General features: G+C 42.4%; 3 protein-coding genes across 3 annotated transcripts; 1 reads left to right on the top strand and 2 right to left on the bottom strand.

The window, feature by feature from the left end:
• Window positions 1-5,654: 5,654 nt before the first annotated feature.
• hapln4 (hyaluronan and proteoglycan link protein 4) lies at window positions 5,655-9,035 on the bottom strand. Its single transcript, XM_068743502.1, has 6 exons — window positions 8,948-9,035; window positions 8,190-8,379; window positions 7,934-8,106; window positions 7,706-7,821; window positions 7,317-7,503; window positions 5,655-6,046 (listed from the first exon to the last, which is right to left on the bottom strand). The coding sequence occupies exons 1-6, from the start codon at window positions 9,033-9,035 to the stop codon at window positions 5,655-5,657; spliced, it is 1,146 nt and encodes a 381-aa protein (XP_068599603.1).
• A 3,249-nt stretch (window positions 9,036-12,284) lies between these two features.
• tm6sf2b (transmembrane 6 superfamily member 2b) lies at window positions 12,285-21,142 on the bottom strand. Its single transcript, XM_068743214.1, has 10 exons — window positions 21,063-21,142; window positions 19,216-19,319; window positions 17,557-17,654; window positions 17,286-17,389; window positions 16,554-16,636; window positions 16,200-16,324; window positions 15,446-15,547; window positions 14,754-14,846; window positions 13,030-13,149; window positions 12,285-12,521 (listed from the first exon to the last, which is right to left on the bottom strand). The coding sequence occupies exons 1-10, from the start codon at window positions 21,140-21,142 to the stop codon at window positions 12,285-12,287; spliced, it is 1,146 nt and encodes a 381-aa protein (XP_068599315.1).
• Window positions 21,143-33,630: 12,488 nt separating this feature from the next.
• Window positions 33,631-61,429, top strand: sbno2b (strawberry notch homolog 2b). The gene is made up of 31 exons (XM_068743193.1): window positions 33,631-33,738; window positions 33,975-34,063; window positions 35,160-35,283; window positions 47,418-47,594; window positions 49,276-49,362; window positions 50,332-50,446; window positions 50,576-50,736; window positions 50,849-50,982; window positions 51,171-51,261; window positions 51,437-51,580; window positions 51,680-51,797; window positions 51,907-52,012; window positions 52,229-52,382; window positions 52,501-52,677; window positions 52,941-53,038; window positions 53,643-53,725; window positions 53,992-54,174; window positions 54,537-54,658; window positions 54,768-54,899; window positions 55,028-55,163; window positions 55,647-55,759; window positions 56,815-56,886; window positions 56,978-57,086; window positions 57,183-57,254; window positions 57,344-57,487; window positions 57,617-57,711; window positions 58,309-58,401; window positions 58,890-59,021; window positions 59,598-59,674; window positions 59,826-60,016; window positions 60,210-61,429. Exons 1-31 carry the CDS (start codon window positions 33,631-33,633, stop codon window positions 61,427-61,429), a joined length of 4,857 nt encoding a protein of 1,618 aa, XP_068599294.1.
• The last annotated feature ends 2,529 nt before the right edge of the window (window positions 61,430-63,958 follow it).

The following is a 63,958-nucleotide window of genomic DNA, read 5'->3' as shown; positions in this document are numbered from 1 at the left end:
ATATCCCGTTTGATCGGCACTATTTCAGTGTTTTCAGCAGCTTCTTAAGGCAGGATCTGATTATTTAAAGTTGCACGCAGTGAGAAAGTCCATCCTGTGCACATTAATTCACTGCCTTTGTTTGTCTCCTCTCACCTTGGCAATGGCAACGCGAGGCAAACGGCGAATCTACACGGCTTTATCAGTTTAATTAATCTTCTGAATGCCTAATTTGCAGGTTGCATTATCTGCAGACCACGTACTGGATAGCTTTGACGACAAGGGAAGGGTTAGGTTGACGGACAGCCGAGGGAAGGTTTTGGGTGATGGACGGGAGGCCTAGAGAACTGTCACAGCCATCAAACCCTCGTCCTTCCTTAGATGTCAGGCTACAATGGGCTTCTTCTTTTCCGTCTGTCCATGAAAATAGACCACGCACCAGCCGATGAATGAAATGGCAGACAGGAGCCACTCTCGCAGTAAATGAAATCGGAGTTCGTGCCTGCAGAAACAATCATTACATTTGTCTAAGATGTGACTGAACCAAAAAGGAACGCCCAACTGTTCCTTTTGATTTCATTAAAAGCTAATCCAAATTTCATTTATTAACCTAGTACAACAGTTAGAATAGAATAGAATAGAATAGAATAGCACTTTATTGTGTTACACACGGTGATGCAATGAAATTAGCTAATGATGTTAAAGGAAATTAAGAAATCGTGGCTCCAAACCGGTGGTTCAGGGATTCAGTGGTAGTAGTAATAGATTCAGTAGTTTTCTGAGTCAATAAAGGTGATGCAAAAAGGTGTGAGGGGGAGGGGGGGTACTGTCTGCATCTAGAGCTTCAATGCGATCCGTCTCGTATCTTGTGCATAATCGATAGAATAGTTCTAGCTTTCGACCAAGTTTCATCCAGACCTGTCTGCTAGATTGAGATGATGCAAAAAAAAAAGCTCTTTCACTGAAGGTTAAGAGCATGGCTAGACAGGTGGAGAGAATTGTTATTAAAACGACTAGTCAGTGTTTGTAGAGGTTATAATAAATCATCTCTGTTGAAATAATGCTTAAATTATTGTTTATTTTCCATCATTATTATCAGCCAACCGTAAAAATACAGATTCATGATCATTTCCATCCAAATTGAGCTGGAATGAATGGATAATGATATTCTGCGTGTGTACGTGCGCGCGTGTGTGCATTCCATGTTTTTTCTGTAATCAATTTTTTGCTTTAATCAGTTTTGGTTTTTGCTCATACCAGATAGGGTTATCTTTTTTGCTCATACTCCTCATTTCACGTGAGCTGCATCCGGTTCCGACGTTAATCTCAGGCACGCTTGCACAATTCACGCGCGACTAACAGCAAAACAGTCATATTTTTGAGACTGTTCATTTTATTCAAGCTGAAATGGATGCGCTAGTACTAGTAAATGAACGAATGACATTGTGCTCTGAAGGACTTCACACAGCAGATGGTGGAACGCATGATGATTTTTCTGGGGACAAAAAGTTTGTTGACGACCTTCTTATGTCTAAAGTTTGATTTCAGGGGCCTGCCAGCACTCGGTGTGAGTGAAAAGTGAATATCTTTGTTGTCTACTTCCTGCAACATTGTCCGTAAGATCAAAGCATTTTAAGCACAGCACTCACGAGCAACGGCAAGGTGATTAGAGCGGTCAAGGCTTGTCGTCCTCAGTCGCTCTCAGACAGACTATTGATTTCATGATTAGGCTGTCTGTCTTGGGTGCCTAATAAGTCTGTCGATTACATTGACGGCACAACAGTGTCGACTGAATGCTGGATGTTTTGTGACAATGGCATTGTTAAGGCATTGCTCACTTGCAAGCTTTGATCTCTTTTATGTAAAATACTATACTCAAATCATACAAAATGGAATAATTTGCATCGTTTTTCTCCGTCTCATCAGATTGTTAAGCCTTGAAGTATTTTCTTTCTGTGGAAAGTTGCATCACTTTGTCTCCCGGTCCGATTTAATAAACAGGTGCAGCCTCGTGGCATCTGTTTGGTTATTGCGTCCACATCTGATATTAAGCTCAGCGTGTTTATCATTGTCACAAAAAAAAAGAAAGAAAAGATTGCTGCATTCTGTCGGGATGGAAGAGCACATGTTCCAGTGAGAAAATCACGAATGGAACAGATCAGAACAAACGACAACGCTCTGCTGTGATGTAAATATACGGTGATGTTTTTTCTTTTTCCTTTTTTATCCATTTTAAATTGTGGGTGTGTTTGTTTACTTAGCCTCGCTGGACCACGTTCATACAGCCTCAGTGGATCCGAAATCCATTTACCCTCTTTCAGTTCCTCACTTCTACTCTCACACACGTTGCTTGATTACGAGTGCATTAGGAAAACAGAGCTCTGGTCAACACACGCTCTACAAGAGAGCCAGAAGTGAGTCATTATCGTACAAACAAAACACATCACACATTAGTGAGCAGGGCTGCAGCTGTGTGAATCTGGTCCACGGCTATTTATCCACGTTTATAGTGCTGCGTTCCTATTAATTCAAGTCCCTGTCATTGTATTATATTCTTTTCAAAATAAATGATCATTAAAGGAAACCTTGTTTTGATCCAAACTCTGGCCTTGTTGGCGTGTTTTTCTGTTGCCTGGTTTAGTTCACAATGTCTCCGACTTCTCACTAGTCCTCACTTCCACATATCTATTTGTGCAGACTGGTTGTTTCAACCTGCAGTCAAGATTTCTTACTGTGTCCATATTATTCAAAGTGAATGCTAAAACCTTTTTTCCCTCTATTTGAATGTGTCCTTTCCTCCTATCATCATGATCCTCTGTTTCTTAGAGATACAGTTTTGCTCTAAGCTGCTGATTCTTTTGTTGCATCTCTGACCTTGCAGAGGAAATACATTTTCAAGTCTCTTTGGATTAAGTAAAAAAAAGAAAAAGTTTCTACTGCCAGGATTTCAACCAAAAAGAACTCGATGTTGATGTATTTATTTTTTTCTTTTTAAATATATTCCAGCGTTTGCATATAGTTTAAGCAACTGAGCAGGTCGACAAGGGCAAAGCCCTCAGCAGTACAGTATTTTGGCAGCAAACAGTTTGTGAATATTCTTACTGCTGTATTGTCTCAACTCAGAGACCTTAAATTCACCTGAACTTCTCATGAGGTGAATATGAGAGTCCTCTCTTATCAGTAAGCTTCATTGCCATACAGCATCAGAAAACACAGCCCTCTCTCTCTCTCTCTCTCTCTCCCTCCCCATACACACATATCCTTTGATATGTGACTCATTTCATTCCTATTCCAAAAACACTGGAACAAGCCACACTGTCGGATTCTGTGTTCCAACGACAATCAGCCACACTGAATATAGCATCTCTTTTGCATCCTCTTCCTGCTCCTGGCTGGCTGAGCAATGTCTTTGCTCATCTCGGTGAGTTCCAAGGACACTGCTCATTAAAGCTTCTAAACGGGTTTCTCTTCAATTCACAGACAAAAAATGACTTTCGGCTCTCCTCTGTTGCCAAGCAGTGGCGAAAGATTTGTAGCCACTATACTTGAATTGCTTTGTCCCCAAGGACTGGCATGCGCTTGTCCATGAAGGTTTCATAAGCATATTCAAACATCTCTCTTTCAAAACTAATGACTAGTAAGAAAAAGGCTTAAAACCATGCATTTTGTGGTGTCCTCGCATTTGTCCTGATTCCTGCGATATAACTCGGTTTTTAGACAACCAGATAAATGAAGAAGACTGCTCATCATAGTCACGTTCTTGGGTCGATACCAGGCTTGTCTGGCAGGCACGGCGAATTGATGGGGATCTCTGGTATTATCCTGCATTATCTCCTAATGACACTGGCAAAGTTCAAGAAGATTATGAAAAACAACAAGGGGTTTCACGTCATCTTCAGGCTGACAGCCTCCTCCTCAACATCGCGCTGCTCTGGATTCTTTCCTCACACATTCACAGGCTGGAGGCAACAGTTTTGTGTGCATTTGTGAAGACAGAAAAACCACCATTTCACCATTTCATTTCTGCTGCCTCCACAAATGCACACAAAACTGCTAGTCCTGAACAAAACAAAAATATTAATATATAAGTATTAACCCAGTTATCGTCAATGTAGCAATGAATCTGTATTTAATGGTGGATCGAGATGCCTTACCTCACTATTAGCTTCTTTTACAGTAGTGTGTTGTTAGAGAACACCTGATAATCTGGATATCTGGCTCTGTTAAGATGCTTTTAAGTCATCCCTCAACATCCCACTTGTCAAGTGCCTTAAGTTCTTAAATGTAACATGTGGTGGAGCAAGTGTTCTGCTTATATGCAAAAGTGGCAATGCACATATTTTGAGCTCTTTATGATTTTGCATTTCTTGAAATGTAAAATAAAAAAATACGAAATAATCCTGTTCCGACAATAAGTATTATTATTTGAAATGTAACCTCATATTCCATTGTAGCATTCATAATTTTCAGATTTAAATTAAATCAAAATTTCACTGAGAATAGTTGGAATAGTGAGAAGGCGCTGAAAATTTCTGCAAACCAAAAAGGATTTCTATGATGAAAACTGAAATATTAATATCCTGTGAATCACAGGTCTTGTTTTGCTGCTGTGATTTGGTTGGTCAACTTTAAACTAAACATAACTATGATAGTAAGGTAAGTTACCAGGCTTGACCACTGGTATTAGTGTGTGAAGGTGTGACAGGCACCCTGGATAAAAATATTAAATAGATCCTGCTCATGACCGTTCTGTCAAACTGTATGAAAACAAATCGGTCTACATTTGTTACATTTCTCCACTCAGTTTATTGCTTTTATTTTCTTAAACCTTTGCATACATCACATATCTGAGGAAAAGCATCACCCAAACACATGCTCAAATCAATACCTTCAAGACTTTAGTTTCAGTAGTCTATTCTGTAGTGGCAATCATACTCTAAGAAAGGCCACTGAATATCATGTGTGGCTCTTTGAAGGCCCAAGGGGCTTAGAAGTGCAGTATGTGAGACCAATGGGTATTTCTGGTGTTTTGTGTTCCCAGTAGTATTTCCAAGCCAGCCTTTGCAACTACTCCCAGCCAGGCAATGCATGCACCCTTATATCTAAGCTAGAATGTTGGCATAACAAATGTCTGAGTATTTAAGGTGCAAATGTTTGAGAGCTGGTGTAATATTGATTGACTATTTGGCCTGTTCAACTCAGATGATGACATTTCCAGGTCTGGATTAATGAGAAAAATGTTGCTGCCCGAGGGTTGCTAACCAAATATGACACTTGCAAACATGCAATTACACGTGGTACAATCAAGACTTGCAGGACATCTTGGATGTTGTCCATAGTAGCAAATGTGTTCAAAGCGGCACTGGGATTCTGGCTCAAGCTGGAGCTCAGGAGCCACAGCAGGGGAGAAAACATGATGAAATGCATACAAAATTTAATATGATGCACACAAGGAAAATAATATCTGAGCTCTCTTTTACGATGATCTTGATACACAGATGTGCAAACATGTGAACAAAATGACAAATCACAATCAGCCGTGTCTCTCTGGCAAATCTGCAACTGAGTGCGTACTTATTGTGTGAGAGCATTTTACTTCAAATGGGATGAATGGAGGCTGATTGGTTGGTGACGGCTGATTGGTCAACTTTAAAACTCCTCTCAGTCGTTCCATGTTAGATCACCCTTGTGGCATTTACGGGGATGTTGTTGCTGTTCTTACTCCTTGTCAAAATATCTGTGGCACCTCTCATGGGTTCAGTGCCCTCTGCTGTTTCATCATTGTCCTTACGGAAACAGTAGACCCCGTAGAGGCGGAATTTTTTATCGGGGAATCCCAGGTGTCTAACCCCTGGCTGGGGTCCGCCACAGCGAGTGCGGGGGTTGACTATGGGGTAACGGATGCTGCCATCCTCCAGCCAGCCGGCTTCACAGCGGTCCAGAAGCTGGAATTTCCACGCAGCGTAGAGCTGACCCACTTTGGCTATCGCCGAGTCACCCCGAACGCAAGCCTTCATTGCCTCGGCATAGTTCACCTTCTTAAAGCGTTTCAGGAAGTAGACTTTACCTGGGGAAGGGGAGAGGAGAGGAGAGGAGAGGAGAGGAGAGACATTTGAAAAAGTGAAGCATTTTCATTGTTCAAGAGGGCAAAAGGAAAGAAGCCACTTGAATAAGAACGTTAAGCCCCAGAGACAGCCCCAGAGACAGGCCGAGTCCTGCGGGTGCGTATTCCCAGTTTTCCTTGTATCTCAGCCTGACTGTGTCCAGAATATCGAATCATTCCAGCAACCGTCTGTACAGCCGTTCAAAATCAAAAGGCAAAATTCTGTTAGCACATTAACTCAAACATACCCTTAAAACACTTCCATTTTTGCTTTCATCTCACCTCTAGGGAGACTCCTCACCGAGCAGCATTCAAAAGAATCGGAATCCTGATTGGCTGAATTGTTCGGGCTGAACTGAATTATAAAGTAGTTTCTCCTCATAAATGTAAAAATATAAGAACTCCCCTGACCAAGAATAAAGACGTTGTCGATTTCACCAACGAGCAACGACCTGCATGAAAATCATGTCTGCAATCTCAGCATTGCTCTTGGCCCAACTATTGACTTTATCCTTGTTTATGTGTGACTGTTGGCTATTGGGGAGGCAGGAAATTATCCCATATTTCCCAAGGGGGCCCTCAGTAAATACCTCCCAGCTGGACCGTGCAACACTCGGTCACAACCACCACTGAAACCTCCTGCCCGCAGCAGACTGTCCACAATAATTAGCACACAGGGGAAAGCCATCAGGAGTCGTTTAACTTTCCTATCTTCATTTCAATTAAAACTAGCACCAAAGTATTTCTGATTCAAATGAGGTGCCCTTTATTTAGATTGCTTTTTTTTTTTTTACGTTTTAGATTGAATGCAAAGTGCTAAGAAGACAGATATTGTTATTTTTCTCACACATTCATTTGGTTTGTGTGACGGACACACAAGCAGACTCTCTGTGGGAATGTGATGTAAATCATAAAGCTGGGCGATGAAAGGAGGTGCTTGGCACCCAGAGGATACTGTGGCTCTAGTGAGGCAGAATCAACACAGCCTTGGCCTCAGGCCGCCGAGATCACAGGCACAGATCAGAGACTTGCACCTACAGTCTCCAGGGTACAACACTCATGATATATCCTCTTTCAGTGCTATCCGACAACAATACAGCTCATCCAGTGCCTCGTTTTATTCCAGTCCTGAGCCAAAGACGCTGATAACTCAGTTGAATATTTGTATAATCTTTTCAATGAGACGTGTGTGTGTGCCCACCCACCTACATTAGCTTTTTTTTTTTCTTCTCACCATTGAGCTTGGAAGTGAAGCAGAAGCTGTCATAGCGTTCGTCTTCTTTCTGCCTGTATCCATAGTTACAAATGCCAGCAGGGGTGTCCTTGTGACCACACTGGTCTCTGGGATGAGAGATGGGGTACTGGACCGATCCATCCTCTAGCCAGCCAGCATTACACCAGTCTAGCCCTTCCAGCCAGGCCTGTGGAATGGGACAATATATACTAAGTTACAGAGAAGCATTAAATGTAATCATGGAGGTAAAATGTTTTGGTTATGTATCATAACTCCTTTTCCCTATATATATATATATATATATCCAGAAAGGTCCTTGGACTTTTAATGGACCTCTACTACTCCTGAATGTCACAGACATTTGAGCAACAAGACAATCTTATGCCAACCTTGTGTAGCTGAGAATAGGAGGCCAGAATGGCATCCTGCTCTTTGCAGGCATCCTCTGCCTGGTGGTAGCTGAGTTTGTAGCGGCCTGCATGTGGGTAGTAGGGAAACACCACTCCTACAGTGCAGAAATAAGCATATTGCATTTTTGCCTAGAGATTTATTGTGCGACAAACAGATATTGTTAGATATTTAAGAAAATAAACTCTTCTGGATCTTTCACTACTGACCTTCTAGGTCAAGGTTGACAAATCCTGTATCGTCTTCCACGTCATTAGTGACTTCACACTCGTAGCGTCCGTAGTCCTCCAATGTGACATTGTGGATGATCACAGAGGCGTCACCTGGTCCCGCCTGCTCCAGAAAAACACGGCCTCTGTACGGTCCAAATACTCGTTGCAGTCTGAAAACACACAGAAGACGGGGGGATGCCCAACTAATGTGGCCTTGCTCCAAAACCTACAGTATCAGTATCAATAGTTTCACCTTCCAAGTGCCACAAAAATGTCCTCAAACTGCAGCTTATCAGTGACTTTGGTCCATTTGATCCTGATCCGTGCAGGATCGGTTTTCTCCGGCTCATGGTGGAATCTGCAGGGCAGAGTGATGGAGCCGCCACGATGTGTCACCACTTTACCGGGCGCTGTCTGCACTATCACTGCTCCAGTGTCATCCTCTGTGGGAGCGGAGAGGAAAAGGGAAGGCCCGTATTGATTTTATGAAAAAATAATAAATAAAGAAAAAAAAAAATCAACAAAATTCGACAAGGCTAATGACAACCAGAGGCCTCCTCTTCAAAATGGGTAACACATTTAAAGAGTGGCTGCAAGAGGTTTTCTGTTGTGCTGTGACCAGATAAAGGTGGCTGCAATTATCTATGACAGCTGGCAATTAGCCCTGTGACTGCGTACTGCGCTCTGTAAAGTTGTCAGCAGCAGCCATGAAAGCATCAAGTGCTGCTCTATCAAAACTTTAAACGCATGATTTTCTCACACTGACAGCAGTGCTGGAAAACAGTTTTAAGGCTTAGCTTCTTTCTTTTTTTTCCCTTTAGATATTTAAGCCCTGTCTATGCCTTATTGCTAGCATTTTCCCGAGACTCAAATGCATCGCTTAACATTAAATAAAATCGTACATGAATTACATTAAAGACAATGTGTGTCTGTGATGCTTTCTGCTGCAGAATGGAGCGTTCCTCCTTGGTGTGAGCTGTCTGAGACAGAAAAGACAGAAACTATCCTCACCGAGCACGTGCACCACCTTTCGCCTTCCCTTGCCGGCATCGGCAGGTGGGGACATCACAGAGAGGCCAGACGTCAGAGCCAAACCCATCAAAGCCAGAGGCCACGGCTGCTGGGAACGGCAGGAAAGGATGCAACAGAGAGAACTGTGTTTATCATAGATGTGCCAAGAAAAGAAGGGAACAGTTAAGACCTAAACCTTAGCCAAGGTGCAATGGCAACAGTGACATCATTTCTATAAATAATGATGAATGAACATTTATAGGCCGCAAACTTACGCCAAACAATATCATGTTGCATTGTCACATTGCAGTCAGACTGAAATTCCACCACAGAACTCATGCTGCATTTGTATGTTGGGGGGGGGGTAAGCTGCTCAGCGAGTGGGACCAAAATGAACGTATTGGTTAATTGATTACTTCCAAAGAAAATGAGGTTTGGCGACGTAGTCTGTGCTTGAGTCGAGTGTCACACTGTCAAGCAGCAGCCTGCTACACACGTCGGATTTATGCAGCTGTGCAGCTCACAGTCACATAATGAGAGGGAATAGTCCTCACACGATACTCAAAACTTAAAGCTTGTTTAGCACTTGGGTTTTTTTTTTTTTTTCTTCACCACCAGCTGCCAGTTGAAGAGAGAGGCAGTATTTTTAAAGTTGTGAGTGAAGCATGCTCGGTTCACCGGGGGGGGCTGCAGTAAACAAAGAAGTGTATGCAGACAAAATCGTCCTGGTTGCTGACGAAAACTGCTGCTCGTGTGTTTGCTGAAAATATTAGACAAAACCAAAGAAGAAGAGCGAAGATGAGACATTTTGTGAATAATCTCTATGGTGACTGAAAAACGATCACCTTCCTGGAGAACAGTGTTCCTCCTTGAAGTTAATGCTGCGTATTCTGGTACAGTGCCTTTATCTTTACAAGCGCTCTTCAGATTATGAATGCAGTTGCTATGGTTGCCAATTTATGTGTATTCTGTCCACAATTGATTGCAAAGGAGAAACCGTGCGATACAATCTTTTATCGCAACCTCAGTTACATAAACTGATGTTGGTGCTTTAATTCTTTTTGGATTCATTGATATCAGAACAACAGCATACAGGGTGCTACGTCTGCTACACCGCTAGAGGTCTGCATTGTCCGGTCACCTGCAAATGAGCATGTCCTTCCCTGCACTGCAGCAGTACATCTAAACAGGCCCCAGTGAAGCACAAAGTAAGTAAGCAGCTTCACCAGCCACTTTTCATGCACACTATAAACAGCCCTGGGCCAGTCCAGTGAACATCCTCACAGCCCTCGTGCAGCACGGAGAACTGCAGGGCAGAGCCTTACTAACGGAGCACAGAATTGAACTTACCATGGCTGTCACAGCAGGATTAATGTCTGGATGAAGATGATGGGCTGCTGTGCACCCTTTAAGTCCTCAGCCCAGGTTGAATGCTGTTTTGCAGTAGCACTCGCCTCTCTCCCTCCCTCCCTCCCTCCCTTTCTCCCTCTCTCTGTGCTTCCAGTCCCATCGCTGATCTGACTGCAGGGAAACTAGCTCCGTTTTTGGGTCCGGCAAACTTCCGATGACACAGCATATTGGATTATGCAAACTTGGTACCAAAGTAGTCTATCGCAGCAATGATTTCACAGCAATGTGATCTAAAGCACAAATACTAAATTGTCCGTATAGCTGTGAGCGTGTGCGTGAATGATTGTCTGTCTTTGTGTGGCCCTGCAATGAACTGGCGCCTTGTCCAGGGTGTACCCCATAGCCCTAGTTTTGGTTCCCTTTAATTCAATCGAGCCTTCATACTCATAGTCTGATGATTCATGCACTTATAGATATATGGTTTACACTTTTATTTCATTTATTGATCTATTCTTTTATTTGCTTTGCCATACGCCTGCTGACAAACCAAGAAATGTGTGAAATTCAGGAATAATGTGGAATAAACCAGGCTGTTGTTTATTCTGGGTGTAATACTGTCAAAATCAGTTGCAGACACTTTTAGAGCCCTCCGTTAGAATGACAATAAAATTAACGAGAGGGCTTGGTTCAAGTCATCTTTAATAATGAATTGTTTACTCAGACATGAGCAAAAAATAGCTTCTGCCCTGCATCCACAGGATTTAGCCAAGGCCTTTGTAGAATACTTGCTCCAGTTTACGGACCCGAAAGCAGAGAAAGATGATCCTCCTACATACTTATTACAAGAGGAGAAATGCATTACACTCTGGGTAACTCTATTCCAATATTGTTGTGGCACTGAATCTTTTCTTAGATAACATGTTATCTGGGAGGGAGGTCGTTTTCTCAAATAGGAGGTATAAAAATGAGCCATGGGTTCGAGATCTCGATCTGCAGTAATTTAGTAGGTGGAATTTTGAAGATTTAAAAGGCCATGTTTGAAAAAAGTGTGGAGAGAGAAGTGCTCAAAGGGAAAGATTGGCTATTTCGTTTTTGAATTAAAGAAGTCTCTGCCATAGGACACGGAAAGAAGAGTTTCAATTTGAGAAGCGTGTTTGCTGTATTCAAATGAGTTTTGTACATGGCAACCCTGTAATATAGATATACAAGGGAAGTGTCCAATCATTTATAGTCGGTATAATTATGGTGAGAAAATGTTGACGCGGAATATTTCACTGGCATCCTTTATCATTTGTTTTACAGAAGATTTATTTAAAATATTTCCCTAGCCTTGACCAATTATTTTGAATCCCAGAAAAAAATAATTATGCATTAAATTGTTTTATCAATATTTCCCGATTTGAATTGTTTATTTGATTTTTTATGAACAGTTGTTATATTTCTTGCATCCAGTCTTAAAATTAGTCAATTCCATGGAACCGCAGAGGCAGAAATGATTAAAAATCATTCTTATCAGAATAATTCTAGTGCTCCTCATGTTTTGAGAATGCCTCTAACTAACTGATTAATGCATTAGGGCATTACATGACTGTATGGTTGAAACATTTAGTTTCCTTTTGGAAATGGCGGGTCTGGACCTGCAGCTTCTACAGCTGTGGAGCTTTTAAGCAGCAACACCAGACGCCAAGTAATTAGGATGTTCCTAACAGGCACATTTTAAAATAAGTGCTTCATTAGTACACTGAAAATACAGGGCGCAAAGTTAAATCATAAAGTGAGACCTTCCTTGGTTGATCTTGTACTTGTTGTTTGTGCAATGTTGGCAGTAAATTAAAACAAACATTTAAACAATAATTAAATCCAGATACAGGGAGCGAAACAATCTTTTATTATGGCACTTTGACGAAACATGCAATAAAACAGCTCTTCATGAATCCTCAGAGAAGCAATTAACTTCAAATGTCAGACCAAATGAAGAATTTCCAGACTACTTGTCTTTATACTTGGTATCTTTCTCTTCACTGTTTGGTAAACCTGTCTGCCCAGGAAAGGGAGTGATCTTCAGGAAGAAATAGGGGCTATTTTGAACACGCAAGGCCAACAGCAGGGGAGTAGCTGCATAAAGCATGTTTGCTGCCAGCACAGACCAGAACACATCATTTGGGATCTGAAACTGAGATGCAGTGCGAGAGTGGAGGGAGCCTCCGATGTGGGCCCACTGACACTGTGAGGAGACACGGAAAACAAGGCAAGATGTTAGATTCTGTTGTTGTGATGCAGATTGTCCAACACAGTTATTGCCAGATTTATTTATTTTTTTCTCCCATTCTGATAGCAGGTTATTTGAAACCTTGAAAGTTGAGGAACTTCAAGGAGGGAGGAAATTATCCTCAGTCTTTCTTCTCCACTCATTAGTGTATACTGTTAAAATAAACAGAGAATGATGCTAATAGGAAAACCGTTGCAAGGTAGACGCATAAATGTGATTTGCTGGCTGTTGGAGGGAATGTGCCGTCTCTTATGCATGATAAAAGAAACCGTTAATCGGGTGTTTCCTCCTGGTTGCAATCTTTCTTTCAGGTTATTATGAGAGAAATACAGAAGAAGGCCAGCAGCAGGCTAACTACACATGGCTCAGGTAATTATGAACAGGTTGATGACTCGCTACAGTTGGAATACAAGAGCATGTGTCAGAGATATTCCGTTTCTCTTGTTTGTCTATGTGGCGTTACCTGAATCATGGCCCCGGAAAAGAACAGAGTCCAGTCTGACATCCATGTGCACCCGGGCTTCAGGAGTCCATAGACAAAAGCACCCAGGAGAGGAAGTCCATAAAAGGATAAGTGCAGCATCTATAAACAAAGTAATGACTTATGAGCATTCAATACGGTGAATATATTCTTTGACGGCTTTTCTCCACATTTCCCGCGGCTCTTATCGGTATATGTGGTTTCATTGTTTTACACGGGAGCTGAGATTTTAGTCTAAATCAAAGCGAGTGAATGGGGATTATGGATCCGAAACACTGCACTGAAAGACTCGCCACTCAATCACTGTCAGTCTCCGCTGTTTGCCGGTCCTCAACCATTGATGCAGCACTTCTTAATTGTCTTACCCCGCAGTCCTCCTCCTCGCACTGAATGCAGAAGAGGGCAGCTTAGAATGCATAAAATTGCGCAACAAAAAATAGAAAAGTGAACGTACTAATTGGCACACCCGGCGCAGCTACTGAGGTTATTTCATTTATGTTTTTTCTGTCATAGTCCGTTGTTTCTGTTTTATGTCATTATTCACCTCTCCTCTCTGGAGTTTTATCCGACTGAACCTGCTCTCTGCGTGTTTCTCATTGCGGTTCTCCAGTTAGAACCCAATAATAAGTCACATAAGAGTTTTTATGACTCCGGTGCTCCAACTAGCTGTGACTCATTTGATCAAATCCACTCAATTAAATCTCATGTTGAATGGAATCCTTTACTCTAAATGTGACCAATGCAGTACAGTTAAAAAAAAAAAAAAAAAGCTTCAGCATTACCCTCCTGAAATCTGAAGAAGGAAAATGAGCTTTTTGCGAAATGAAAAATGCCAAATAAAATCTCGATATCTCTAAGGTGTTAAGTGCAGTGTACTTCACACCTTAAGCACAAAGTTCTCACACAAGGATCTTAACAGCATCTTATTTGACCTTCATCTTAAAATATTGGCAGCCTGAGAGCCAGTTTGCCATTTTCTAAAACCCTCAAATTATACCACTGAACATATTACCGTCTATCATCATAGATCGTCTCGCTTCATCTCCTGCTGAGTTGAATTCCAGTTATTCCGGAATTCTACTCAGTCTTAAATTAATCCGCTGTTAATCAATATATTAAAAAAAATAATCCTGCTTCACCTTCACCATCATCAGTGAATGACCAGGTCACTCACTGCAGAACCAGACACAAAAACCCACGACAACACACACACACACACACTTTCCCACCCACTGATGTGTTGATGGGGGGCTTTGGGTGAGGGATTATCTTATCAAGTTCTCAGTATGCGGTTTGTATGTCTGATCTCGTCAGCACCCTGACGCGGTCTTTGGATAACCTATTGACAGAGCTGTGTAAACGTACAGAGAACCCACAGTCGTGTCGTCAGCAGCATAAAAGGAGCAGACGCCACCCGGGCACATCCATAATCTGTTATCCAACTGACACATCTTTGTATCTCCTGTGAGCCTCAAAGATGCGCTGGTCTCACAACCCTCACTCGTTGTCGCTTTAATGATGAAAATGTCTCTGGGATTAGCTGCGGGCTAAAAGAGTGGAGGTGATGAGGGCAAGCTTGCAGCCCACCCAGAGTGATATCCATGAAAGCAGTCCATTATGTGACTGGCCATTGAAAACAGTCTGAAGAGCATTCAGCTACTGCTGCTGCTGCCTGTGTGGAGGCGGAAAGAGAAGAAAGCACTCACCATAACTCTGGGGTAGCCCACGGGATCCTTCAGGTAGGGTTCATAGTGCCTCAGGTAGTCCGCGCAGGCTTCTATGGGAGAGTCCAGAGCCGCCTACAGAGGGTGGACAATCTAACACCTCACCATATATATGAAAGAGCACCACTGAAAGAGATGTTATTATCCCCTTACACTAACTGCAGAATTGAGCATCCAAATGGATGCAACTGGTATTAACCACAATGGCCCACTAAATATGGTTCATTAATACAGTATTTTAAAAAATTTAGAAAAATATTTTGCTTTTTTTGGTCCTTCTTGCAGGTTAGTTTAGGCTAAGCTAACAGCTATTAGATGTAGCTTTATTTACTATACAGGCATGTATTCTCATGAACTGCTGGTAAGGAAGGTAATGCAAGTGTTTCTAGGAATGTTGAACTTTTTCCTCTTTATTTACTATTCCCTCAATATTCATCATTTTTTTGACAGAAATGATGTTATAATACACAATATCCTGTCCTCATTCTTTATGGAATTTAAAACGAATGCAAAGCATTCCCATGGTTCTCAAGTCGTAGAATGTACAGCTTGTAATACGTAAATATTACATTCTGCTAAAAATCCTGGACGTTCAGTCAATAAACAACAAGAAGAAGAATGCAGCCGTGCCCTTACTTCTATCCATGACATGGATGTCGTTTAGTGTCACTCACCAAGCCTCTGAGAATGGTGAAAGCCATGGCAACCAACAAGAGCAGCACCAAGATCAGATCCAAGGGACGCCAGATTAACTTCATGCTCTGGGCTTGCTGGGCCTGTGGGAATGCATCAGCACGATGGTACAGTATGTCAAGGCTGTGGTTTCAACGCTTTCTAACTTGCACTTCAATAAGTGTGCAGAGTGGAATTCAATAATGCATGAATCAGGCCTCTCTGTCATGCTTTTTATTCATTACAGCTCTATTTTGGCCATTTGTGGAAAAAATTGTGAAAAACTTTGACCATAATTTTAACAAATTTTCAACTACATTTGTCAAAACATTCACATATTCCCTAAAAAAAAACACTTTCATTTCTTCACATTTTTTATCCAGCCTGTGAATGTATGTCATTTATTCACCCTCGTTTTAGCTCTACCAACTCCTGGAGGAAATATTAGACTCCTCAACTGCACATCTGGCTGCGTGACCTGTTCACTTAATAACTATTTTAGTGCCACTTGCTGCAGAAAATGGCACACATGACAGCAGTCCAAAAATAGCAAGGTAACAGAAGAATTCTGTGATCGAGATTCAGATATTGGATAAAGAAACAGTGCCGGTGAACATACTCAAATGTGGTAAAACATTGTAGCTCCACATCCCAACCAATGTCTTCTAGATTAAGGTACACAAACTAAAATATTAAACACATTCAGTGACCTTCCTAAAACTAATTTCTTGGAAATTATTTTTATGTTGGTCCTACATTATATCCACCAATGAGTGGTCTGTCCTTGGGCCTGCTAAATAGCGTGACAGCTCCCCATACAGGCATCAGCAGAAAGACAAAGTTGAGCCAGAAGGCTGGTTGGATCAATGATCCATATTTACCTGCAATATAGAAAAGACCCATTTCAATGCCGATTGATTGCTAAGCTTCTAAATAAAGCCTCCACAGGTTCGCATCTCAGTGTCTAACACAACCATCAGAACAACATATCACTGCATATTTTGATCTTGTGACACTTATGTATGCAGTTTTAAATCCCAACAGCAGAGGCTTGAGGCCTGCTTTCTGCACTGTGACACTGGCGGCACACAGACAGAAGATGAGCCTCACCTGCCGCTATCCCAGTGATAAACACGGACATGTTGGCACACAATGAGCCAGCCCAGAATAAGCCCAGGCTACGGTAGGCTTTCCTGGGAAAGACACCAAAAAAACAAAAAACAGAGTGATTCCATTATCGTAAAAACGATAGAGGGTGAAGCAAGTGTGATAAAACAAGTTTTGTTTAGTCTCATGGCTCTATAATGGTATAATTGACATATCCATCATACAAATAGTTATGCAGTATAAAGCCTGGCGCAGTTCTTCTCAACTGTAAAAAAAAAAGAAAAAAAAAGAAGATGATATTGTTTAAAAGACAATTTAATTTCCATGATAAAACCTGCCCCCCAAGGCAGCGCTCACTCTGAACTCTTGAACTCACTGGCAGGACATTAAGACAAAAAAAGAAATCTCTAAGGGACCTGCAAATGTAAATATTAGTTTATGCTGCCCATTCTGCTCATTGAAACATTTCCCCTCAGCTGCATTTTACACTTATTTGAAATCAGATATGTTCAAAAATTGATTAAAAAAAAAAAGGTCTGCAAATGATTGTGTAATGTGGAAATCTTTATCTCAACTTAAATCTAGTTTTACTGCTACTTTTATCTCTTACAAACTCCTAAGCAGTTGTTTGCTTTGTTGCATTGTTTCATACAGATCAATATAGCCACTTTAGATATGTTGTGATGGAGAGAGACATCGATGAGCTTGATGTGAACCTACTTTACCATCACTCACCTGTCTGTTATCCTGCTGATCATCACCAGATACATAGTAAAGTGTGCTATTCCATCCCAATAGCACATCATGATGGCATAGGAGGTTCCCAGATAAGGTTCTCCCTACAACACAGATGGAATGATGACAGATAGCAGGTTCCAGAGGGATGCTGTGCGCTTTTATTGGTTTCACTACTGTTGTTTGTCGGATGTTTGCATCACATCTATGTTGTTACCGCTGCAGGTTAATTATCAGCATTTTAGATGTGAGAATAATCAAATAAGCCTACTGTCTTTCTGTAGAACTCCATAAAGCCAGAGATGATGCCGTCATACTCCAAGGCACTAACCAGGTCGATGACGCAAGTAAAAGAAAATTCTGCAAAAACTACAAAAGAAATATAAATATAGTAGCAGCAAAATGACAAAGAAGTTCAAGCTAAATGTGTAACTAACACCTCATCTTTTTCAAGCCTTAAAATTTGCTTTTTTTGAATTTGATATACTGGTAAATTGATATATTGCACAGCGCTGGAGGCATATTTATTTTGAGACCACGGTGAACAGTCTTCTTCTATTTTCACAGAAAGGGATCAGCGGTGAAGCGCTGATGAGTTGAAGTGTCCAATGGCAAAAATCCATAAATGTAAAGCAGTACAATCTTACCCTTTGGCCCCAGGGCTGTTTGGTGCCACATTGCCTGCAGCTTGGTGGAGATTTCATCAGATAACAACCAGAAATGTCTCGCAGGTGGCTCAGATCATAACAAGCGGCCTTTTAGTGTGTGCGTTTCAACATGAAACGACATCACATTTTATGGGAGCAGCAACAAGCTTCGGCACACACTTGGTGCCTCCGTTACCGATTATAAACTGCTAATATATAGATAACTCACCCATTTGAGAGTAAATGATGAGTCAATGGCAGACACAGAATGTGGGCTCACAATATGACACAATGGAACTTTTCTCCATGGTTACAACTGCAGACACCCATCAGGAGGCATTCAATATCCATATGCTGTGCTGGTAACTGTAGCTGGACAGTTTATAGTATGTAAATAGAAAGAAAGGGCATCCACACACTAATGACTAATTCGTGTGTGGATGGATTCGCAGGGAACTGTAAAAGCCATCACGGTGATTTACGACCTGGACTCTGCTGAATGTCATTATAACTGTGTGTTATGACACGCGGCATCTCTCTGTAGATACCACGGCTTAAGATCGGTGTATCACTCTCCTTTATCTGTCCTTTACGCACTGCTTGAACATCCATGTGCATGCACACACACACACAGTTTGTCTCTCCTGTGTACCGGCGAGTCTGTAATCCTAAAGACAATTACAGTTTATCTCTGACATCTGAAAGGTGAGCGAACAGTGAGATTATGGCTCTGGGTCATTGAGAAGAGGCTGTCATAAAGCTTAGCCTCTGGCAGCTGCTGCAGGGATGTGTTTTCAGAAGCCCTTGACTAAAATTGGAGATCATGACTGTTAGCGAGACACAACATAAGGTAAGAAAAAGGACACCAATCCCTGCAGAAAAGCTTAATTAAAGGTGTGTGAAGGTGCAGAAGTGAAATATGAGCGGTTTTATATGCAAGCTCTGTGACATGACTTTGCACCAAGGTCAACGTTAGGACTCAGCTCAAAAGAATGGCTCTAAGGTCAAATGAGTGCCGTGAAGGTCCATGGCTTACAGATTGTATGCCTGCACTTTGCTCTGAGCCTGATCATTCTAAGCAGCTTTCAACATACAAGGTGAAATCATAGTCAACTAATTTCAAGTTCTCACTTGTGTTGCAAGTGAAGGTTCTGAAACCCTTGTCTAGGGGTTGGAATCAGCTCTAACATAATGCAATGTCGTGATTCACCTCAGTACACGGTGGTTGTATTTAGAAATACAACACAAATAAGTTGAGAAATGCACATATTTGTGTCAATTACCAAAGAATAAGGGATCTTTGGGCGGGTTGCCACGAGTGATGAGAAAGTAAAACAGAAACACAATCGCCAACACAGCCACGCCGATCTCCAGGATCACAAAGGGCCTGTGAAAGAAGAAGAATTCAACCGTCTGTTGATCAAATAAAAACTGTTTTTAGTCTCACTGCTGACTCTATGCTTTTAGACATCTCCTCTGATTTTCTGCTTCATTCTCTTTACTAATTAGGCTCTCCCAAGGAAGTTGTTTCCGCAGTACCAAATTAGAAAATGATGATAAATGGGTAGCCAATGACAATTATATTCACTCCGCAGTTAATACAGGGAAAAATGGCAGCGAAGTGTGAAGGAAAATCTATGTGATAAATGCGCTGCACCCAGAGAGACCAAAAGGCACTACTCGAGGTGACTGGAGGCTCCAGGTGAGACGGCAGTGTCACGCAGAATTTACTCTCCCGAGTTCAAATTGTCACATGTTGCCTTTTAAAAAGCTGAGTCATTTAATATCTGAATTAAATGCACATTCTGTGTTGCTGATAAAACTCATGCAGTAAAAGCATCTTTTAAATTTAAGAGTCGGCCTCTTTTCTTATTGTATTATTTGCAGTAGATAGTTTGTTTTGTCATAGACAGTATTTTTGAAACCTCATAATTACCTTGCTATAAGTGCAAAGAGAATGATGAAATGGTGTGTGGTCATAAACATCCAGTGGCTACAAAGCATGAATTGACCAAGGTGTAATCAATCATAGGAAGAGGTGTGGGGAAGCAGAACGCAAAGCCCCCCCACCAGTTAGATCAGCAGTGCCCTCTGTGTTTGCTGGTCAAAGGTACCTCTGCCTTGCACTGGAAAAGCTTCAAGTGCAGGAGATATCTCCCAATAAATAGCATTGCATTCTTGGAGAGCTCACTATGTGTTCACATAAGGAAAACAAATGCTGTAAGAGCAAAGGGAAGCTCCCTTGCTACGGCTCCGATTCAACAGTGCGGGAAGATTTATGCACACAATAGTGTGTGTTTGCACAGTGGGAGAGCAGGAGGCATATTGCAAGTCGAGAGAAATTCATCAATCTCGTCTGTATAGTCTGAACTGATTGTCAGTGTTCACACAGACAAAAGAAAGGGCAGCAGAGATACTCGTGCTGAAGGAGTACAAAGGTCTATCAGAAGAAATCAAGAAATTGGGCAAAGAAAGAGTGAAGGAACATTTAATTTGCTCCTAGAGTCTTGTGATTTGGAATTACAAATGGCAGAAAATACTATAAAGATTTAAACAGATCAGCTTTGAATAAGAAACTAATCCCTCGTGGCTAAAAAGCATAATTGCCTTCAACATTATAACGAATTATCTCCCAATTCTGTTGACATTTCCTTCTTTTTGTTGTCTATTAATTGTCTTGCCCTTTATAGAAATGTCACGTTTAATTATGTAAATGGTTAACGCAACTAAAAAAACTGCCAGACTACAGGAAAATTATGGAACTACTGTAGCCGGAATCAACATGGTCAAGGATTTATGAGGTATTGATTCAACACAAGCAAATATGCTGTATGGCTTTGTGTTTTAAGCTTAGAGTGTACTCTAGTGGTGGTAAAGTATACTGCTTTATACACAATTGATCACATACACGATTATATTCTTGTAATTATACTAACATTTTAATAGTATTGATTGTAACGTAGATATTTATTAGAATAGTAACTGATTGCATGCATTGTAATTTATTGATATTGTTGCGGAAAAGTTACTGTGACAATTTTGTCACAATTATTTACAGCATTTGCCCCAAATGGGAGAAGTGTGGTCCTGCAGATAAAACAAAGTATGCTGAAATTAGTAAATTACTCACTCTTGAAATGCAGGAACGTTGTTCATGGCATAAAGAATGCCAAGGGCAGAAAATGAAAATACAAACACAAAGTTTTCCATGACTTTCAAAACAGTCCTGTCTTCCCTCCCTACAGGATCCACGGCACTCTGAAAATATATTACAAATATATGATCAGTTTCAAGTCAGTAAAAGCCACTCCGTCGGCAGCAACACTAATGTTGGATCAATCAGATATTCAAGTTAAATGAAGTAACTTTTTGAGAACTGAAACAAACAAAATAAATATTTTGAGGGAAATTAGATTATATAAATGCCGTGAAATAAAATCCTAAATGAGATTTGCAATGCTGAATGGAGTGGAGAGAAACGGAGCAGGCTCTTACCGTCTGGCTACGCTTCGGGTGGATTAATCAAATTACCGCGGGACCGAGGCATTCATGGCCTTTACAGGGAATATAATGAAGTCTAGACAAAGAAGCTTTTGGGGGGAAAAGTTACGCAATTTGGTTTTGTCAGAGATTTACATAAGTCGTCTTAGAGAATAGGTCCTACATTCTCCTTTATTAAAGTCACTGATCCCTGTTGAGCACTTGATCTTGAAATGTGTGCATTGTGAGTCTTTTGTATACTCCACTGTACACCAACACTATTGTATGAAATGTATGGTTGTGAAAGTAGTACATTATCTGTTTTACTTTTTGCATTAAGCACCAAACGTAAATTGGAAACCATATGTTTTAGTTTAATCTGTCACCTTCTGTCTCCATTACTATGCAGTCCTCCAGAAATGTATAGCCTGAGCTTTACCTAAAATACATGGGAACATCCGTCTATTAATATTAGTTCTTTATTTATTTATTTAAAAATCCAATAAATATAGTTGGTTTGACAATCCCCTACTTGAAAAGGTCCGTGTCTGTTTCAGTTTGAAACAAACATTATTTTACTTTTTATTTTAGATGTGGGTGTTCCAGTTTTTCATTTCACTGACAGCTTTGGTTCAGAAGGTGGAAAGGTCTTATTCTCTTCGTCTTTCAATCCAAAGTGCTCTGTGTGTCTGTTCCATTAGTGAAATGAGTTGTTTTTTTTGTGGGACGTTTCACTGTGTGTGTGCTTTTAGGTGAATATTGGCTTGTGTTATATAATGCTTTAACTTGTCAATTACCATTTCCATGTCAATCACAAGTTTTGATTTGATTTTTTTCCCCCAAGATAAATCAATTTTAATAATTAACTAATCCTAAAGTTTGGCCTGAATGCGGCGCTGGAGAACAGGTCGAATGTTATATATTCAACAAATAAACAAATTTCCTGACACAATAACTTGGTCAACAATGTTCTGTAAATAGTTTTTTGGAGGCAAATATCCCTGGAGTCAGATTGACCACAAGGATACAGTATGTTAGTAATATTTAAGGATAACAGGAGGGTTAATTATGGTACTCTGTTCAGACACGAGTTAAAGATCCAGTTCACTTGAAATGAAGTGTTTTCCATGTATTTCCAGTGGGGTGCGCCAAATTCAAACTAAAAGTACTGATGCCTTTCCAATGGGATGGAAAAAAAGATGCAGAACGACAGGCACAAAGTTGAAATCAGACATATTTCTTAGGATTTGGTACATCACCAGTTTGTCCAGTTATCGTGTTCTGCAGCAGAGCTACTGAGAAAAACGAATCAGATGATCTGTTGTGACAGGATGCATTGATCCAACTTGTATATCCTCCCATCATTAACCAACAGTCTGGTGACAAAAACAATATAACAATATCAGTCAGAGGAAATAAAGCACGGCCCTGCCAGCATCTTTCATGAACAGCACCCTCAATTAGATCATGCACACACACACACACACACACATTGTCCCTTTGCTTCCCACCACCCTTCTTGATTGGAAAAGGGGGACTGATATACCAGGAAGGCAGCAGCAGTGCGAGTTTGCTGGAAACAACTGGAGCTCTTCCAGCTCCGCCGCTCAATAACATGAAATGGACAGATGGATGCCAAAGTGGGACAGCGACCTGCAGGAAGAAGATCAACATCTATACTTCATTTAGCCTGTTAAATTAAATATGCTTTCATGCAGTCGCTGTCTGTCTGGAAATAGTCCACGCAATTTCAATAAAATACTTTGCATGAAACTTGCAAGTTACTTTAGTTACAAAGGGAATTCAAACGTGAAATATCTATATTTGTGAATTAATAAATTACTTAATAGTAAAGTTTGCCTGGTATTTTTCAATTGTGCCACTATAACTTCTTTTACAGTCTTTAGTTTAGGAACTAACTGTGCCTCGTTATGGAGTAGCATCAATGGTCAGGTCATTTATATTTTCAACGCAATTTGAAAAATCTTATGAAACTAGGTAAATGTCATTACTTGTTTATTACACTTGAAAGTGTTGATAATAAGACCGGAAACGTGTACACTTTGACATCTGAACCTTGTGGCGGTGCCTTTGATGGACGCTTTCTGCTCGCGGCGCTGCGCGTGACGACAGCGGCGGAAATATTTTTTCGCTATTCAAAATGGCACCGTCTCAATCAGGAAGTGGAGGAAACAACTAAGAAGAATAAGTTGGATAAAAATCCTTATTGCCGTTACTTTGGGCCGATTTTTCGTTCGAAGGCCGCCCATTTAATCGGGGTTTGGATCGAGAATAACAAACACGTCAACGGTGAGTGCGAATCGAGGATATCAAGGAAAGGCGAGCGACACATCGGCAGCTCTCTAGATGTGTAGCCTCTCCTAGGAGCGCACGTTTTCAATGACGGGCTACGCCGATTCTTGAGCGGCTGCCTTGAGTTAAACGCTATAGTAGTTATATGTTATTGGTGGCGTTGTAATTAATGTCAGTTTAGTCGAAAAAGTTGTGGTATTAGTAAGTAGTTAGTTAATGAGCGTTGTATTGTGGTGCTGGCGTGTGGGTCTCCGCCACTGCCAAGAAAGGCCAGCAGCTAACAAAGCCAGCTGACTTTTTACTTAGTAAACAGCTATTCCTAATATATTAGCTACCCATCAAGTGAAGTGCCTACCAAAAATTGCCAGCCTAACGTTACTTTATGAAAATGAAGTGCGTAATTTATGTTGTTCACACAACGAGCGATACTTTCGCCATAGAGACGGGAAAATGTTTTCAGGCAATGTGCAAAACGAACATACCCAAAGTCAGGAAACGACAGCGAGCTACGTGCGCTAGCCCAGATAGCACAGTTAGCTGTATAAATTGAGCGTATTTCTAGCAATCTGTTATGGGATATGGGGATATATTTGCCGTATCGCAATAATGACCAACATATTAAAATGGAAAAAGCAGAAATATTTGGTGGACAATGTTGCTTTTCCTTGCTGACGCTTCTTAAATACATCGTATGTCGTTGAGTTATGCTAACAGTAGTTGCAATAACACTACGCAGAGCTTGGCTACCTCCCTTTGTGCTGTGTGTGCTGACCTTTGTGCCTCTTCACTTCTCTTCGGCGAAAGCCGTATCATTCCAAACTATTAAAGCTTTTATATGTGAAAGTATATTTATTATACGCACGCATTTCATTTTAATGTATAAACAAATGTTCAAATGACGCTGAAAGCGAAACCACTGTCCGCCGTTTGTCGGAAATGAATGTATTTTTCACAGAGCTTTGGGAGATGTGCCAATTTTAAAAATAAACAGGCCGTGTTCGGGTCTGCAGTCGTGTGGAATCATAGCATTATAATACGTGTTTACGACGATGGATCTGTGTGGGTGTCTTGGGAATGAAAGTCTTATTGAGGACATGATATATGAGTATCTGTAATTATCTGTACTACTATGATGGCTATCCAGAGTTCTGCGTAAACATATCACATGTTCTATTTATTTCATATCACATGTCCTGTGGTTAAAGGTAAAAAAAAAAAACACTAAAGCAAAGCCGGTTGGATGTTCGGGTTTGATTCAAAAAAAACTAAAGGAGTGATGAAGAAGCAATGAAAATGCCTCCCACAAAGCAACTCCCCCATGTTCTTTTTCTTCTTTAGAATTTTCCTTGTTACGTTTTCCTTGTGTCTGATGCCCCCCAGGTAAGTCAGGCCTTGCACAAGCCTCGACACAGTGGTTTGCTATGGGGACTGTTTTGTCTTGTTCCCTTGCCGTTGAAGGATGCTCTTTAGTAACTGCATTTCCTCTATTATATTTTTAGCATCCTGATTAGAAATTGATAGAGGAACTATGAGGATGACACGCAAAAAAAAAAGCCACTGGTCTGAATCACAAAGGTGGATTAACAAGTCGGACCGCTTTGCAAAGAGTGGAGACATACCTGAATTTGTTCGTAGATGTACTAAAATAAATCAGACCCAGTTTGAGTTATTCATTCAAGTAACTATCAGCAGGAAATAGCATATATTGGTTTTTGATACACTCCCTGGTGGAGTGAACGCAAACAGCTGTGATCCATCGCTCAAAATCTCTCTGTGACTTGGCCTCCATTCTCACTCCCTCGTCGTCTCTGCTTGCCCTTTTTTCTCGCCTCCGATTGGTGCCAGTGATAAATCTCATTTATGGCCACGTAGAGTGGAGGAGGGGGAATCCAGGCTAGGTAATACGTTTGATTCAGTTCCTGATTTCCTGGTATGTGGCCTTCATTAAATAATGGTTCATGTATTCAACATGATATGGATGTTTGGTAAGAAGAGAGTGAAAGAACTAGTGATAGTTGTTGGTAATATATTGTTGACGTCCGCACTGTGAAGAGAAACAAATGGGCCTATTATGAATGGCTGAGTATCCCATGGCCATCCAGTACCCAGATCTGGAGGCCATATGAATATCAAGCCACATAAGAGATGACTCAAAGTCAATAGAACATGTCATACTGTGTAATTATTGGTTGTGGGAAAGTGGCCTCAGCATTCTTAGAAAATAGTTATTGATGGATACCCTGTGTGTCCTTGTTTCAGTTGTCACCTTGATTTTACAAGCGTCCTCAAACGGCAAAGAAAACGAAGTTATTTGAAGGCTGCCATGCAACCTGCATCACGGACGGTCACAGAGAAGCCACAACAAATAAGCGTTGGAAACCGTCCTGGACTAATGTCTCTGCGATTGTTATTTATATAACGGTTGTTCATTCCAAAGTAGCTTTTTATCTTCAAATGGTTGTTGCTAATTTGCGTCAGTGGGGGGACAAGAAGGGCTGTCTGCTCCGGGTGATGAAATGATGCATTTTAAATGCGAAGCGACAGTGTGCTCTCCCCTCCAGTCATCGTGGCAGATAGAGCAAGTAGTTAGTGTGTGTGTGTGTGCGTGTGTGTGTGTGTGTGTGTGTGTGTGTGTTGGGGGGCTCTTGGTGAAAAAAAATAAGTCCAAATGCAGTATATTGCAGAGGTTTTTGCGACGCCATGACACGCTTGCAAATACAGGATTCCGTAAATCTGTAGACGTGTGTAAAGTGCAGCCTCCTAAATGAATGGGATTTGCCGTCCTCAAAAACGGATCTGTCTTGACATTATCAAACTTGATTCAAGGCAGCACTCGCACGCTAACACGGTAAATGAATCTTGTCTGTAAATCGCTAACATCATTTTGGACCTGGTTTGCTAACCGTTAACTTTAATTGCCAGACATGCTCTTCAGGGCCAGCAGTGCACATCCGAGCAAAGGAATTTCTTATCACCGACAGGCTCATAAATGTTAGAACTGTAAATAATGTGTGAATCATCCAGATTTAGTCGCCGTTTCTTCGGTAATTGTACAAATAATTTATTTTTTTCATTTTCTTACGGAGTGCCCTATTTTCTGATGTTTATTAAAGAAGTTTTCATATGCAAGTATTAATATATATAGAGGTATTATTTTGGAAATATATATCTAGTCATGTTTTTAGCATTTTTGAATAAAGCAACTGAAGAATTCCTTACACGATGAGCTCTGCTCCGTCGTAACCCATTTTTAAATTTGAACTCCAGTCCTGAAGATTGTGATTTCTTTTAATTTTACATACTTTCCCCAATAAGGGAATGACCAGAAACGTTAACTGGAATTACCTGTGTGTGTGCATGTGTGTAAAATTGGTCATAATGGCCGTGTTTTATACTGTAAAGATTGGTGGTCAGCTATTGTACAGACCCCCGATGGGCTGTCCTCCCCCCATGGGACTCACAGAGCAGATTTGATCATCCAAGATAATCTTGTGTTATTCTTTTCACACAGCAACGTGTAATTTGTGCTATCCCATGTTGACCCTGTTTAGCCACGCAACCTGATAAACGTGTAAGGTCAACCCAGATCAGAGCGGATTGTTCATAGGAGTGACTGGACTCCTTTCCTCTGATGTTTGGCCCATCTTGTATGGCAAAGGCTCGAATGTAGATGCTTGCAGGCACAAACAGTTTTTCTTGACGGGCGTGTGTTACAGGTGACCTTAAGGCGTGCGCTTTAATGAGTTATGCTTAGTTGTCAAGACAATTCAAGTCATGTTATGTTAGCTATTGTTATTTTATAAAAGACTGCTGATGAGTCATTTAAGGTAATTACCCGGGGCGAGGCGGAGGTTTGTCTGTCTGTCCGTCTGTTGGCAAGATAACTCCAAATGTTCTGGATGGATCTGAAATTTTCAGGAAATGTTGGGAATGTTGCCAGGAACGGAGAAAGACAGAAGTCAATGGCCATCACGTTCGAGTAATGAATTTTTCTTCTGCATTTTTCAAGCCTCTCTGACTGGTTTTCTGCCTGGTTTACAAACTTGCACTGCTTTCCTTGTTTGAGTCTGATAGTGTCCTCATTATTTGCAGAGACCTGAGCTGAAGTTGATATAAAGTGCTCAGACAGAGAATAATAACAGGTATAATTTTTCCAGTTTCGTGGCTTTATTTTTTTATTTTAGCCTTCAGTAAATCCTCAAGAATTCCTCTTGCCTGGTCTTGATTATTATGTTTGGACATTTTGAACTCACAGTTCATTCTTGGAAGATCCTAACAGCCATGAATCCTCTCCGAGTGCATGTTTGGAAACTGTTATCTGGCACACTCAGCCCAGCATTCCACATTCTGTTTCCTGTGCTATGTTGTTTGTGAAATGTGCATCTGATAGCTTTTGCCTGGCGTTACGGCTGACTCTCTGTATAACCACAACTGAGAGGGGTGAGCGGTGGGTGGAGATTCATAGGCGGGGAAGTCAAGATGGCTCCAATCAGTGGTAAAACCCATCTGAGGGTCAGGCTGGGTGAGAGGCACAAACCAGTGCTACCGGTCTGCTCTGACAGACGGGCAGTGGGAGGGATAGTCATAAGCATAATGCATGGAGACCTGCAAGATGGCAAAACGGCAGGCAATCACTGAAATGAAGAATAAGCCTGGTCATAGAATGGAGAGGTAGCCGTAACTGAATTGCTGGCAGTGGGAAAACGGCAAGCACGCGTCATAATCCTTCATTTCTAAAGAAATGACACGACAGGAAATCAGGACAAACACACAGCTAAATGACTCATGCTTTATTTAGTCAGTTTTTATTCAATTCTGTGTAAATCTGTGTCTGAAAGCCACAACAGACCATTATTTATAACAGTTTTCTTATCTGCACAATTCTGTTCAGGTCATTTTGACAAACTCTTTTTGCTAGCAGGCTGAGGGAGAGCCCAGCCTGACTTTTTATTTTATATACCACAATAAAGATAGCATCTGAGCTGCAAGAACTTGGCTAAGTCCCTCTTTATGTATAAATCACTTCAGTGTCACATTCGGCTGTTTGTGGGCACAAAGATGTTCATCGTGGTGCTGAATAGCTCCTTGCAGTGGGTTGATGAGGCACTAGGATTAGACGCCGTCCCTTTTGTATCTTCACAACCTGTCGTTCAGTCAGATGAAATCCTTCAAACGACCGTTCAGAATCTTCCCGTGTCTGGCCCCAGTCCAGAGCGCCTCTTTGATAAATATTTGAACAAGCAAAAAGCAACAACGGCAAATTTTTAAAACCCAATTTGTTTCCATTTCCTGGTTTTTGGATAAGACGGCAGATTTGGTTGCACATTCATTTGGCCATTGTTCCTTATCCAGTGTCCCACCTGCTCACCGGCTCGTTCATAACTCCTCACAGCGATGCCTGTAATACTGAGAGGAAAATCTCTACAAATCTGTTTGCGGGGAGGGGGATGGGGACTGCTCGGTAGGTAATGACTACAACCTATGAGAGAGTATGCCTCATGAATGCATGTACGTGTGTGTTGACTGTTTGCACATCGGGGCAAGTATAGGCCATTGTGTCAACAAAGGTGCCAATTAATAATGCAGGCTGTTTCGAATAATGGAGGCACATTCTTTCTGCCGAGTAACTCGTCCCATTTATACATATTTCATCACCGTGGCTAAATGAATCCACCCAGTCTACGCAGTCATAACCAGCTACTTGCTTACTGGTGATGCTGTTGGACTGGATTGGTGAGTGGTGACTGAGGTGCTTTGGGTGAACCATGCTGACGACCGCGGAGGAGTCGATGCCAACAGAGGGCTGTCTCTTCAGATAGTTTTGTGTATTACACAGGCCATCTTTGTGTTCCGGTAAATGCATGTGTATTAGGGGTCATTTTGGTTCGGTTAAATTTTGGTACAAAAAAAAGCAGAAAAAAATTACTTTAAATGCAATTATTAAAAAAAAAAATTTCAAACAATGGAATTTGTATAAATAAACGAAAGCGACCCATTTGGGTGATATTTCAAATAAATTAGACAGAGTTTTTAAAACTATTGTGTTGTAACAATTTAAAAATCGTAATAAAATTATAGATACCGGTGAGTTAAAACTAAACGTTGAACACTTGGCAGCAACAGCTTGAATATGACAAATGTAACTACTATTACTAACTATTCAAGCTTAAAGGTTTTGACTAGAAAGATTAATTTATCCACATTTTCTGCAGAAAGCACAGATCTGGTTGCCGTGACAACATCTCCAGCAGAGGAGAAAACCCGCTCTTTAGGAACAGAGCTAGCTGGAGTTCGTCCGTACGGAAACTCGGCCTCCTAGTTTTGCACGGAGCGCTAAGATCTCGCTAGTAATAAATTTAATGAGAAAAAAATGCATAGAACCGAAACGGTTCAATACATAACGTGATCCATTACACCCCTAATGTGTATACAATTAATTGTTCGTGGCATCTCCTGTATGGACTTATCATAAACTTGCATAAGTCACTGACAATCATCATATGGCCAGTGGCTAAAATGCCACCTGGAGTTGATTTTCAGAATGGGGATAATGAAGGTAAAAGCGGAGATGAGTGTCGAAGGATTTCCTCTTTGCCCCCGAGAAGGATTTAGTTTGGGGCTGAAAGAAAAGGGCTGACACGAGTGTGTGACTGCAAGCAAAGGAATGCGTGTGAAAGGTGATGAGATCACATTATTTCACCAGGACGAATGGATGAGGTCAAACACTAACGTTTCATTTTTTGTTCTAATATATAACAATATACAATTTTTCTTTTATGAAATGGGCAGGGTCTAGACAAGGAGGAGGGGAAAAAGCTAACTTAATTTGTATGCCACCAACACGGACATCTTACCCTACATAGGTATACTGTCTGAAGAAAACACAAAAGAACGAAAATGGTGACCATGTTCCCGTGGAGCTTCTCCCTTTATCCAATTATTAACCCTACATGTCCACTGCAATTAAAGACGTGTTTTAACATGCATGTGTTTCGTTACAAATGTATTTACATGTATTATTACTCACTTAATTTTTTTTTTTTTATAAGATTAAATATGCGTGTTGAAATATAATGAATGTGAGTGTGATTTTTTTTTTTTGTCAGAGTGATGGCACACGCGCCAGGCTGGGCGGTTGTGCTCCTCGTGAGCGTTAATCGTGATTTAGCAGCTTAAGGAAGTCACACTTCCCCGGATGGATCAACATGTGCTCTGGCTGCTGCTGGTTTTCACTAAAGGCCACCAGCAGTCAACCAGACGGTCCTGTTTCCCACACACCGGTTCAACTCCCACTTTACAGAGTTTCTAACAAATGTTAATGGCTGTTTACCAAAATGTTTATTAGATACTTTATTGTGTTTCTGAAGTAACTGAGAGGCGTGACTGTCCATCAGCCTTTGTCTTGCTGACAGACAGACAGTGTGACTCACACAGCCAGCATAGAAGACATCCGTACAACTAGGAAAACCGCTTTCTAATTTGCAGACGATCGATACAGATTATTCTGTTTGTATATGTCGCCATGCTCAGTATGCTACATGGGTTCGTCTAACTCTTGAAAGATTTTGCTGCCTTAAAATGGCCTTATCTGCTTTGCAAGCAAGCCTATGCTCCAGGCCACCCACAGAGTGAGACGGAAGGAGACACACATGTGATGGGGGGGGGGGTTACAAAAAGTAGTAAGTAGTAACCATCTGAAGTAATTAACAGATTTAAAAAAAAGATTACACTCCAAAAGAGGCGCTCCTTATCTGTTCTCTTTTCTAACAAAGGATTTCTGTGTTATTTTGAAACGGCGCTATCTTTCTCGGACATCCGTAGTTTGTTTCAGTCGTCGTGCAGATGCTATAAATTCACGGACTCACAGTGAAAACACATTTCTGCATAGCTAAGCAGGGTTGTAGAATAACTTATGTGCATGTTGCTGTTTGAAATCGTTTTGTCTGTGCTACTACGGGGATTGCTTTTTTGTTGTTGTTTTTTCTTTCTCCATATCCCTCCTAAATGATGGCCTTTTTTTTGCCCCTGTTTTCTCTACGATGGTGGAAGAGGATTTCTTTCCTGGTAATGACAGGCTTTACTGGAAGGAGCTATCTGGGACCACTCTTACGATCATCAGTATTGATTATCCTCGGACACTTGCTGATGGGGGTGAGGGTTAGGGGAAAGGGGACAGCAAAAGACATGCATGTTTCTGTTGCTAAGAGACAGCAAATGGTGGGGTGTTTGAAGAATTGATTCTTGTGAAATGCAAGGCTTAACAAGAAATTCCCTCTTTTTCAAAGAAATGACGTGGATCATTGGTGTCGTGGGGTTTGAGGATGACGAGTGATGGAATGACATCGCTCTTGTTTAAACAGCATCTGCGTTTTTTTTTGCCATTGGAGTTGAGCTGTGAACCTATGACATGCTGCCGCCACAGACTCCTCACTGTAGATGCTTACACCTTACGTTAGATATGTGTATTCTCTGTACCTACTCCCCTGTAAATGATGACACACCACCTTTTTTTTTATTGATTAATTCTTAAACGTCTTCATCATCTAAGCTTTGCGTGTGGACGAACAGAAATATGAAGTGGATGGCAGAGGCGGTAGAGAGATCCAGATCAGACGCATTGTGATTCTGCATATCGGTTCATTCACGCTGAATGCAAACGGCCTCCTTGCTGGGCTGAAAGTTGTCTAAAGGGACGTCGGCGAACATGTTCAGCACCCCGAGGGCGTCGAGCTCTGTTCTGCTACTCCACGGGGATCTCGCAGAGCCCCAAGCTGCCTCGCTGCCCGGTTCCATCAGAAAGTATCTTTTTTTTCTTAAAGGCTCATGAAAGCTGAGTTGCAGTTGGTTGTTTTACAGAGCCCGGTATTCAAATATGCTGGCACCCTTCCCTTACATGTTTTGAATATACCAGTGGTCCATAGGTTGGTTTGGGGGGTTTCTCTGTCAAACACAAACATGCACACGCAGTCAAATACACAAAGGCCCTCTTATGTGGACCCCAATGAACCCTATTAGGATTTATTTCCCCAGCTTTGACCCATGTGAACACTTCAGCACTGTTCCAGATTGGGAGCAAACTGGAGGAAGGAACAGAGGAAGGTAGCGCATTGATTGGTTAGAGGAGGAGGCGTTACTGATGCGACACAGAGCTGTGAAATAATAATGGAGTGGTGAAATATTGGAAAGATTCACGGGTTTTGTGAAGTACTGTATTTGTTCACATTTCAGCGCACTATTTTTCTTTCTATTTTACTCGTATTGTATTTGTAAACAGTCTTTTTTTTTAATTTGAGTTCCCATCTGCAGGAGAACAGTACAGGTAGCACTTTGTCTTTACAGTTCAGAAAGAAACTACTGCCGTTAAAAAAATAAATAAAATATATATCTGCATATATGTAAAGTATAAAAGACAAAAGTATAGCATATATGGGATTGCTATATTAATTACTCTACTGGATGATGGCGTCCTCGATAGAATATGATGTCACACTCACAAAGATTCTAATCTGAGCTTCTCCATTCATTGTTTTGGTAGTTGGCCTCGGTGTGTTGATGAGTGCATGTGGTTTCCTCTGTCATCCCCATGTCTGTTTTCATAATGGAAGGCTATTAAAGCTGATTTAATATCTCCAACTCAGCGATTTCATTTCTTTTCTCCCATCTTTAAACGCATGTACATTTTTTTGTCTTATTTCCATCACCATATTTTCTGAGAAAATTAAAGTGTCATCTTTCCTCTTCTCTCCCTCCTCTCTCTATCCAACCTTATCTGCTGTCTTCCTCAGGTCATGGAGACATTTTGCCCTTGTTAAAAGCCCCATCTTGGACTCAGCAGGCACGTGGGGTGGAGGTTGGAGGGTGTATTGCCTAAGTCAGCTGGTGGTCATGTGTGAAGCTGTGGTCTGATGCCAACCCTCCCCTCAGCGCTGGCCATGGACGGGAAGAACTACCTGCATCCAGAAGGCCCTCAGCTGGACGGCAGCTTGTTCTCAGTGGCCTCCTCAAACATGGAGGTTTTTAAATTTGCTACATTTGACACTTTGCTGTCCCTACTTCTTTTTGAGGGGTGTTGCCTTGGTGATATTGTCCATTTAATCATTTCAAATACGTTTTCCCAGTTTTCTTGTTGTAAGATGTCTCTAAATGATTTCCATTTTGTAGTATCATGATATAATGAAGATATTGAATTGGATATAAGATATTCAGTGCATTTTTGTTGAATAATGTATTTACGTTTTGTGGCTTTCAGGGTCCATTATATGCCTCCCCTGGTTCCTGGGGATCTTACTCTCAGCCGGCTGAATACAGCATACACTCCCCTATGCAATCTGGAAATCAGTAAGTTCATTGTTGTTTCATCATGAACTAAGAATGCTTCATAAGAGGAGCCGTGTTCAGTGCTGACAGGCTACAGCTTTCAGATTGAATGCTTGAATCCATGTATCACTAGCCACCGGGTTTTAATGCAAATTGTCCCATAACCCGGCCTATTTTGTAGTTATTATGACTGGACTATTTGAGTCGAGGGTATCATCCGAATGTTCTTCTAATGGTAGATGCATATTTAATGACTATTATTGGCTGGTCTCAATCCACGTGGACGTACGGCTTAAGAATAGAGGATAATAAAAGGAAGATAATTAAAAGACATATTTTGACGCTGTTAATGTTTGCTGTTGTCTGTACTCTCACGGAAAGAAAAGCAAACAAATGAAATGCTCAAGTTAATATTTATGTTCCACTTTGCTCGTGTAGCAGAAGCACTGTAACGGTCAGCACTGTGAACTGGGACTAAATATTTGTTTTTTCTTTAAGCTGTTCCTGTTTTTGCCGCTTTGACAAAGACCACATCATTTTTAGTCATGTTTGCGGCTCTGCGCAAACAGGGATAGTCTCAGAAATGATACGGTTCCTGCATTCCTTTAATCGACGTCATCAGGCCAGACGTGTTCTGCAAAGCTGTTTTCTCAATCATTCAGCCTGTTTCTCATCAGATAATAATGAGATCAATCTGATGTGAAATACCAGTAGAGATGTTTTTGCTTGACTGTTCATAATAACCTGATGTCTTCAGAAAGTCAACACTTTGACCAAAGCTAAACTGAATTACTTAAGATTTTCTTTAATTAAAGTAAGAATAAAATGCACAGATTATTTGAATAGAAATGGCTACTTTTGATACAAATTAAAAAGGACTTTTGACATAGGACTATGATTAAGAATGAATTATAATTCCGTGTAGAACACAGCATAGAAGACATCCAGCTGGTTCTAATTTTTCTACCAAATTTGCTTATTGCACCGTAAGAAAAGGTTGCGGTCGTATTTGGAAGTAGTAAAGTTGCATAGCTGCATAAGAATAAAACAAGGTGAAAAGTAACAGTTTTACTTGGATAAACAGTGGCTAAACTAACTAAAACTCTTTTCCCTCCAGGCAATACCCCTTGAACAGCAGCAACACCACCCCCACGACAGATCTGCACATGGATGTGTACTCTGGCTTCCCAGACGTGGACTTCTCCAGCCTCAACCTCCCTCGGAATGGCGATTTCCCCCAGGTGTGTTGTTTATCCATGTTGCACATGAAACCGACACCATACCCAGACCATTGTGAAACGCGACTGAAATCATCCCAAAATAAATCCTGGCCCTCACGGTTATAAATTTGTAAGGAGCTTGTGTAATCACAATTTAATTCGCGCTTGTAATGTCCCGCTCTCAAAAACTGTCTCTGTCCTTTTTGTTGTATATTTCACCGTTGCTCGCGGCGACTCTGGAAAATCTCTTTGTTGGTTGCTTCCCGTCTGTGATTGTTTGACTGAGATTTTATTGAAACCAAGATGGTGCCTGTCCCTGATCAGAACATCCACTCCCAGTACTGTGGGGCACCCTAGTGTTAAGTTCCCATCTGTCTGTCTCCTACTTACTTATCAGTGGGACGGGCCGTACCTCCTACCCACTCCTTTTATCCTGTCTTTTATGTGTATTCAGCTTTGCCAAACTGACCAGAGAGAAGCCTGATTAAAGGCTTTTGTTGTCTAGACTCCTGCAACAGTGCCCCCCACCCCCATTCCTGTCACATAGCATGTCATTAATAAGACACTGTAATTTAACACTTTTTAACATTATATTCACAATACACAAAAGTCATTACAAACCCAGCAACATGGTTCTAAAAAAAATACCATCAATCTTTAATTGAGTCCACAGACTGGGAGTGTCTTTGGGATACCGGTAATCCCCAGCCTGAAGGAAATACAACTATTAGTCCAATCATGGGGCAGGCACTGCTGCAGACTTCTAGTCATTCATATATTTACATACCAATCCAGATGGCCATACTATTTCTGTGAACGTTTGTGTCTATCCAGCCACGTCCATATTGTTAAAATCATATGAAAGGAGTGGATTGTAATGACACAGACCAATGAGTTTCTAAATTGTCACCCATTTTAGTTGAGCAGATAAGTACTATTTATGATTTAAATATGCTTAAAAGCGGCAGTCATGGGTTAACGAGCAGACTCGCAGTGACCTATGATTAGCCTGTGTGATGTTAGAAAGGGCATCTGCTGTTCTGTTCTCGTTTCAGCACAAGGCCAAAGCGGTGAATAATAAGGCATGTGACACCAATGTCGATGGGAACAAAAAAACCAAGTTGGATAGTCGGTTTTTAAGGTTTTCATTGGATGGTACAATTGCAGTATTTCATTTTGAGCTAGTGCAGACCCATATTGTATGTATCCTGATGGACTCTTGCACAAAGAGCAGGAGTACAGACAAATGTAACTAGAATTAAAGAGGTTCTGCAGGTTATACAGAAGTTCAAGATATAAAAGTAGCTACAGAATGTCATCTCCCCGAGAGACAAATTATCTAATAATCACAGGAAGTAAAACTGAAACTACTGCTGGCTGCATAATTAGTTATCTCGATGAGTAAAGAAACATTTATGAGCTGACCCATTTAAATTGAAAGAGCAACTTAAATGGCTTCCTACAATATTAGAATGACACACTTGCACCAAACTTGTATGTTTTCTATAAATAGTCAGTGAGGAGCAAAATGAAACCTCTGATATGCAATAAGTAAGAAATGAGAAGATTTTATAATTTCATTCAGGGGTGAATGCTGAATTATAATGATACTTTCTGCATTTCATTCATTTGAATGCACAAGATAATGCCATTCATTTGGTAGACGTCTGGTAGAATCTTTCAAATTAGCCAAATTGAGTAATACGGTTTCCTTGAGTCTGCAACCGACAGTCTGACAGCCGAGGGCTCCTGGGTGTTTTCACAACATTATTATTATGTCGCTGGCAAAATCTAATTTGAAAGGTCTGGATGAGAGTTGTATCAACATTTATCATCTTTATAAAAGTCATAGAGTGTTTGCAGATTATATCAGAGGCGTGTGACATTAGGATTTCCATTTTTGAAGGTATAATTTCCAGCCACCCGCCTTCACATGTCCTGAAGTTGACATCAGTTAAAAAAGGAGGCACAAGCAGACATAGAAGTACAAGAGTTTCATTTCATGTTTGTGTCTGTGAATGATTGTGATGATTCTGAGTAAAAAGTAATAGTGTTAAGATGGGGGGGGGGGGGGTATGTGATGTGTCATCCTTGTTGCCTGTGCTTTGGTGATTGGATGGATTTTAAGATTCATGTGGGGTTTCCCTATTTTCCTTGCCTATTTTAGCCTGTCTGGCTAAAGATTTCTTTCTTACAAGTAATAATGAAGGTTGACATTTATGTGATTCAACCATAAAAAGTCAAGATGAATCGGAGTTGATGTGTTAATGCTTTTTTTTTGTAGATATATGTATTGTTCAAATCACATGTATGTGGGCAATGGCTTCATTTCTAGATCATACTAGATTATTATTTCTTTGGACACGTTAAAACTACCTTTACATTAGAAATACAGTGGACAAACTTTCAAAAGCAAACGGATCTGCATTTAAGTACAGAAGAGATGGACAAGTGTAAAAACCTTTATGAAGAGCATCAGTGAAGACAAATGTTCTTGGAAGAGCCATTGCTTAAACCACACTGGCTAAGCTAAAACAACGAACAGCACCCCTGCTAACACACCTCCTGTTTACTCATGCAATAAAGTACACACAAACTAAGGCACGTTTACTCTTAGTATAATGTCTCTTTACTGCATATGTTTTCTCTTTGCGTTTTTTACTCACTATCACACGTGTACTCGTGCACTTCTAGGATTAATATTTTGAACATGTTCACAAACGTGTTATATATATATAAATGACTCATTCTGCCCATTCGGACACTGTGCCTTTGCTAAATAGCAGAGGTGTGGATGTGATTCGGGTTTATTCATGGGGATAGCTGTGATGCGATGTGTTTGTCTGTTTGGGAGGGGGGGAGGCGGGGGTTGATTCGGAAGAAGTTCATTAATTATTAATTATTTGACGTCCCACTACCCGACACACACACACAAACACTATGACGAGGATCCTCAGGCATACCATGATGACACCATGGACAGGCGCCACTCTGTCTCTTAGAGGCCAGCAGAGATGGACATTACATTACCTTACCATGCTGCCTTGATATCGTGTATTCCTGGAAGCTGAGTGAGCAAATAGACCTACGGTACTGTTATTCCATGCCTGAAGGAGTAAAATCAGTTCTGTTTTTTTTTTTTTTTTACCTTCATTAAGATTGGCTCTCAGTTATCAGAAAAAATCGTGTTCTGACACCATCTTTGATAAACATCTTTCTTTAAAACAAAACAAAAAAAAGACTCCTTTACGTTCAGATTCCCGGATATTATTTGATATTTTTTTGAGCAGTCACGCCCCGAGTTCCAGTAATGGGACTGATACATGATGAGATATTTGTGTGCAGTTGCGCACAGACAGAAGGATTGTCTGACGCCTGAAAGCGTCCCTGAATAGGCAAAGTTGCAGCTTGCACTCGACCTGTTAGAACATTCCTGACTTCATTGGAGGTCAGTGTGGAAGTCTATTTCAATGCTGATGAGTAGTTACAATAAGGACACGTTTTGACCGACGGCTTGAGGTGGCATGTTGTTGCCCCGGTGAGCTAATTAGGCACGTTGCTTATCCCTCCGTGCTATCCTTTCCACCTCTAAGAGATAGATCATTATATCAACGAGCAGTCATTAATAAAACGGCAGCCTTATAATAGATTAAGTAAGACAGGCCGCCAGGCAGGGAGTCAGTCTCTAAATATAATAATCATTAAGTCGTGGCCCAGGCCCGTTAGATATAGCAGTAAGCAATGGAGTGTGAGGAGCAGCCAGGTCCAGAGCGCAATACTGTTTACACTACAAATGCGGTTGAGTTACACCATGTACAGTAAAATGGGCCCGACTGCCAGTAACTCTCGTCACTTACCAACAAAAGCATCATTTCCTGAAAGCTCCTCCTCCTCCTCCTCCCTCTTCTCCCCACCTCTCCCCTCCCCTCCTCTGCTCCCTCACTCTCCGGCCACCTTTTTGAGCTTAGAGGAAGAAGTTCTCAATCACTATGACTAAGGCTTCTTATGCAAATATGTAAAGGCTGTCCTGCCAAAGCAGGAAGCCTGTTCTCGGCGTGGATGTGTCTCAGTTTGGTGGCGGCAGCACAGTTTGCGTGTGCGTATTGCCCCGGGCGTACCTGCGGTGGAGGCAGATGTGCGTGTTGAACCGGAGAGGAATTCTGAAGGGGCTAGTGAGGGTCCGCTGCTGGTTGAAGGTGCATCAGCTGTAAGGCGAATACCAGCACCCTCAAACAGCACATGGAAGAAGCTGCCGCGTTCAGGGACTCGAGGTGAAGCGGGAGTGTTTGCGTGTATGTGTGTGTCGTACCTCCCCACACTGCGGCGGTTGGACCCATGTCTCTCATGCAGATCTGGACTAAATTGTATTCACAGCTGGGACAACCACTTCCCAAGGTACAGCTACAGATTTCTGTTTTGTGAGTACTTATATATGTATGCTGAATGAAGTCTGTTATCTCAGACTTGCTTTTATACATCTGTCATTTAGAATGTTACAGTACACTGACAGCTGTGCGTTATGTGTGAAGCGGTTTTTACTGCAACTCCTGCCGAAGAGTAAATAAGCGCTTTGTTCCACACTTGGGTTTGTAATTTTAACTTCCTTGAATTATTTTAACTTCCCTATGATTATGATTTCAAAGGAGACCTGTCTTTTTTGTCTTCTGCCTAGTGTTTGGCTGGCATTGGATTAAACATAGTAATAAAAAAATACCAAATTTGTGTCAGAAGACAAACATAAACTTTGAGTTTCCTGGACAAGGACAAGCGAACACGGATGTCTAAAGCTTTTAGAGGAGACCATTATGTATTCTTTCATTATATGCCTACAAAACTAACATGTTTATTGTAAGAGAAATATAGCAGGGACGTTAACTCAGGTTTAGGGCTTGGCCTTTTTTTTGAAAGCTTGAGCACATTTTCACTGAATTTCTGGTGACACTGATTGACTAATATCAGAATTTATTACCACACACATATTTGAGAAATGATAACATCTGTTTTCCTGTAGTTTATGCTTTAGAGAAATTATTCGTTTCATTTCTGTTTAAAAAAAAATAGTTAAAAATAAAATAGGTTAATTGGAAGAGATTTTGCACGTTGAAATAATTCCTTCTTTTTGGTCGCATTTAGAAATTCCCTCACTTATCATCTAAGTGATTGGGGGGTTATATAAATAATGTTTATATATCAGCAATTTGCTTTTGCAGGTTTCTTTCTTTCAGAATGTGCATAAAATTCACGACCATTGTTTTAAAAAATGTGTGAAAATGAGTGACCTTTCCTTTAACACCGGGTTTGCAGCAGGGTATCCTCTTGGTGGGCGCATGTCATCTAGTTCCCGGCATATAAACAGCAAGCATTACCTAGGCACCCAGCTTACGGGCAGTAATTTAGCAGTGGGGGTGTGGATGCATGACGGCATGGTGGCTGAATTGGCGCTGAGTAGCCTGCATGCTGTCTTGACCAATATTTAAATACATGATTTTGCAAGAATTGTGCTGAGTTCGGCAGCTTTTTTTTGCAGCATGTACTGCACATCAGGAAAGAAAGAAAACTAGTGAAGACTTCTGTGGAACATTCTTTTTTTTTTTTTACCCCTCTGCTGGATGTCACACTGCTCTGATGAAAATAGTTTGGAGGTCACTCAGTACCTTACTGGACTGAATCGCTCTAGAAGCGCTTTTCTGTCCTCCCTGGTGGCGTGAGACGCCGTCTTTAAACACTGGTCATAGTATTTACCTGGTTTTTAGTTTTTATAACTTGAGATGGTTCAATTCGATCGGATAGAAACCTCCGCCAGCCAACATGCGATCGTCATTGAAGTTCAACGTGTCATAATAGTTCCAGAACACAGGCTTATTGTTCTAGAAGAGTGGATTTCTTTCTCCACTTCGCAGCGAGGCAACCTCCTGACTCACAGGTGATAGTTGCGGACTGACCACAGGTGTGTGAAAGCGTCACGCCCAAGATGAAGGTTATTTGAAGGTGATGCATTGGCATGTAGATGATGTATTCTGAATGTCCTGCAGCTAAACCCTCTTGTTACTGATCTCCCGTGTAGAATAGTTACCTGCAGGATACAGATGTGGTGTCATGTCTCATCAGCTTTTCACTTTGGTTTAAGCCCTGCTCTAAATAACAGGCTGAATATAATGTCATTGTGTGTAGTCGGGACAGTTCAGAGCATTGAGCAATGAATACAATCCCCTTGTTTGGTTGAGGGCTGCATTAGATTGATCGTTATTCTGTGGCTTAAGGGCCATGGCTTTGCTGCCAGTGTTTGCCCCTTTTGCAAGGTGGTCTGTGGTGTAAAATTTTTGTAAGACTAAATGCCATCCTGCCTCAGTATTCCCCTCAAATCCACTTTCCACTGCATGTATTAGTTTATCACTCATTAACAAATGCACACACGCGCGGGGTGAAGTGGGTGAGTCAATTTCGTGTGTGTGTTTTGTTATTTCACAAGACCCTTGTCAATCAGTTCAAGATGTGGGTTTCAAATATTGAGACATGCATGCCTGAGTACCGACACGTCCCCATGGCAACGGTTACCCCTCACATGCATAATAATGGAATCTCTCAGTATTCCTTCCTCTTTTCATTTTCACATTTTCTCAACGGCTGCTCCATTTCATCACGTCAGGAGTTGAAATTGAATCTTTCCTTGCAGTACCGTAGAGCCTTGTTACCCTCTTTAGCGGTCGTCTCAGTACCAGCTTCAGGCTGTCCTGCGTACTCCGCAGTATTTGCTGTGAGCTGAGACACCTGACATTGCATCCTTTTTATTTTCCAGAACATATGAAAACACTTGGAATATTCCAGAAGGCCTGTACACATCAAGTTTGTCCCTGGCTTTCTTTGCTCCGACTTGGCACAGCATGAAAGCTTCCCTGTCAGGATTGCTGGTCACATTGCCGGGACAGGCAAGACGGAGCACTGTGGCCTCGAGAATGATTGCACGATCAGTTTATTTTGATTCCAAAAACTATATCAATGAAAATGAATCATTTCTATTGTTTCTAATCTTTATTTTTATCTTATTTGTCTTGTATGTCTGTGCCCCCCCCCCCCCCTCCCCCAGTTTATTTATTTTTTTATCCTAACCGTTATCTAAGAGGGTTTCAACCAGGCCCTTAGAAATATAACTAAGTTGAAAAGTTTGATTAGAATCTGTTCTCTGAGACTCTTTAACATCAGTTTTTGTTTGATGACGGTTCTAAGTGGAGCAGCTTAAAACAGATTCCAAAGCGTGGGGCTGACTTCATCTGAGGATTCCTCCCAACCCAGTCATACAGACGATTGCTGATGGTGCATACATGGAGAATGACTAATGTGTTCACTTGGAAAATTTGAGCTTGGGGGTCAGGGGGGGGGGGGGGGAGTGATAATGTTAAAGCACTGATCAAAGTCTCTTTTGAGCTGCAAAGAGAGAAACAGACGGCAGCGATGGCCGTGTGAGCTCCAGAGTGACTGCAGGGATGGAGCGTGTGGCTGAACACAGCAGAGAATCTGAGAACCGAAGTGTTGTTGTTGAACTGATTTATGGTAGTTACGTTTCAAAGCACAAATCTAACCCTGTGGGGCGGTGCCGCATCGCACCGGCCGCGTACATATTGACCTGCTCATCCTGTGTGTCGCTGGCATGCATTGGTGTAGTTTATTTACATCCGTGAACAATTTGAAACGACACAATCCTACAGCTGACTTTAGGTAAGGACGTGAGGAATGGTTTCCGTGAAGCGATTGCGTCATCAGAAACTGACATGGTCACGCGGAAAAGTGGGAATAGGGAATTTTCACACTAAAACATGCTTAAATGTTTAAAAGGAATCCGGCTGGGAATCTAGAGAGTGATAGGAAAATGGTACACACAAAGTAACGGACCGGCCCTTTAGGCCGTCTGTGAAGCTTGCATAACGAAATGTCAAACTTTGCATGTGTACTCATAAAAATGCAGTGGCGTATTAATATCTTGGCTCCTGGATCAAATCCCTGTGGCAGGATAGACTTTGTGCACGTCTGCTTGTGGACGTCCATCCACAGCATGGATAGACACACACACACACACACACAAACACTCTCATTCCATCAATGTGTCTACAAACAAGGTCAAAAGCTGATCCCAATTGGGAAAGCCTGAGGCGGGGACTGTTTTAGTCAGCTAATCGGGAGTGATTTAATAACAAGCAACAAACCAAGCCACAATTTCAAGCGTGGATTTCCTCTCCTCGGATCATTGATCAGTTGGAAATACGATACACTTCATTTGACAGTACCTGAACAGCACGAGCCATTACACTTCATTATCATTTTTAGCCCTCAGATTCCTGATTGAGATTTGACTGACCCCCCCCCCCCCCCCACACACACACACACACACAGCTTTTATTGCTGCATCAGAATGTATGGATTTATAGCCATTCAGCATAATGAAGAGAGATCTGAAGCCATTTCCTCATTTAGCTACGTAGCAGCAATATCTCCCACAAAAAGGTTTAATAGCAGTGAAACTTTACGTGTTCCATAGATCCTGATTCTGCTGTAGAAGCTGTGGAGAAACAAAACTGGGATAAAAAGACACCGAGAGGTTGAAAGGGCAGAGAGGGGGGTTGGAGACGTTGTGCTAGAGTTGACAGAATTGTATGGATGAGAGTGTGGGGTCATTTGAGGTGTGTGTTTGTGTATATATGCATGTGGTTGGGGTGACTTACTTCCTGTCTTTAGACAAGCAGCCAAGTTGGCAACATGTAGGAGGGGAAATCCCTGGCCCGGTGGGCCTGTCTGGAACCTCAGTCTGGCCTTGGAGGTTACTGAGTTTAACATGACACTGCCTGCAGCAGCATTCAGGAGTTTTTACCTGCATCTTGGTTTTCTTTTCAGGGGTACGTTTTAGTCTTACTTAAGCTGAATGCAGAAAAAGTAGCTTTTTTTTGTGAGGCTGGTTCAAGAAATACCAGCCTTTATTTAGCCATGAACACTATCAAGAAGGACAGGGGGGGGGGGGTGGAGTCACTGTCGCACTGATAACAAGGCGCTGATATACCAACCACTGTCTGCATTTCCAAAATACTACAGTAAGTTCGACTGAGAAATGGCACGTAATTTGGCTGCAGCAGTTTGGGCATAAAAGACGATTTGAATGGTTTGCTTTGCGTCTGAGTGCAGACGGCTGTCTTCAACAGAGATTATAACATGATGGACCTTGTCTGGAAATGTGTTCTTCTGGATGTGCTAAAGGAAGATTCCCATCTGAGAAAACGTTCTGTCTTTATTACAACGCAGGCGGTCCAAGTTGTGATGCGGGCCTGTCATTGATGCAATTTGTGATTAGGGATGTGTTTCCCTTAAATAGGAAAGAACAACATTAACACCGGTCATGTGGGTAGAATTAAAGATAAAGACAGTGCTGTTGGACTTCCTTGTTTGGAAGCACCTAAATTTATCACACGTCTGTGTCGTAGCCAGAGTCATTGTACCAGGACCGACTCTTCCTCACTTCGCCGAAGGCAGCAGTAGCGACACGAGAGGCGCAGAGAAATCGTTTTTTGTTCCCGTTATTTATTTTAGCCTGAATGCATTTTGGTCACAAACTCGCGTTGCTATTCTTTGAAGAGAGGAGCATTTTGCCTCACTTTCTGATTAATCATCAGGCTGTCAATACTTCACCTACATCAGGCGACCCTGCTGCTCGTGGGCAGGTTATGTCTGGCAGTGTCATTTTCTCCATTTCTTATTCTGAAGCACAACCATGAAACCGCTCTGCAGGAACTTTGTGAGTTGAAGGGTGCGTGCCTCCTTTGATCACTGCCGTTATTCATATTCACTCAAACACGATTTACTTCTGTGCACACTGGATGGGACGTACAGTCTCTGCATACAGTGGTGTGCTAAGCTTTGTACAAGGCTTCTCACTGTATGTCTAGTTAATAAATACATGGCATATATGGCAAAGAAGAAACTGACACGGAATAGGAACATGTGTATTTGTATTCCGGTGTATGTATAATACATATACACAGCTGCATGGTTTTTGTTCAAATTATTTCCTCAGGTTAGAATACATTCCAAGCAGATTTCATTCCCTGAAACTGATTTTACTCGCCGAGTCCCACGTTTACGTGTCTTTTACCCTCTGAGCAGTAAAAAGAAGAGAGCGACAGAGAAGAAGGATTAGTAATGATATGGCTGTGGCAGGAGGCAGATTACCATCAGAGCGGTTGGAATTCAAACCTTATCTCTCTTTGGCAGGAGCCCAGTCTTTGGAACAGTAGATGAACTAGTCCTGGGTACGGCGCTGCCGAGGGACAAACACTGCTGCCTCTGTTGCACTCTGCTGAACAACTCCATTAGCATGGAGCTGAGGTCAGCCACGTCTCAGCCAGCACCAGCCAACATGCTGAAGAAGTTTGCGATAGCTACCATAGATTGTGTTATGATCTGGTGCTATAGAAATACAATTGCATTGAATTGAATGTGCATATTTACAGATCAAGTTATTTTGGGGCTAGTTTCATCTCGAGCATGAAAATCATTCATCGTGATAGAGCACATTTAATATGTTTTTAAACTGAAAGTGATTATGGTAGCTCCGTACTTTTAATTGTTCAGTAGATTTTTTTTTTTTTATCAAATCTAAGGGTGTGAAAAAATATGCAATTGTGCCTTTGATGGCATGCAGTGTGTTTGGTCAGCTTTATTATCTGAGACAGCATAGGATGGGCTACAGAGAAAAGTGTTCGGGGAAAAAAAAGGTCAGGATCAGATAGCTGTCATCCTCACTACTGTGTGGACCCATTATGACGCCGCCTTGCTCCCAGTCAGGCCATCCTCTGAGGCTGACGGCTGCATGATGGTGGATCTCCTGGACAGAGCGATGGAATTACCAGCTTGTCTCAGAGACAAAAGATGCAGAGGGAAAGTTTTGTCTCGGTTGACTTCTGTTGATGCTGCTAAAATATAATAAGAGTAATATTAATGCAGGAAGAAATTGAAAATATTAAATAATAATAATCCACTAATTTGGCTAAATATTAGTTCGTATTAATACGGTTAGAAACGTCGAAGCCCTTGAACGAATTGTGTTGATGACCTCTTTACAACTGTGCCTGCTTAAAGAGCACATGCCTTTTCTTGTCCTACATAAGTACACACACACACACACACACACACACACAAGTAATGTAGTAAGGGAATGATAAAGGGAAAGCCACAATCTTGGAGTTCCCAGATAAGCTGACTGGTCCAACCTTGAAAAGGCACTCTTTCCAATTTACCGTTATTCCTGGATTTTGGTCATTGAGTAGTTTCTGTAATATTCAATGACAAAAATATACTCCTGTTTTCGTGCCCCCCCCCCCCCCACAAAATTAGTCTTCAGTCAGAATATGTTGAAGCATATTTTCAAAGGGACGGTTCCACGGATCTGTGCTATGTCCATCTAGATATTTGCTCTGTTTGAATGCGGTTGCAGCACAGAACCTCCGGTTGCATTCAATCCTGCTTCATGGTCCTCTGGAGAATTTAATTGGAAGATGGTGGTGTGGGAACTTCCACTCCTGGAACAGTATAAATATACAGACATGCCCCCCCACCGCACACACACACACTGCGAACTACTCACGATGAAGAGAATAGATTCTCACCCACCCATATTTAAAAGAAAAAGACCACTCCTCTGTTCAGCCTGTCATCATTTACAATGCCCCCTCCTCTTCATCGCCACTCAGTCCCTATCTCATTGCGTCCATGTTTCTTCTCGTGAGATCCGGTAATAATCCTTCACAGGAAATTGTAGAAGCTAGTTAAAGAGCATGGCGTGCTAATGACTTGCAAAGCATATGAATAGAGGGGTGGCTGGAGGGCAGCCACGGCTGCAGTGACACACACAATCATTATGCCTACCCCCTCATCTTTTGTGCGTGCTGACATTTTGTAAAGACTACTTATGTTTCTCCTGAAAGAGTGCAGTATTGTGGTTGAAATCCACAATGTGCCACCTCTTGTTATGGCTGTTAATCCTTAGGTGTGGACTCCACTGCACCGTGTGCTCCTTTTTGATCATTGAGAGTCCGGACTGTCACAATATTGAACTGTTCAAACTGAAAGACGTCAACGCGTGCAATGTCCTTTTCTCTTTCCCCCCTCTTTTGCAGGACCTGTCCTGCATCGATGACCTCTCCACAAACTCCTTGTTCTCCTCTCCGGCAGACTCGCTGTCGGAGTATGCCGATGCCCAGTCCTTCATCAGCACAGATAACCTGGACACAGTGCCCACCCTGTGGGATGTCAACACTAGTACCAGCAACACACCAGCACAGAGCCAGCTAGAGGTACTTAGCAAGTCCTTCACACACAGACGGCATTACAACGCCAGAGTTTTTGTGCTTTTTCATGCTATGAAGTTTCTCATCGACGGTTTCGTCTAGCCTCAGTAATATGCATGACAAATAATGGTTCACCGCAGAACCGTTTTAATTAGCGTCTCCACAACATTTGTACAGTTGACTAAATAACAAGCTGTGCTCCATCCCTACCACAGTGTCAGATTTTTGTTTTGTTTTTAAACCCTTGACCAGTGGTTTGAAAGAAGTGAATTCTTACCACACCAGTCTGTTGAAGTCCAGCATTCTTCCAAGCCCTTCACCCTTGCAGATTGTGCAACATCCTGAGAGCACAAACATTACCACAGAGACCAGACCACTTGAAGAAGAAAAAAAAGCAGCCTTTGTGACTGGAATACTTTGTGAACTCCAACTCTTGGAGTAGGATGTATCTTCCAGTTATTTTCATATTTCTGTAATTTGTAATTTTTTTCACCTCTCAGCGCTTAAAGGCTCAAATACACTGATGGAATGCAACAATATATTTTCAAAATTGCAGCTGGGGCAATTCACGAGGCTTAATCACATGTCTCATGTGACTTACCACTAATGTTGTTGCACATGGATACGACACGGACATATTTGAATCGGGTTCCCGTAAGGTCAAACATACTGCTTGACCTTACAGTATTTATTTTTTTAACTTAACAGTGTCACGCTTTCTCAGGATAAACTGCAGTGATGTGACATTAATAATAATTACTGTATTGGATGCACTGTCCCCACAAAGAACCATCCCCTCCTGCTCGCAGTGCTGTTGTGGCCTTTTTGAATCAGTCTGGTTATCTTTTTGATAAAAACCTGAGTACATTTATTTCTACTGCCTTCTGAAAGCCTTTTATAGTTTCCTTTTCATTCTGCCCTCATTTCATGCATTATGTTTCCCAGACAGACACGACTTTATCCATCTTTCGTTACCTCCGCCGAGGCGAGGCGGAGGTTATGTCATCGCTGCCGTTTGTCTGTCTGTCTGTTAGCAAGATAACTCAAAACGTTCTGGACGGATCTGGATGAAATTTTCAGGAAATGTTACCAGGGAATGTTACCAGGAACAGATGGTTACATTTTGGTGACAGTCCAGCAGAGATCCTGGATTCTGGATCAGTTTAACATTTTTGTTAACATTGCAGTCAATGGAGCTTGAAAATTTGTTCCTCAATATCTTGGTTGATTATTGACCGATGTTTATGGAATTTGACACAGTCATGTAGGATGGGGGCCTCTATCTCACCACTGAATTTAATCCCAATGGGATCCAGAATGAGGTCAGGAAAAAATTGTACATTTTAATATTGAAAAGATACCAAGAAGAATTTAGAACCGTTTAATGATGATCCAGATCCCCATGTGGACGGCGTAAATCTAATCAGGAGGGGAATGAGCTGCTCGGCGGAGGTCTGCGCCCTCTGAGTGCTTCTCTAGTTGTTGTTGCTGTCTTTTCACTGCCATACAACAAACTGCATTTTGTGGAGTGTTCTGTCGTCAGACATCAATCTCCAGTGGCGCTCCCACGCTCTCCTGCATTATATACAGACATTACGCGTTATTCATTCATTTGTTCCTCTTTCCATGTGCATTGTCACCGTTTTTATTTGTGTTTCTATTTCTTCATTTCATGTTTTGTTGACAGCTGAATGGCACCGGCAGGTTTCATGGCTTGGCCAGCTTGGATGATATAGCTGCTATTATCAGCACACCACCTTTAGGAGGATTCCAGGTAGCCAAACCAGCCATCATTAGCATTTCTCACCTATATACACACACACATATGCACATTATGCTACAGTTTTAATGGTAATGGCCACCATCTCTGAGGTAACTATGAGTTGGTAGCAACTAAGGCGATTTTAAATCCAATAATCATGAGTTTTACTTTTTAGGGATTAAATTCACTTTTTAGGGATTAAATTTAAATATAAATTGATGAGGGAAAATAGCCATTTATTATCACAAACATGAGACAGATGGGTTTTTTTCCTGGGTACATCCGACATCCTTCACCCAGCCAACACAAACTGGCTATTGGCATTCAAATTCTTAATAGCCTATTTCTAAGCACTTTGCTTAATTACTATCAATTTAAAAATCTAATTAAAAAAGCAGTTAAACGGGTTGTGATATGTAATTTTGGCCCCTGAGCGTATGTCTGCAGGCCGCTGTATTTTCGCCACCGCGTACAGATCAGTATCGCCGACCAACCGTATCTTTTCGTGATGAAATGGTACCGGACAGTGAGTGAAATAAGAAAGCTTGTACTTTCTCTGAGAAGCCAGTTCTACTGCAGCTGATAAAAGTATTACTGCATGTTGTGTATATATTGGTCATTCCTCAGGAGCATATAACACTGTCTTCTTTAAACATGATCAAATGCAGACCTCAAACTAAGACCATACTGCATTTCACGATTTTTAGATAGCAATCTAATGTTGCCTTAATATGTAAAGCTTTCCTGATCAACATTTTTCCAAAGCTTCATTCATTCTACTTCAGCTGGTTCTATGATTTCATTCATTCATTTCATTCGTTGTTGTTTTTGTGCGGGTGATCCTTCCTGCTCACCTTTACTAACTACTCGCCTTCCTCTGACTTTCAGCTGCGATGTCTTTCCTAACCTACAACTGAAACAAGAAGCTTTACTCTCAAATGTGGATAGTGTTAATGAAATAAATCCTGATGCTGTTCCCAGGGTCAAAGAACCGAGCCACCACCACCACCGGAGGAGGAGGATGCCGATGCAGAGGAAGAGGAGACGGAGGAACTGGGTCATGTAGACACATATGCAGAGTACAGACCTTCCAAATGTAGGTCACTAGACAGAATGTCAACATACAGTTACTAATTGTTTGTCCTCTTTCCCACATTCCTCTTGTTAATAAGACCTTGTAGTTTGCTGTTAACATGCCACCTTTTTTCTTTCCATCTCTCCTCAGCCACTATAGGAATCTCCCATCCTGACATAGTGGTGGAGACCAACACGCTATCCAGTGTCCCTCCTCCTGACATCACGTACACTCTGTCAATCCCTGACCCAATTATTAGCTGTGGCCTGCTGTCTGCTCTGCAGCTGGAGGCCATCATCTACGCCTGCCAGGTACAAACACACACAGCACAGAGCATAGAACACGTGTCCGTTTTGGATCAGTTAATTTGTTGATTATGCGTGCGTCTCCATCAGTGTACTTGTTTTTTTTGTGTGTGCTTAGCAACACGAGGTCATCCTTCAGAATAACCAGCGGGCAGGCTTCCTGATCGGAGATGGGGCCGGAGTCGGAAAGGGACGCACCGTGGCCGGAATCATCTTGGAGAACTACCTTAAGGGAAGGAAGAAATCATTGTGGTAAGAGAGGCGTACGACTCCGACGTTCCATGTGCATAGATCATAACGCCAAAGTTAAAGCTACGGTCTCACCTTGGTTTGAGTTACTGATTTATACGTCTGTGGTTTATATCCTAGATATGTTGAGCGTGTAGGAGCTAGTTTGTGGGAAAAAATCCTGACTGAATTTCGGTCTTTCCTACCCTCAGGTTCAGCATATCCAATGACCTGAAATTTGATGCAGAAAGAGATCTCAAAGACATAGATGCATCCAGTATTCCTGTGCATGCCTTAAACAAGGTGAGTCCAGGGGGAATCAGTGTGACAGATCGGGGGGGGAAATATGTTTCATTCATGGAGCTGTTTGATCTGAGCTGAAACTAGAATGAGGTATTTATTTGGTGGCTGCGTTGTTGTATTGTATGCACCTCATCGAAACTATATTCTTTTTTGTACGGCTGCTTTGTTTTCATAGATTAAGTATGGAGACACAGCTACCTCAGAAGGAGTCCTGTTTGCAACTTACTCTGCACTGATTGGAGAGAGCCAGGCAGGAGGGCAGCACAGAACCAGGATTAAACAGATCCTTGACTGGTGCAAGCCAGACTTTGATGGAGTTGTATCCTTTCACCCCAACAATCTCGCATCTAACGGTCATCTCTAAAACAAAATGTCACGTCTGTTTTGAGATGTTTTCCCTTGACCGTTCCCATCACAGATTATTTTTGATGAATGCCACAAAGCCAAGAATGCCACATCTACAAAGATGGGCAAGGCAGTACTTGACCTGCAAAACAAGCTGCCACGGGCCAGAGTGGTGTATGCCAGTGCCACAGGTAGGCTGACACAGAAAAAAAATAACACAGACACACACACACTTGACCAACTAATGCAAAACCAAGATATGATTTTTAAATGGTTGTTTTTTTGAAACCTCTGCCCCAGGTGCCTCTGAGCCAAAGAACATGATCTACATGAGCCGCCTGGGAATCTGGGGCGAGGGCACACCCTTCAGAGCTTTCGATGACTTCCTGCACGCCATCGAGAAAAGGTTTGTTTGTGGGGCGGGGCGGGGGGGGGGGGGGGGGGGGGGGCGCTTCTTCAAGAGTTTGCAGAGAGCCTCTCAATCATGTGGACAAATTTCCTGAAATTGCTGCGCTTACTGGAGAATGCCTTACCATCAGTTTGTGGTCATGTCTGGTTTATCCTTGATGGGATTATGCTGAGGGATTTTTTTTAATGATTTTTTTATGACATCTGTGTACAGAGGGGTGGGCGCCATGGAAATTGTTGCCATGGACATGAAAGTGAGTGGGATGTACATCGCCAGGCAGCTGAGCTTCTCAGGGGTGTCTTTCCGCATAGAAGAGATCGGACTGGACAGCGACTTCAAACTGGTCTATAACAAAGCTGCCAGACTGGTGAGCGAGCGCCAGGCCTCTCACGGATGGAGATTAAGCCGTTACATTTGTGCCTATATTTGTATTGATCATGTGTGAGAAGATATTAAAACAAAACCATGTGGATATGCGTGTCCAGTGGGCAGAGGCTTTGCAGGTATTCATGCGTGCAGCTGATGAGCTGGGCTTGGTCAGCAGGAAGTCACTCTGGGGTCAGTTCTGGTCCTCTCACCAGCGCTTCTTCAAATACCTCTGCATCGCTGCCAAGGTCCGCTGCCTGGTGGAGCTGGCCCTAAAAGAGCTGGAGGCAGGAAAGGTCAGCAAAACACAGAACATATTGTTGTATGGTATATGTAAATAAGAAAAGAAACTAAGTGACTGAGAGGAGGAAGTAGTAGGAAATGAAAATCCATACAGGTTGCATCAGTAGAGAGAAAGACCGAAGCACCACGTGAACAAAATAGTTTTTAATAGTAAATTAAAGCTGTTGCAAAAACACTTTTCACAGGTTGTAATGAGGTTTTTATTAATGGCCCATCGTGTTTTGTGTTGATGCGGATCTGTTTCGATCCACCACAGTGCATTGTAATTGGGCTGCAGTCTACCGGGGAGTCTCGCACCAGAGAAGTCCTGGATGAGAACGACGGGCATCTCGACAGATTCGTTTCTGCTGCGGAGTGAGTGAAAAGGAACACGCTGCTCCTTTGATCGTCTAAAAAGCTAAAGGCTTTCCCACACTTTTTCATGAATGTCTAGAAGTGTCCTTGCTGATACCTTTCTGACACATTCCACCCTGTTTGAAGGGGTTCACGTGTTGGCTAGAAGCCATTGCATCCTGTAGATTTCTCACATTTAATTTCTTTGTTTCGCTAAACTGACAGATCTTCCAGTGATCCAGTCTTGTGTGTAACAGGTTAAATATTTAGGCCAGCCATTTCAGTCTCAGTCACACCGAACAGTCTTAACGTTTTTAGAGCGCATACAATTGTCATTCAAGGAGGAAAAAGAAAGAGCTAATACAAGAACTCGGAATGTAAATTCCCTCTGGAATTAATAAAGTCTTCTGATTCTGAATGCTTGGACGGTATTTGAATCCTAACCTCTCACAGCAGACTGGGGCCGAGTGTATTAGATCACAAACATGATCCTCCTCCTGTCACACCTATAACAAGGCTAAAACGGGAATACGTGTCTTAACTGTCAGAGGTTCCTCATTTTGTCCTCAGCCCCTTTGTTATCAGAATAAAAGTGGTTTTTCTTGGTTCCTCTTCTTTCCTCTAGGGGCGTATTCCAGTCTCTTGTAACCAAACACTTCCCGTCAGAGAAACAAAGAAGGGAGAAAGCACCAGGAAATAAGAGAAAACGTAAGTGACGAGGATGGCAGCATTCCTAAAGCGCTTGAGAAAAGCAGCAAACTGTTCTTCACTCTTAAGATCAGCTGACATGTCAGCCATTTTCCATTAAATCTAATTTAATGGTCAGGGTTTGTTTTTTTCCCCTGCTAGCACTCTCTCTCTCTCTATTGCAGCCTGCAGTATTGGCTTCTCATTAAATGTACCCCCCCCCCCCCCAAAAAAATTCCTTTTTACATGTTTGCACTCTTAATAACAACATTGCGGTTTCCCATCAGGAAAGCCGAGATTCCGCCAGCCCAAGATTCCCAAGCACACCGTGGACGTTGGCGGAGTGATCAACATTAGCGACGACAGCAGCAGCGACTCTGACGGCATGGACACCGACTCCAACTCCTCACCAGACTCCCTCCTAGACAACGATGACGTCATCTTTGTTAACCACACTAGCTGCCAGACAGGTAAGGGCACGCTTCTTTTCTCTGGTGTGTCGCTAGAAGGCAGAGGACTTCAGGTACCTCGGGTCAACGTTGCAGAGTGATGGAGAATGTGGAAAGGAAGTGAAGAATCGTGTGCAGGCGGGCTGGAACGGGTGGAGGAAAGTGTCAGGTGGGCTCTGTGATAGGAGAGTGTCGGCGAGGATGAAGGGAAAGGTCTGCAAGCCATGATGGACGGCTTAGAGGAAAAGACTCTGAGGAAAAGCCAGGAGGCGGAGCTAGAAGTGACGGAGATCATCATTATTGGTTTTATGTTTTGTACAATTAGTACTTGTGTTTTTCCCTGAAAGGGTTATATTGTTGACACCTCTGTTTCTTATTTGCAGCTAGGATAGAGGAGATGAAACAGGGCCTCCTAAACAAAATATCCGTACTGGGAAAAGAACTACCTCTCAACACCTTGGACGAGCTCATCGATAAGTTAGGAGGACCAGATAAGGTTTCAGAGGTAGAGCTTCTTCACTTTGTCAACATTTAAATAAGCATTCGTGTCATTTTGAAGCAGAGCTTCTCTAAAAACGTCTTACGTGACAGAGCGATGAATCCTCTTTGTGCAGATGACTGGTCGCAAGGGTCGTGTGGTGCGGCGCCCTGAGGGCATCGTCCGTTACGAGTCCCGGGCTGAGCAGGGCCTCACCATCGACCACATTAACATCAAGGAGAAAGATCGCTTCATGGGTGGAGAGAAGGTCAGATACACCAGGAAAACTCAAACATGTTTTACAGTACTCCCTGTATATGAAACCAGATATTTACAGCTGGAAGAACATAACCCACAATGATTTTTTATTTCATGTATTTTTTTTTATATTTCCAGTTGGTGGCCATCATCTCAGAGGCAGCCAGCTCTGGTATTTCCCTGCAGGCGGATAAGCGAGTGAAAAACCAGCGACGGAGGGTCCACATGACGCTGGAGCTGCCGTGGAGTGCGGACAGAGCCATTCAGCAGTTTGGTGAGTCGAGACGTGCAGTCGGTGCTTAAAGGGAAGTGAAGGACGCTTCCTCTTTCCCGCAGACGAGCTCACCTTATGATAAGTAGATGGTTGCATTGACGGGGGTCACAGTGAAGATCAAGTTTTAATACATATTCAGGATATCCTCCATTCATGAGTTAATTTTGTGTGATGCAACTGACACACACACACACACACACACACGCAAACACACCCATCATTGCAGATGACACATTAATTACTTGGTGGCCTTCCTGTTTGATGTGAAAGTCAAAGCTCGATTCTTCTTTGGTGGACGGCGGGACCACCGAGTTGTTGGGGAACCCTATCCCAGCAGGTTATCTTCTCCGAGAGTGTAGAGATGTGTCCTCGGCGTTACTACGGTTGTGTGGTTGTAATCCTGTTGCCTTTGAGTCCTCACTGCTCTTGTGTTTTTAGTTTTGTAAATGATGTTTTGTTCTTGCGTTCTTTGGGTCTTTCCAGGTCGCACTCATCGATCCAATCAGGTGACGGCCCCAGAGTACATCTTCCTCATTTCCGAGTTGGCCGGGGAGCGGCGCTTTGCCTCCATAGTCGCTAAGAGACTAGAGAGCCTGGTAAGTGTCGTGGGTTTATGGGCATGTTTATACATTCATTTTTACTGCTCCTTTCTTATTGTCTCATTGAGTCAAAACAATTGTTCCATTTTAAACGGATCCATATGGGCATCTCCTTCAGTGTTTATGGATGATTGTGTATCGCCGTCTGCTGACACGGCCTTCACCCGCTGTCCTTCCAGTCCTTCCAGTTTTCTGGGATATTCCCAACTTTAAAAGCTGTTTATTGAAGGAATATCAAAATGCCACCACTAACCTCAGGGGATTCTGGGACTTTCCTTTCTCCAGCTCAGTAACGGAAAACCGAATAAGCAAAGAAAAAAAGGAGTGACTTGTCTGACTAGTTTTCAAGTTTAGCTTTCTATTCCATCATTAGCAACTTATTTCAATGCTAGCAGACATTTATTTCCATAATGACAAAGCATGACAGTTCTTTCTGGGAAAGGGCAACAACGTCGTGTTTGCTAGCCAGCAGACAAACACAGTCGGTCTATTTAGCTGACTGATTACCTTCTCGACTGACTGACTCCAGATCAGCAGTAAAGTCATTTTTGGCTAAGGCGTGCCTTTGTTTTGGAATCAGCGTGGGCAGATCCAGCAGCTGTTCCGATGACTCTGCTCCTTCTTTACTTTTTCCCTCGTCTCAGTCTCAGTTCATTGCAAACGTTACAAGAAAAACAGCATCAAGTGTGGGTTTAAAAACACCATTTAATGCCGCCTCTATCTGTCCCTTTTGACTTTTGAGGCTAAAAGGCATTCTGTTTAGCTTCATATCTTGTTGTCTGTGTGGCACTCCAGCCATTCTCTGTTTGGTGTGCTGGGTGCAGCGTAAATGTAAATGTGCCTGAGGCTGAAGGAGAAGTCACGAGAAGTCACTGCCACACGCTATCTGACATTTAATGGTGCTGTGGCTCCAGACTAGTTCCTATTTACACAATTTAAACATGCCGAACTATGACGTCTGCCTCACAGATTGTGTTGTAGCAATGATGCTCTGAAGGCTGGGAAGCTAACACTCATGCTAATAATAGTACTGTTGTTAATCCACTTTGCAGGGTGCATTAACCCATGGAGATAGACGGGCCACAGAATCCAGAGACCTGAGCAAGTACAATTTTGAAAATAAGGTAGGCAACTCGGAGAAAAAAACAAGGGCTTTGTTTTTACCTCTTTCTCTCTCTCTCTCTCTAACTAATTGAAACGTCTCTTTTCTTGCAGTACGGTACCAAGGCTCTAGATAAAATCACCAAAGCAATCCTTGGCCACATAGAGAACAAGGTCCCCCCTCCGAAGGGCTACCCTGGGGGGGATGCCATGTTCTTCAGAGGTACGTTTCAACTTTAAGGATCAACAGAGCAGTTTCACCAGCACAGAGTCGGCAGTGATTGATCAATGGAACCAACTGAACGCTTCTTTATTTCAGACATGAAGCTGGGAATGATGGATGTTGGCATCTTTTGTAAGGAGCCTCGCTTTGGGATCAGTACTGAGAAAGGTACAGTATCTAAGAGGCCTATTTTGTACCAGGACACATGAATACACAGCCAGCTGCATTAAGTGCTCTGTGTCGCGTCTTTATTGTAGACTGCAGCATCACGAAGTTCTTAAATCGCATCCTGGGCCTGGAGGTCCACAAGCAGAACTTCCTCTTCCAGTACTTCACGGACAACTTTGACTACCTAATTGAGAAAGATAAGAAGGAGGGCAAATATGACATGGGAATACTCGGTAAGCGTCTGTCATCGTAGTTTTTTTTTTTTTATTTGCTTCCCAGGGATTGATATTTCAAAAAATGCATTCTGACGCGAGTTCTCAGTGGAAACACTTCTTCTTCTTCTTCTTCTATGTTCCTGACAGACCTCGCTCCAGGTAACGATGAGATCTACGAGGAGAAGCAGGAAAATTTCTTGACCGTTGGAAACCCACAGGATGGGCAGGTCGTTCTGTATAAGGTTAGACGCCACATCGCTTCAGATATTTAGATTGTGACCGTACCAGATGTGAGTTTATGAATATTCACGATGCCCGAAATAAGTCTTCTGCTTGCTATTTTTAAGTTCATTCCGGTGTGGCTTGCTGCGAGTAGTCGCCACAGATTAGGTCACAAAAATGTGGTTTTGTGCTTTGCAGAGGTTTTGTGCACGGACAGACATTGTACAAATACGAAAGTATTTTCCACTCAGCCTCTGAGCGGTAACGTGGTGCTCCTCCGCTATTAAAGTTTTGATTGATGTCACCAAAAGTCAGTGATCATGGAGGCCTAGCCCAGGGCGAAGCAGCGTGCTCAGACTTTATAGATGGAATAATTACTGGTATCTCCTGCTTCTACCTGTCAGCTGCAGGCTAACGTAGATTAGAATTTCTGAAGTTGCAGCCAAAGCAGATGATGCGACCAGTTTAACAAGTATAAAAGGTGCGCAGTTGTGGTAGAGGATGAGTTGTATTCACACGAAGGGTGTGACTGTACTTCTCTGCAGCAGTGTTTGCCTAAACCCGCAAGACTTTTAACCGCACAGGCTTCATTCTCCGGTCCTTTTTTGTCCCTGTAGATCAGTGTGGATAGAGGTATGCCCTGGGACGAGGCCTACAACAGGTCACTGAAGCTCAGCGGTCCCGAGGAGGGGTTCTACCTGTCCCAGAAAGTAAGCAAGCTACATGTGGTGTGTAATATTTAGTCGGTTAAGACCTCAACGCATATGATGTCGACACAGCAGGTATCCTTGGACTCTTGGTTGGTTGTTTCGTCAATAAAAACCCTCCATTTTGTGAAAGCTTTCCATGTATGAGGTTAGCATGCAGCAGGTTTGACAAACATTAAATATCAAGCTGGTGTTTTTTTTAACGTGGTTAAGCAGCACTTCAACAAAACGAGGTTATTAAGTCAGAGGAACATTTATTAACAATATTCAGATCATTATGTTACAAATAATATGCAAAATGATTCCACTCTTTGGAATTGCATTGCATTTCTTCTTTATAATGAATCAATCCAATCTTTATCAGCGTCTTTTGAAAGCGTGAACTCTTTAGAATGTGTGAGTTTGTCCATGGGAGTGAAACGCATGGCCGAAACGGCAGCTTCGTTTGTCGACGTTTCAATTGATTCGCTCTCGATGGCGTTCCTCCTCAGCTTCGAGGTAACCACCCATGCGTGCTGCTAGCTGAGCAAGGGAGAGGTAAGAATTTCAATGTCTACAAGCCGAACATTGGCAAGCAGGCCCACCCCGAGAACCTGGACAACCTGCAGCAACGTTACCGAAAGGTAAGCCCCGCCCCCCCGACTGGCTGCTGATGAGTCACGGCTAATAGTTGTCTGTAAGAACCGTTATAATCAAACCACACATTTTTCATTTCATCTCAATACTTGTTTATTCATGAAAGGTCATCTGTTCTTTTGTTTATATTGTGCAAACAGTTAGGAAGGTTTCATGAAACATAGCAGGAAGTCTTTCACTGGATCTTTTTCCTCCTTGTGAGGCTATGTGGGCTCTGATGCCCCCTTGTGGCCATGGTTGAGTACCAATTTAAGATTAAGGCAGGCAGGAATCTTTTATAAACCCCATTGACAAAAAAATGTACAATTTAAAATATTAAAATGGTATGGGTATGATAAGGTTCTTTAAAGTTTCTCTTCCCTGCATAAAGAAGGGTGATAATTCAGGGCACTCGGTGTTATTGCATTATAAATGAGAGAAAACTTGGATGTTTCTTTTATTGCAAAGGCAGCATTAATTTATTACAAAAGGTGTATGCTTTAAATTGTGTGTGTGTGTGGGGGGGGGGGGGTTATCCATGATGAACTCTTATTGATTATAGTGCCATTCACTTCCTTTGCCAGGTGACTCCAGAAGAAGCTAGAGACAGCTGGGAGAATCAGTTCACCTTCTCCTTCAAGAAGTGCAGTCATGCCAACTGGTAGGAACCCACAGCGTCCCTTAGGATCGGTTAAAATGACGTGACAATAAATAAAAGTGAAATAAAAATTCTTAGTTGGATGATTTTTGTTGTTGCTGTTGTTGTTGTAAGATCAAAATATCTGCCTTTTCCTCTTCCGTCCTGTCTCTAGGAACGGCAAGTGTAAGAAGATTGAGGAAGGCCAGGAGTGTCTGCAGGGCATGCGCCTCCGTCAGTACCACATGTTGTGTGGCGCTCTGCTGCGTGTGTGGAAGCGTGTTTCCGACGTGGTTTCTGACATCACCAGCTCCAGCATCCTGCAGATTGTCCGCCTTAAAACGAAGCAGCATAACAAGCAAGTCGGTCAGTAGCACACCACAGACACTCGTACCCCCCCCCCCCCCCCCAAACAGAATATTTATGGTTGTCTCACGCTGTGAAAGACTAGTCTGGGACCGAAGGACGTCCTAAACGCTTTCTAAAGGAATCCTCTGTGTGAAGATCTGGCTTTGGATGTTTTGAAAACTGATCAAAGGCTCCTCTTTATTTCTCCCAGGTATCAAGATCCCAGAGAACTGTGTGGCGCGTGTGCGCGAGGAGCTGCTGCTAATGGACGAGGAGGTGAAGAGGAGAAGGAAGGAGAGGGAGCTGCAGGCGCTGGAGAAGCGATTGGCAGAGGAGCGCATGCGTAAAATGGAGCAGGAGAACAAGCACCTCTTGGCAAATTTGTTCAGCCAGAAACCGATGCTGAACCAGTCGCTGTCTCTGGTCCACACGCAGCTCCTCAAACAGAAACAGAACCAGAACGCTCTTCAAAAGAACCTAACCGCTCAGCTGCGGAGAATGCAGACCCAAGCCCGGCCGGCCTTGCAGCAGCCCTCCCAGCGCTTAGCGATGTTGTCCTCGCAGAGAAATCGCAGCCAAGCCCAGCAAAGGACCCAGAACAGCTGGCCGAATAGCTCCAGCAACGCCGCCCCCGCCAGCCGAGGCGCTCTGCCCAACATAGTCAGCCTCACCTCCAATTTATCGCAGTTCTATCCCCAGTCCTTCCTAACATCATTCCCACAGCTGAAGAACCAGCCCGTCCCACTCCACCAGGCCGCCCCGTCTCCCGGCATGTCCTCCAAAAGTCCTCTGGATGAGATCTTGGACCTGACCGTGAGCTCGCCCTCGCCGTCCCCGGACACCACCAACGGCAGGCTGAACTTGGACGGTCTGATGAGGCACTCTTCGACTTTCGGGGACGACTTTAACCTGGAGTCTCTGCTCTCGCAGAGCGCTCCGAATGCCCAGCACGCCGCACAAGTACAGCAGCCTCTCTTGCTTCAGCAGCAGCAGCAGCCGAGCCACAACCTGCTGGCCAATAACCAACAAGACTTGTTAGATTTCCTTGACCTGTCCCTGTCTCCCCAGATGCCCACGCAGAAAGCCAGCCCGACATCCTCTACCTCTTCCTGCTCCTCCTCCGCGTCCGCCGCCTCTTCTGCGTCGAACAGCTTGCTTTTGCACGTCCCTGCCGGCCTCGTGCCGGCGTCCGCTCTCATCCCGACGTCGTCCTCCTCTTCTCTCTTCTCCAGTTCCTCCTCGCCCTCCTCTCTGTTTTCAAACTCTTCCTCTCAATTCTCGTCCCCCTATCTCGTCCCCCAGTCGGACTCTCTTTCCTTACCCAATGGCCACTGCAACGGCGTAACCCTGGACGTCCGCGAGGCGCTGAACAGTATGCTACAGGCCGGACCGGACCGCACGTCTGTCATTAAGTACCGCCAGCCAGAGTAAAAACAGCAGCGGCTCTCCTGGACTTTGATTTTCTTTTGCATTTTTTTTTTTTTTGCCTTTAAAAGCAGATTGTCTCTCTTTGGTTGCTGTCTGTGATCACACCCTCAGCCCCCCCCCCCCCCCCCCCTCAGGACCTATAGTCATGTCACTGCCTGTCCTGCGCTTGGCTCATCCTCCGTTCTTATCCACCTGTGGATGCTTGAGGCTGCGGAGGTGATAGCGGGCTTGTTCAGTATCCGATTTCTGCACCAAATCATGTCCTACAACGTGAAAGGCAGCTGTACAGTTTAAAAAAAAAAAGTGAACGAATAAAACAATAACTTGTATTTAATTGAACGCACGAGCCGTCAACCCCAAACGTTCGCTCATTGTGGTGTGGAAAATCCTAATTTGACCGCGCGTGACCGGTGAAGTGGCTTTTGGCCCGTTCAACCCGCGTATGTAGACGTCGCTCTGCTGTCCCGTCGCTTCGTGGCCCCGAATGCAAGGCGCATGGCCTGAGCGAAGCAAAAGTTAAGTGTCCATCTGGCAGACAAAAAGCAAAACCCGTCGAAATCTCTCTGCCGTGAAATGCCTCCAGTTTTCATTTCTGTCCTTCTGCGTGCTCCGCCTTGTTTCGCTCCCTGCTTTAGTGAGGAAGAAGAGCAAGTCTGCTGTTGCAAACAGTGCCTTTGGATAAATCTATAAATGCAGTCTTTAAAAATCCATGTAGCCTAATGTATATATTTGTACTCTTGGTTTTGATTTTAATTTAAATGTGTCATTTGTAATGAACTTTTAGCCCCCCCCCCCCGTTGTCTGTTGCTGCTCTGAACACCGGGGCAGCACCTTTCCTTGTTTTTCTCCGTGTCCTGCCGTTCCTAGCGATGGGACAACATGCTACAGGGTTCATATGACATGAATAATTGAGCAACGTGGATGGAAGTTGTCTGTTTTTAAAATAACGCGTCGGCCCCCTTTAAAGACAAACAACAACAAAGTAGTTCTGACATTTCGCGACTTGACTCCCGGTTGGATTCGGTTTGACGTTTCTCAGGAAAAGTCTCAAATGTGTTGCAATCGATGTGGGAATTCTTGACCAACACGGATCTAGAAATGCGTCTCTTGATTACAACAGACAAAAAAGGAATTTCAAGTTGCTGTCGATACTAAAAATCGTGAAAGTTTGGATACATTTTCTCGTGAAAAGTTTCCATTTCAGGCGCCAAGGCTGTAAAAAAACCTTCGGTCTGGCGAGGCTCGCTCTGCGTCATCGTGCAGCGTTGAAAGACCCTGAGAGAGCTGGTCGTCTTTGTGTGAAAAGGACAAGTTCCCGTGACGATAAAGCAATAAAAGCATATTCTACATATGTTATGAAACATAAATGCCCGAGTACTGTTTACGCTCCACATCAAAGCTTTGTAGTTACTTTTTGCATGGAATGAAACTTGCTTCTCTTGTGCTTCATGCCGTTTCGGTTAACGCATACGACTCTGTACAGTAGGTTTTCATGGGACGAACGCAATGCGTTCTTGATGTTTTAGTCATCGTTATTATAAAAGGTATTGTTATTTATATTTAAGGGATATTTTAGATTTTAGATATGTTATTCTGCTTATTTAGAGTAGTTAAAGAGAGTTTCGGTCAGGGAAGTTTCTAGTTTTCAAGATTGCTATAAGACAAATTCTATTATAAACCTGCCACCAAATACGAATGCACTGTTCTGTACTGCTGCACAGTGTCTGGATTCATTTCTTCTCATTTCACTTCTCTCTCAAATAGATTTGTTTCTCCAGATCGTAGACCGTTGTCGGGGCTTCAGTTTGCAGAGAGATACCAAAGTTTTCCACAGAAATCCCTAAAGTTACTGGCTCTAAGATATCAGAACTTTTATCAATCTCAGGAAGAAACATACAGGAGGTGTATCGATGTGACGTCAGCAGACATATATATCATTTTCCCTTATAACAGTGGTGAAACTAACCAATACGTGTGCTGGGGTTTTGTTTTTTTGTTGTCTTTTTCTTAAATGTGCTGTGACTCTTGCTGTATTTATGTTTTAGACTTAATGTGATGGTTTTGTTGTTCGTCTTTGTGAACATCTCAGTGATTTTTAAATGTTTATGCCTTCTTAGGGCAAAGATCAAAGGCTGTTTCTCGTAAGGGAACTTTTTTTTTTCTGACCACAGTCGTATTTTCATTTTTGTAGAAGCTGTAAGACATTTAATTCTTTTTAAATCTGACAGGCGTGTGAGTCGATCAGCGCCTGCTTACTTAACCCGTTTGAAATTCAAAAAATTCAACCTTGGGGCTGTTATCGGAGGACTAAACTAAATTGTGTTTCTCTTTGTAACATTTTTCATTTTCTTCTTCATGCACCTCTTTAATTGGCAGCATCTTACTAAAGCACGTTTCCTGCATATCCTTTTATTCATTTTTTACTATTCCACAGCAGGCACATTCCGAGGTGTCAATCTGCAAAAGATTTGCCTTTTTAGAAATTATGGTAAATGGTCACACAAATCAAAGCTTTGTGCGTTTGAGGGATAT

The sequence above is a fragment of the Brachionichthys hirsutus genome, chromosome 9 (genome assembly GCF_040956055.1).
Source record: "Brachionichthys hirsutus isolate HB-005 chromosome 9, CSIRO-AGI_Bhir_v1, whole genome shotgun sequence".
Classification (NCBI taxonomy): Eukaryota; Metazoa; Chordata; class Actinopteri; order Lophiiformes; family Brachionichthyidae; genus Brachionichthys; species Brachionichthys hirsutus.
The sequence above is the reverse complement of the archived record's forward strand: the minus strand, read 5'-3'. Positions and strand labels throughout refer to the sequence as shown.

What these genes read in the sequence shown, in the direction of transcription:
- tm6sf2b (XM_068743214.1), bottom strand. Translation starts at nt 21,142, where the DNA reads ATGGAAAACTTTGTGTTTGTATTTTCATTTTCTGCCCTTGGCATTCTT. An exon ending in ATCAGCAGGATAACAGACAG is followed by an intron (nt 16,637 to 17,285) that starts GTGAGTGATGGT and finishes TGTCTTTCCCAG; the next exon opens with GAAAGCCTACCGTAGCCTGG. An exon ending in CACTCATTGGTGGATATAAT is followed by an intron (nt 15,548 to 16,199) that starts GTAGGACCAACA and finishes GCATTCCCACAG; the next exon opens with GCCCAGCAAGCCCAGAGCAT.
- sbno2b (XM_068743193.1), top strand. Translation starts at nt 33,631, where the DNA reads ATGCCAACCCTCCCCTCAGCGCTGGCCATGGACGGGAAGAACTACCTG. An exon ending in CAGCACAGAGCCAGCTAGAG is followed by an intron (nt 47,595 to 49,275) that starts GTACTTAGCAAG and finishes TTTTGTTGACAG; the next exon opens with CTGAATGGCACCGGCAGGTT. An exon ending in AGTACAATTTTGAAAATAAG is followed by an intron (nt 56,887 to 56,977) that starts GTAGGCAACTCG and finishes CTTTTCTTGCAG; the next exon opens with TACGGTACCAAGGCTCTAGA.
- hapln4 (XM_068743502.1), bottom strand. Translation starts at nt 9,035, where the DNA reads ATGGGTTTGGCTCTGACGTCTGGCCTCTCTGTGATGTCCCCACCTGCC. An exon ending in TGTCAACCTTGACCTAGAAG is followed by an intron (nt 7,822 to 7,933) that starts GTCAGTAGTGAA and finishes TCTGCACTGTAG; the next exon opens with GAGTGGTGTTTCCCTACTAC. An exon ending in CCTATTCTCAGCTACACAAG is followed by an intron (nt 7,504 to 7,705) that starts GTTGGCATAAGA and finishes CCCATTCCACAG; the next exon opens with GCCTGGCTGGAAGGGCTAGA.